This window comes from Gossypium hirsutum, chromosome A11 (genome assembly GCF_007990345.1).
Source record: "Gossypium hirsutum isolate 1008001.06 chromosome A11, Gossypium_hirsutum_v2.1, whole genome shotgun sequence".
In the NCBI taxonomy this organism is placed as follows: Eukaryota; Viridiplantae; Streptophyta; class Magnoliopsida; order Malvales; family Malvaceae; genus Gossypium; species Gossypium hirsutum.
In genome coordinates, this window is record NC_053434.1 from 121462599 (window position 1) to 121534521 (window position 71923).

Below are 71923 nucleotides of genomic sequence, written 5' to 3' on the forward strand. Positions count from 1 at the left end.
AAAATCCTTCCTGGTTCCCTTTTTACATACGGCTTTTATAGCCTATTTTACATGCTTTATGATTTCTTCTATTGTCTTCTCCTTGCAGGAGCAGTTGAACGGCGGTGGAGACAGTGGGCAGGTGGTATGGGTGATGGGATAGAAGGTGGTTGGCCGAGGGTCAGGGGTATAGGGGGCACAGAGGGTACAGTGATAGGATTAGGTGGTTTAGGGTTTCAGCTTTCTTAAAACCCTAAATCGGTTAGTTGGGTCTGTTTGGGTTTAGGTGGGTTTTAGGTTAGTGGGCTAGTAGGATTTGGGCTGGTGTTGAGTTAGATTTTAGGGTAAGGGTTTAATGGGTCAACCGGGCTTGGGTCTGGTTGTAAATGGGTTTGGGTAGGTTAATTGGGCTCCCGAGTTTGGAAATGTAAGTGGGTTTTAGTATGTTGGTCAAGGGTAGATAGTTTTTGTAAAATGGGTTAAGGGATTTGTAAAGCGGCCCAAAATTGGCCTGCAACAGGTTGCATGAGCCTTGGCTGCCACAAATTGAAGAAAAAAATTATAAAAGAATTTCAAAACAAGTACACACAACAAAACACTTCAGCATGTAAGGAATTTATATCATAAAGGTAAACGAGTTTAAATTGTTAACTTTTTATGGTCAAATTAGATTGATTAGTTAAATCGACTGGTTCAACTTAAGGACAAAATGTAAGAGGAGACCCCTTCAAAATTTTAGAAAATTATCATTAAATCTTTCAAAATTTTGACATTTTTACTTAGAACTCTTAATTTTTAAAAAATCTTAATTAAGCCTTGTTGAAAATTTCAAAAGTTAACCATTAATTTTATCATAAATTTTGATTAAAGCTCTTAAATTTTATTTTTAAAAGAAAATTTTCATTAAAACACCAAAAATTAAATATATTGAATCGAAAATCCAGGAGTTACAAAATTATCATAAATAACAAGAGTTTACAAAAAGACTAATAAAGAGCACTTACTTTTGTTGATGCATGGCATAATAAGTCTGCAAAGCACTGAGAGTAAGTGCAGCAATGGCACCCAAAAATGCCAAAAATGTCCAAGGACTCCTAAAATAAGTATGATAACCTTGAGCTGCTTGATTAATCCACATATTCTTACAATGATTATATATTTTCTCTTTAACCCCACTGTAAATTATCGGACTAGGAACCAAATCAATGTCCATCTTATTGAATAGCTTAGCCACTTCTTCATCGCTCCCCAGTCTATTGTATAGTATACCGGCATCTTTCAGGTCTTGAACATCTTCGGCTTCATGGATCAATAAATCAAGGAAACACATATAAGAAGTGATGGTGAAATCGTTATCGAAATCCGGACACATTTCGTAAGCTATTAAGTTCATGGTTGGATAATTAACTATGATCGGCGGTAACCATAATTTTCCGAAGAAGAAGATATGGTTGAAACTGATGTCGGTTAAACAACTTGTTTTGCTTGCTTGTAACCGTATCCCGGCCCTTTTAAGCTCTTTTAAGTTACCAAAGGTGTGTGAATGGTGCCGTTTTTTTCTTGCTTCGTTGCAAAATCCTGGTTCAGTGAAAAACCACAAACTCCACCACCATGGTTTTTCTTCTTTGACAAGGAGTCTTTCTCGTAGTAGATTCAATAAGTGAATTCGCTCTCCTTTTTGCTGCTTCCACCACCATTCACTACACCAAAATCTATGTTAGTCGGGTGCCAAGCTATAATTTCTCTTTTCTTTTCTTTCTTTTTATTGAAATTGTTAATTTTTATGAAGTTAGATTTTCAAAATAGATAATCCAACTGATTAAGTTATTTATTTATAAATCTCAATTTATTTGATTTAATTAAATAAATTATTAAAAATTTCGATTCGATAACACGGTTTAATTAACTTTCTTTTACCCTGTTCATATAGATTTTTAAATCGACTGGTCTAATGACTTTCTCCAGATGTTTCAGTTAATTTTCAATTCAAACGGATTGAAACAATATTAGCTGAAATACAATTTTTATTATTGTATTAATGCAGAAATCTTACCATTTTTAAGATATTGAACTTTTCCATTTTGAAAAGTTTTATTTCTAAAAATTGTACACTCAACAGGATAAATGCAAACAGACAGGCAGGGGTCGTTCCCAAGAAATGAAAATTTACATGTTAATCCCTTTAAACATTATTAAATTATAATAAGCCCTCAAATTTAAAAAATAATTAAAAAATAATTGTTCAATTTTTTTTAAAAAAGATAAAATCATAAATTAATACATAAAAAAAATTAAAGATCAGACTATACTTGTTAATTAGGTAGGTTAGATGAAAAATCGAATAAAGTTAGAGTTGACCAATTGAATTAAAAAATGGAATCATTTTTTTTATATTTTTAATATTTTCAAAATTTTATATAATTTAACTGAATGAACTAATCAACTGGAAATGAGAGTCCATCACCCATCTAGTTATAAAAAAACATTTATAAACTCAACAAAAATGATTCTTTATTTAATTCCCTAAATTACCTGTCCTCGCCTGGGTTGATAACATTATCGTCGATGAACCTTCGGATTGCATTCATGAACTTTCCGCCATTTTCTTCCGGGTTTGTAAGCAATTCAAGAACACGAAAAGGTAATTGGTTTTCCAACAAGAACAGATCCGAGTACACAAATGTCAGCATATCGTTTTTAATAAACAATTTACCATCATCATCATCATTACCGTAACGCAAATAAACTGCTTGTAAAATTGCGCAGCCGTCAACGAAGAACATCCAAGCCAGGTCATTGTCGCTATAATTCTCTAATTCCTGTGGATCATAGCATTCCTTCAAGCCATCCAACTCTTTCTTAATGTTTCTGTACAAGGATTCCTTATCGACGCCAATTTTTTTGACGAAATGTGCTGCTAATTTGAGCTTGAGCTCCTTGGATTCAGGGAGGGTGTGATCATCGTGGTGGAGTGGGCCGATTGAGATCACTTTCGGCATGAAATACTTGTTGAAATCTTCGTTACGGCGAAGGGTTGATGGGACTTTAATGGTTTGGCAGTGAAGTTGGGTTGGCCGCCGTAGAAAGCTTTGTCTAATGACCGGAGATTCGCTACTTCGCCATCACTGAGAGGGACGTCCATATCAATGCTCACGGAATCGCTGTTGTCGATGAGAGGGACGTCCATATGTCCATATCAATGCTCACGGAATCGTTGTTGTCGATGATTGTTTGATCAGTGGAAACTGCACCGACGGCGCCGCCTCCTTCCTCCCTGGACGACCTTTTCAGGCTGACCGGTTCGAAGTAATTAACAAGGTGATTTTGAGAACTGGTTTTGGCTGATTGAGTGTTGTTGGAAAAAAGGTTGTAAAATGGCTACATGATGACAAATGTTTCTATAGGGCGAATCTAGGGAAATGTAAATTGTTATTTATGCTCATAATTTTTTTAAAAATTTTAAATTTGTACTTTAACTTCATAAAGTATGAAAATTCAATTTAATTCTTCAAAAATTATAAAAATATAGACTATAAAAAATTAAAATTTCATTCCGTCTATCTTAAAAAATTATTCTAGCTTTGCTCCTACTTACATAATAAACATATGGAAAATAATTTTGGTGTAATTCAAATTTATCCCTTATAGTCAATTTAATTTTCATTTTTTTTTAATTTAATTTTCTATCTTTTGGAAGAGTCGAATTTAACTATCAATTTAAATTAATGTTTTTTTAATGAAAATAGTGACTAAAATATTAAAATTTTAAACATGACAACTCATACGGCAATCCACATCTATATGTTTTTTATTTATTTTTTATTTTTAAATTATTTATTGACGTGACATATAAGAAAAGTATTGTTATGTTAGCATGAAGTGCACATAGATTGTCACATGAGTTGTGACACCAATATCATTAAAAAATTAATATTTTAGTTAGCATATCTGTTAAAGAAAAGCAAATTGACTCTTTTTTGAAAGATTAATGGCTAAATTTAGCTCAAATTAAAAAAAATAAAGGCCAATTTAATTTAAAAAATAAATGTCAAGGGTTAAATTTATCATTTATACAAATATAATATAATTTCAAGTACAAATATATGTCTAGATTAATCTAGAAAAAGCAGACAAACTCCACACGTGCTATACGAATATGATGAGAATGAAACATACACATAAAATAATATTATAGAACCTAAAAACTCAAAAACCTAAAACCTTCCCCTTCACCAAGAAGGTAAGACCCTATGGATAATTTTATATCTACTAACATTTCATGAATTTCATACGCTTAATAACAGTTCTTCAAATATATTCGTTTTTTTATTTTATTATTTAAATTATTTTGACTCACTTTAGTATTTAAATTATCATTATGTTACATGATTTATTTCAAATATTTAAAAAAGTTATATTAATAATTATATATTTTTATAATGAAATTTTAATTAAAAATATTAATTTTATTATTAAATTATAATTTGGTATATTTTGAGATAATGAAATTTTAAGTATTTTAATTTATTTAATCATTATTTTTAAACTCGTTTTTTGTTTTGTTAATATTACATAATCTCAACGTGTATATATATTTAAAGTTGTACTTATTTTTAACGTATGTCAAATATTTGACAACTTTATTAAAGTATGCATTTGAATATTATATATATAAAGGGATGAAGTTAGAAATTTTTTTGAGTTGAAATTAAATTGTATATTTTTACGATAGTAAAAATATAATTTTAATATTTTAATAATTTAAATTTTTATAAATTTTAAAATATTAAATTAAATTTATATTATTTTTAAATGGTGAAGTATAATTTTATCATTACTAATTTAAAATTTTATAAATTATAAAGGGGTCTAAATAATTTATTTTCATTTTAAAGGAGACCAAGATTCTACTAACTCCTGATTTCGCCTCTCTCCATATATTATATTTTATTAATCGATTATACATGTAGACATATTTGTTTTTACTAATACATTTTATTAATAAAATGGATTTTCTTTTTTTTTACTCTTAAGTTATCTTTTTTAACTCCATACAACAAAATTTTTTTGCTCACAATTTAACATATTTTCTTCATTATTTCAGCAATAATACTTTATATTTATCTATATATCAAATATCATGATTCTCTAACATTATTAAGATTAAATAAATAAAATATGTATATATATATTTATAAATAATGTTTTTTTACAAAATTTTAATTGTTTAATCTCAATAATTTTCTTTTGTAACATTAAATCATATAATATATTTAGAATATTAAAAATATATTAGATTTTTATTAATATATACAAACAATAAATTTGTGTATAGCATGAGCAAACAAATTAATTATTAAACTATAATTTGGCTCAAACCAAGTTAATCTTAACTTAAAATTAGGTTAAAGTACTTGGGATTTGGGACTTGGGAGGTCCTTATATTATAAGGATTGGATTAAATTAGTCCTATTATTAAATGGATCGATTTAGTCCTTATATTATTAAAAAGAGTCAAATAAGTCCAAACTGAAATAGAGTTAACATTTACCGTATAAAAAATATATTGGCAATTGCAATTCAATTCCAAATAGAATGTTTCATTTATATAACCATAAGAACTTTTAAAATATTCAGTCTGTTAAACTGAAATCGATTAAAATATCATATCAAATATCATGATTCTCTAACATTATTAAAATTAAACAATTAAAATATGCAAATATATAAATAATTTTTTTACAAAATTTTAATTGTTTAATATTAATAATTTTCTCTTGCAACATTGACTCATATAATATATTCAAGATATTAAAAATATATTAGTTTTTTATTAATATATACATACAATAAATCTGTGTATCGCATGGGTAAAAAATTAGTTATTAATCGATAGAGTATTAGCTCGATTAGCATTGACATTGTTGCCAATACAGGAGGATATGGGTTCGAGTGCACTGAAATATATTATCCTCCTATTTATGGGTTTGAGAGGGATTATGAGTAGTTTAGACATTGTATAAAAAAAAGGCAGATGTAATCATAACCTATAATGAGATTATTAAAAAAATAGTTATTAAACTATAATTTGGCTTAGTCCAAACTAATCCTAACTTAAAATTAGGTTAAGATACTTGGGAGGTCCTTGTATTATGAGGATTGGATCAAATTAGTCCCTGATGCGTCGTTGAAAGCACCAAAAATATCTTATTCCCTGTAAAATAGTAAAAATAACAGTAATGGGGAAGTAGGGTCGAATCCTCAGGGACCGGATTGTACGAATGCTCGTTTCTTGAAATCCTAGACAATTTCTTGGCCAAGAAAACCTGCATTCTTGAAAAATAAAAAAACAGAATTAAGAATTTCGATCTGGAAAAATAAAAACAAAATTTAAAGTGAATTGAAATTGCGAAATTAAATAAATTGTGAAAATTAAAATGAAGAATATAAAAATAAACAGAGTTTGGGAAAATAGAGAGTTTCTTATGTAGCGAGATTGTAGCCTCCGGTTGTCTCGATATGCCTTAGGTTCAATCCTTGGCTTTTAAGTAACCCTTCTCGAGCAGGATAAGCCAGTTATAGTGGAAAAGGACGCCTACGACCACCAGCCACAAGGATTTAGACTTAAAATTTGGCGGAGCTTGACTCTAACCAATAATCACTTTTTTGGGACTATCTTCTGCTAGATCATCATTTCCCAACGGCAAATACTACGCCGTTTTGTCTCTTGGATTCGCCAACTTCTGACGCAGAAAGCCAACGAAACGACTGTGCAACCTTTCAAAAACGTACGAAGCGGCTGTTCCTTGCACAAGTTGAAAAGATCACCTATTAAGGGACATGGACGGAAGCGTCAACCCCGTAATGCGGAGAAACAATGAGTACCCTGTTGAGAAGGCTAAGCTCGGATTCTAAGCCTCATGAACCTTTTTTGGGGATTTCGACAACCTTCGGCTAGATTGGTTTAGTGGCTCATGATTTTTGGGAAAGAAATAAATATAATAAAAATGACATTTTTATTAAAGAAAATATGGAGAGAACAAAAGACAGAGTTTTTGAGAAAGGGAGTGTTTACAGAAAAAAGAGATGTTCAATATGTGTCACTTCATCCCCTATTTATAGTACTAGAAAAGCTAGTTTATTTCTAATGTCTAAAAGATAAATACAAATAAATAAAGATAATTAAAGATAAATAAAGATAAATGAAACTAAATCCTAAAATTAAATCTAAATAAAAATTATTAATAATTATCCTAATATAATTGAAATTAAAATAGAGTCTGGTGCTATAAAATCTCTTCTTTTGCATTTTAGTTCTTGGGTCTTCCATGTTTGCATTTTTGGCACCACCTCCCTCTTTCTTTGCATGTTGGCCCATTATATATTCAAATTTGCACTTTTTGCCATTAAATTTACTTTTGCTTTCAATTTAGTCCCTAAAAGATAAAAGACCATATAAATAGCCCAAATTAGTAGAATCATACTCAAAATAAATATGCAATTAGCACATAAAAATATGACGTTCTAGAGTATTATCAGTCCATCTATTATTAAATAGATCAATTTAGTTCCTATACTCTTAAAAAGAATCAAATAAGTCCAAAGTGCAATAGAGTTAAAATTTATTGTATAAAAAATATCTTAATTTTTTTTTTGCAATTGTAATTTAATTCCAAACAAAAAATTTCGTTTACAGAACTATAAAAATTTTAAAAATCTTAATTATGTTAAACAATAAAGGTTATATTTATTTTAATTTATCCATTTAATAGTAAAAGACAAATCTAATCAAATCCTGTAATATAATACCTCTCAAAATACAAAGAGAATAAAGTAGACTTATGGGATGGTACATCTAATTCAACCTTTAACATGTCAAGTATAATATATATTTTTATAATACTAATGATAATTGTACTTTGCCAAGTCACTAAGTTTGGTATTTGATCTTACTGTTCTTTTTCCCTGGTAGGAGCCACTCTCATGACTTTCTCAAAGGATTTAGTTCTATTGGCTGCTCCAACACACTATTCTTTTAATGAGATAAAAATGTAATTAATTTTGTATCGATTTCAATCATATCTCCAACCAATTAATTTTATTTTCCGCCCAAGAGCAACGGGAAAGGGGCCAGGCATACAATTGGAAAAAAAAATTTTATTTTTTAAATGTATAAAAGTATAAGTTATAATAATAAAATTGTACTTTAATCTCATAAATCACAATACTTTAATTTAATAATTTAAAAATTATAAAGATATTAGTTAATATAATGATAAAATTACGTTTTAACTCCTATCAAAATTTATAACTTAATTTCAATCCCTCAAAAAAAATTCTGACTTCACCCTTATTTCCGCACTAATAAAAATTCTAATCTATCTTAATTATCCGATTGGTATATGAATGATATTTAAAAAATATATATAAATACTATTTCTTTTACGAACTTTAAACTTTAACTAAATTAAAGTAGAAACTTTAATATTTTAAGTAGAAAACAAAAAATATATATATTTTATTTAAACTTAATCAACACACATTCAGGTGTACGCTTTTATTAAACTTTAAATTTTTTAGTACAAGATTATCCGGATTCTTTAAAATAATGTTATGGATAAGTTTTTGTTTAATGTATTGGTTGGTGTTTTTTTTTCCTTTTAGATTTGATGAATGATTATTTTTGTTTGTGAAGTTTATATATGATTATTTATATAATTGATTAATATTTTTATATTTAAAATTTATTTAATTTTATTCATTTAATATTTTAAAATATTTTAAAATTTTATCGATAATTTTGAAAGGATATACAAAAACAAATCTATACTAATATGTATTAATTTCTATAGAAAAACGGTGCATCCATCAGTGCAGTACTAACTACCTTGGATAAAAAAAAATTTAATCCTTAAATTTGGCAACTTTTCTCAACATAGTCATTAAACTTTTTTTATCTACATTAGTCTTCTAACTTGACAACTTTTCTAAATTTTTCATGCATGTGATGACATCGCATTCTGATATAAATTATGTTTAACAGGTTATGTATTTATATAAATTATGATAATATGTGTATCAATATTATTTTCACAGGTAAAAGTATTATAAAAGTCTGTATTGCTAAATGTTAGATTGTATTTTATCTTATTTACTCAAAAAATAAGTAAGTTAGTTTCTCTTCATTAGATCAAACAGCAAATTGATCATTTTATTAAAAACTTAATTCTTTTCTTATTGTTAAATATTGGTTCATGTACATCAATTTGAGGTACGGTGACACGTCACGTTTCATTATTTGATTATTTCGTTAATTACACCAGTTTTTAACATTAGAAATAGATGAAAATTTTAATAGAAATGATTAAGTTACTTTTTGATCTAACATATAGGAACTAATTTACTTATTTTTTTAATATAAAGAGTAAAATACAATCCAACTCAATGTACAGGGACTTCCATGTTATTTTTATCCAATTTCACGTTATTTTATCTTTTTATTTTTTTTTTAGCATACGCCTATCATGTAAATGGTATAATGTCCAAATTGTCTGGTCTTACTTCACATGGTTGATTTCATTTGTCAATTAATGATTGTGGATTGACAACATTGACCATTCTGTGCACGGGGAGGGGACTACTCCTTTTCTGCCATTTTCACTACCCATTGCATTCATTTTCTCTGCCCTACTGCTCCTCTGCACTGCACTGTCCAATTGTATTTAAAGACAATGTATACATATAGATTCTAAATTTTCTTGGCTGGAAGCTCACTTTAAGCCAAAATCAAAACAAACTTTTGATGGTTTAATTGTTCTTTAGCCCTTGAATTTCAGGTGCTATGAGAAATGGATTACAGCCTCATCTTGTCATTATCCCAAAATCAAAACAAGCAACTCTTGGTTGAAAGTTGAAACCAAGGGCCAAGTCAAAATTGTTTTAGGATGAGTCCAAAATGAATAATGGATTTGAAGGGTGAAAACAATTTATCAGGTAATAGGATACTCGAGAAGATATGAAACGATTATGATAATTACTTGACTCACTTCACTAGTTATACTTACTGAAATTATTATTTTACCCTTGCATATTATAATAATTTATTATAAAAAACTCATATGTTTTATATTTAAATATATTATTTTTGAAGAATTATATTTAAATATAAACCAAGACCATAGATATTGATGCATTTAACATCCATAGAAGCGATGGTGATTTTTAAATTATGCACGAAGCACGACGGATAGCATATCAAAGTAAGCCAACGGTGGTGTAATAGTAGATTCTACTCCCACCATGTTCCATTGTCATCCCTAAATGTTACTGCCCCTCTAAGCCCATGGTCGAAGGGGTAGCCATACCCCAATCCACACCCTCAGTTGATGCAGTAGCAACTTCTGTCATATCATTTCTAACTTTAGTAAGCGCACAACCTGACACAAATTAGTTTCGAGTCCTCGAACTGAACTGATTGAATTGATTGAGTTAAAAAGAAACATTCGAATAAAATTTCTCACAAACTAACAAAAAAGCATCAGCAATTGCATCAAAATTGTCACTTTTATTATCTTTAACCATTATTTAATTTCATACAAGTTCAAAAGCACAATGAAACAACAAGAACAACCTGCTAGACAGCATATAAACATACCACAAATTATGAAAACTAAAACCCCTACTACAAAATACCAATTCAAGAAACTAACCATTGCTCCGGTTCCGGCTCCACCTCCGGCTCTTCATCTTTCTTGAAGTACAAATGCTCGAGATTTTTAAGTCTTTTTTTTATTAGTATAAACAATTATGCATATATTTAGGGCTAATTACCATGAACAACAAGCAGGGCACCTTATTAACCCATTTTCATTACAATCAGGGCACCTTCTTAACCTACCTTCATCTTCTTCGAACACTTTTTTGCTTCCTCTACAGTTTGGACATGGCACAAATCTAGCATCACCACAACCTTCACAAACAATCCCAGGATCTCTAACAGGAAACCCTTTTAAAAGCTTAGCCAATTCACCATTTTCGTTAAGCTGTTTGATTTCTTCAACCCCACCAATGTGTTTTCCTTGTATGAACACTTGAGGTAAGCAAATGGATTTTCCTCCTAATAGGCTCTGCAATTCAGTTCTATACATGGAATCCATTGAAATGTCCTTTTCATCAACAACCACTCTAAATCCTCTAAAGATCATCCTAACACAACAGCAATCTTCATATGTTTTCCTTATACCTCTTAGACTAGTGAAATATAGAACAATGTTTCTGGTTTTTTGACTTTTTTCGGTGTGTGGGATTTTGACCCAACTATCAGATAATGAAGAACATGAAGGGCTAAGGGAAGGGGAAGCTCTTGAAGATAAAGCTCTTCTGTAACTTGAAACCACATTTGGGTCAAGTTTTGAAAGCAATGATTCTTCAGATAAATGTTTCCATAACGGTTTTGTTAATGATTGTTTAATAATAGTATTAAACGAAGGTTTAGATTTAGGCTTACCCAGATCGAAATCATGCCCCACATCATCATCATCATCGAGTCCATCCATGAGTTCCCAAGTGTTAATAACCGAGTCAGGTGATAACGACTCAGTTTGACCACCATGAACCGGCGAATCTTCGTCGGAGAAACTTTGGGTATCGTCGATAACAGGCTTTTGGACGTCGATGAGTGAAAGGGAACCATAAGTAGTGGATGTTAACGAAACCAAGTGGTGGGTGTCGCCTTTTTTCAACGGCGGATGGTGAACAACCGGCGTCGGGAGAGACAAAGCACGAGAAACGGGCGGTGGGGAAGAGTGGGAAGAGGCCATGGATTCTAAAGAAGTGGAAGAATGTGAAGAATTCTCGGGTTTGGTGATGATATTGGTGTTGGGTCTTGAAGCAGAACAACCCATGGATGATGATGATGACGACAACGATGAAGAAGAATCTTTGTTCCTTTTTTCCACTGGAACTCTGGGGCTTTCTTGGAATCAATTTGGGTTTTGGTGGGTTAAAGAGAAATGGGGTTGCTCTGCTTTGCTTTTTTGCTTTAATGGAGGAAAAGAGAATCGTGGCAGTGAATTTGGTGTGTTTTTGTGAAGGCTTAGAGAGAAAGAGAGAGAGAGAGAGAATACTGTTGGTGGGAAAGAGCTGTCATGAAAGTTGGAGAGTGTGGGAGATGGTCATATTAAATGCTGTTTTGAAAAGGGAAAAAAGTATAATAAAAAAGCTGTTTTACAGTTTATTTTTTTTAACTTTGAATTTGATGTTTTTAAGAAAGGTTTTCAGTTATTATATAAATTTTGGGTAAATTATACTCAATCTTATTTTGGTAAATTTTTATTTTAGTTATTTAATTTTAAAATTTTATAAAATGGTCACCAAATTATTAGAAAGTTTTTATTTAAGTTATTGGTTTGTTAAGTTTTTCTTCTAAAGTTTGACTAACGAACTTCAAGCGACAATTAAACAATCGATACAATAGATTAGAACCTACTTATCAATGAGTAGAATAACATACCTTAAATCTAAATCAATTTAGTGGTCAATATTAGAGATTGAAGTAGAAAGTTGTTTGGATTTTGATCTGCAAATTCGTGACGTTCAAAATTGTTTCATTAAAAAAACTAAACTATAAAAAAGAAGGGAAAGGAGAGTTTTCGATTAATATGGGCGGTGCAAAGAAAGAATGTCATACAACAATGATTTTAATAGCTTAGTGGCTTAATGAAAATTTTCAAATAATTTAGTGACTATTTTTAACTTTTTGAAGTTGAGTGATTAAAATGTAAAATTACTAATAATTTGGTAACCTTGGATGTAATTATTATTTAGTATTGTGCTTTGATTATTTTGTTTAGTGGTAATAGAGTTGGACTGGTCGGATGTTTCACCCCAATATGAATATTAATCTTAGAAATTACTACATTGCCATAGATGTTGCATATATTCATTTCTATTTTACTCACTTTAAATCGAATTTTTAAAAAAAGATAAATATAGAATACCATATATGCAATTTTACACTTTTACATTTTTAATAGTTACATATAAGGGTCTTTCTTAAACAAACAATTATAAATATAAATAAAATGATAATTTCGTATATTTACCATATTCATTTCGTATCACCTTTCAAAATAAAACTATATGCATTACCTTATCTCAACTATTCAAAAAAAAAATCTCGCTCCATTCGGATCGAGACAGTTAAGATTTTTCCATTCTAATTTTGTGGTAGTAAAATAGTTTTTCGATCTTTCTTTTCAAATTTGAATGTATCCAAAAAGTAATAAGATTTTTTTCCTTGTTTTGTATTGGTGTTCAGATCGGATATTAGTTCAATTGATCTAATCCATCGATTCAATTTTATAAATAAAGATTTTTTTGAAAAACGATAGCATCTATTTAAAGATCTCATTATTGTGAGTTTCTTTTAAATCAACGATTGAAATAAGAAGGAAGAAAAAAAAAACCACAGTTGATCGTGCCACGTAATATTTGCATTGAGAAACACAAGTTTATCTTTTAACCAATTTAACTTACTATTTCAACACTAAACTGATTTCCAAAAAAAAGGCACAGTATTCTATAACCGCTTTAACAAGTTCAAGTCTCCAGCATAATTTTCTAATTTCTAATGTGATTTAATCAAATGACTATAATTTTCTTATTTCTATCTTTTAATCACAACCGTTAATTTAATACGATAAGATCTCACTTTAGGCATCATACAAAAGTAAAAGAGGAAGTAAATAAGCAGTCCATTGAAATGTGTGGTTAAAGTAGAAGTAGAAGAAAAAGTTTGGTTATGAATGTATGGTGCAATAAAATAGTGAATTGTTAGTACAAATTTGGTAATAAAGGAAACTTACAAGAAAAGTGGGATAAAGCTAATGTTGTGTGTTACTATTGATGGTATGTCTCATTCACAGGTTTGGTATTGAGGAAAAACATCTCGTTTTCATTGCCAGCCACGTCGTGTTTTCTACATCACCACCACAGCTTCCTCTCAATTGTTCTTTTCCCCACTTTTCTTTGCTACAATTTTTACAAAGATTTTGCCATCAAAGTGTGTAAAGGGTAGTAATATCTATAAAATACTTTGCTTTTTTCCTGTAGGGTTTGAATTAGATCAAATTGAGTAAAGTTATTTTTGAGTTTTCCTTGAATAATTTTTAATTCAAAATATTTCGAGTTTAGATCACTTAAGTTTGTCGATCATAATTTTTGGATTATGTTTTTTTCACTCGAGTTTGATATGTGGGTTCATTTTTTTGGGTTTAAATCTTTTCAAGTCGGTTCTTTTTTAGTTTAGATAAATTTAAAGTTAAGATGATTTAGAGAGTGAGTTGGCTTTGAGTTCGAGCTTTTTTTTTTGAGTTTGGACTATTATGAGTTTAGGTTTGTTGAGGGTAGGTTGGACTCGTTCTGAGTGAAGTCTTTGAAGTGTCGTCTATCGAGAGCCGGTGGACCCCTCAACGGTTGAGGTATTGTGGTTGAGATGTTTGTTCTCAATTTTATCTCTGGATTTTGTCTCTCGACTCTATGAAAACCCTCAACAAGTTCACAAAATGACGGTGTCTCGCCCACCAAGGAAATGCGAGCATTTGCCCTTTGGTGATGTTTGAACCCATGTCCTTATATAGCATTAATGGATAAGAATAGTACCACTTGAGCCAACAAATGACACCTCAAAAAAATTTTCTAAAGTGAATCTGACCTTCCTTCAACAAGGTGATTTAAGTTTTTCAAATCAAATTATTTAGGATTTTCCGGTTCGAGCTTGAGACCTAGCTCTGTTGATTTTAAGCCATTTGTTCAATTCCTTTCGGGTTTATGTTCAAGTCATTCAAAGTTCAAATTATCTCATATATGGATTATTTCAAATTTATAATATTTAAAGATCAAATCAGTTTTATGTTCGGATTGTTTTAGATTTAGGGTTATTTTATTTGAATAATTCAAATTTATAAGTCAAATCTTCAAGTATTTGACACCTAAATTCGATTTTTTTAGTTGAATTTTTTAAACTTTTATTATTAAATTCAGATTAATTGGATTTTTTTTCCAATTATATGCAATCTCTCCACTTCATATTTCTCCAGAATTTGTGGTGAATAAAAGCATTGATGTTTAATGAGTAAAAGATATATTTCTCCACCTAGTATGAATTTAATGAGCAAAAGCTTCATCACCCTCATCTATATTGTCAACAGCCTTACAAACACCATAGCAATTTTTGCCCATCTATTACTGCTTTCATGTTTGAAAGAGACAATGTGTTGCTTAATAAATGACACTTATGTTGTAAGAAATTGTATAAATAATTAAATCCAAATCATTTCATTCAATGATTATGGTCATCATCTTTGTAACTATAATAATCAACTTATATAAATAATTGAATCTTAGGTATGCACCTTAAATTTAAAGTTGGTTTATTGTGACACAATGTTTAAAATTATCTATAATCTCTTTTTAACTCATAAATAGGAGAATAATGCACTCCAGCACACTCAAATCCACGTCTTTCTACATTAATATAATATCCATATCAATTGAATTAAGACTCAATCGACTTCTTTTATTACTTTATTTTAAATAATAATGTTAGGGGCATTTATGTATATATTTCCTTTAGGTACAAGCAAAAAAGGGTAATTTAATTTAATAATTACCTAGGAGTATACAATAATTAATCTTATATATATGGTTTTGTTGAAAGGTGGAATAAGTTTAGTACTCAACTTGTTAGTTAACCATGTGCATTTTCTTATTTGGTAGGTCCAATAAGATTGAGCTTTTAAATTAGAATCATGACAAGTTGAAAAGCTTGATAGATGTCATTTCAACCACCTAAGCCCAATTAATGTTGCAAGAAATTCATCATCCAATGCACGCATATGCACACATACAGTATATATGTGTGTAGATGTGCTTGAATGAAGTTGTCTTGTGTTGCCAAAGTTCAAAACAATTATCAAATGTGTCATTATAATTTAAACTAAAGAGTTATAATTTTTATGATAGTTAAAAAATAATTTTATAATTTTAATAGTATATATTTTTATATTTTTTAAAGAATTAAATTAATTTTTTATTATTTTTAAGGAAGTTTAAAGTGTAATTTTATCTTTACTAATTTAAAATAATTTAAATAAAAAAATTTCCATTTTAGAGGGTGTAGGGGGTGTAAGCCCCTGCCAATTTAAAGATACATTGTAATTACTCTAAAACAATAAATACATGGTAATTTTTTAATGGATAAATTATTTAGCTGGTCACTTATATATTTGGATATTTTCATTTTGGTCATTTAAATAAAAATACTTGTAATTTAGTCATCGACATTACAATAATTAAACATTTTAGGCACCCAACCATTTTCTCACTAACAACATTCAATGAGACATTCTATTGTATAATCAAATGATAATATTAACGGTTAAATTGAAATTTTTCATAATTAAATAATCAAAATAGAAACATTCTAATAGTTAAATTTGATCATACAATTCATTATATAAAAAAATTAATAAATCAAAAAATGAGTATCAAATGAAGATATATGGTAATTATTTTGAACATTTTTATATATTTATATGATCATATTTTATATAAATATTTGAATACATGTAGGGCATAATTATCTAACAGCATAAAAATGAAAAACAAATGAAAAGTAGAAGTAATGATGCGTCCAGCTTTGTTGTGTAAGTGGTCTTCATATTGTAGCCTAACAAACAAGTAAAGAAACAGACTGAAATAGACATATGATAAATATGGAGGACCACATGTTAAGTGTTAACCCCATTTTAGGTGTGTGTGACCCAATTACTTTGCTATCATTGCATTCACTTTTTTGTTTTGCATTTTAATTTAAAGGTGAATTTTTGCAATTAATTATTGTATTATAACTAAGTTCTGGGTTGAATTTATGTATTTGTTCCGTTTTAGTTTTTATATTTTTTGAATTTTAAAATTTTAGTCATGATTTAAGTTGTAGCAATTAAATTGGTGAGGTCAGATTTTGTTATTAGTTTTGTATTATATGTAAGTTGTGGGTTTAATGTCTATTCTCAAATTTGATCTTTTTTAGTGATTGTAATTTGTTATTTTTAAAACTTTACCATTAACTCAAACAGTGCTCGTTAAATCTATTAACTAAAATAACAATTTTTTTTAAGTATTGTATGAAAATAATAAGCTAGCATTAAATTACACGTGTGATAATAGACACGAGATTTTGAAAATAGCAGAATTTAACTAATTTCATGGCTACCGTTTGATCAGGATTGAAATTTCAAAATTAAAAAAAGTGCATGAAGTAAAATTTGATCAAATTAGAGTAAAATGATTAAATCTACAACTTATACATAATACAAAGACTAATAACAGAATTTGACCTAATCTGAACTATATTTCTACACACTTTGGCATTGGCATTATTGCCAGTGCAAGAGAATATGGATTAAAGTATGTTTATCCTTCTATTTAAATGTTGAAGAGGGACTATAGGTAATTTTAGGCATTTATATATAATAAAAAAAATACAAGCCTAACTTGACCCTCCACAAACCTAAAAATGAAAGAAAATATCAAATCTTGGTGACTACAAGTGTAATTTACCCTTAAAAATATTCTAAGCTCGGGCCATGGAACTTAGTTCTCGGGCCCAACCTGGTCCAATAATGAAGATTCTAATTACCTTATACAGAGGTCCACAGAGAAAGGTTTAAGGTGGGCTAATAGTACCTCAATTGCCTGGTTAGAATATATAATCCTCTATGGAAGTCGAAGACTAAAATCATGCCTAACTGTGTTTTCTCCTTTAAAAGTTTTGAATTTGTATTTTCTTTTTTATCATTTCAAGCCTAATTTTATCCTATTTTTTATATAAAAATATAATTTAATACACAATATGTAAATTAAAAATAAAAGAATTTTTTAAAATTTTTATTTATTATTAAACTAAACAATCTTAAAATATATTGCTTTCATATACTTCACACGACTAAAAATTTAATTTCTCTTAATCATAATTAATTCATTTTTTGTCAGCTCGGACTTAACGCCATTGATTAAGCAAATCAAAGCTGAAAAAAGATTAATGGTTTGATATAACGAAGTTGTATTTTATTATTTTATTTTCTAAGTAATTAAATTGATTGTTTTTCAAATTTTGGGTCGCTTTTTTTTTTTGGTGAGGAGATAAAAACTTAAAAATTTACAAAGACAACAATTGAGTGAGTGTATCACTCATAAGCCTATCTCGATCAATAAAACCGCAAGACCACTCCGGAGGGGCTTCAAACACTTGCATATTTGCTTTTTCAATCAACGCTTGCTTAGCAAGACAATCCGTAACTTGATTTTGCTCCCTTGGGATGAATCTTAGAATCCACTGAGTTTCTTGAGATAACATGGTATGAATACGCCTAATTAGAGCAGAGTTCGAAGATGTAGAGGAACTTTCAGTAATGGCTTTAACTACTTCCAAACTATCAGAGAGAATGATAACTTGATCATGTCCTCGTCTTTGGACAAGTCTGAGTCCATCGAAAATGCCCCAGAGCTCCGCATCAAAGACTGAACATTTACCGATAAATCTATGAAAGCCAGCAATCCAATTACCATCTTTATCACGAACAATGCCCCCAACTGCGGCAAATCCAGTATCAAGTTGCACAACTCCGTCGGTGTTGAGAAATACTCGCTCTTCAGTGAAGCGTGTTTTCAAAGATTGTCTGAGGCATCGAAAAGGGACTCCTTGAGGACCTGAGTGAATTTGAATCGCCCAGCTAACAGATCCTTGAACAATTTCTTTAACGCTCCATAGTTTGCCTTGAAAGATGTATAAGTTGCGGTTTTTCCAAATACACCATATAAGAAGACCAAATAAACATGCCCAACTAGCTCCTCCCGCATGAATCAAACATAGGGACAATGTCGAAGTGAGTCACAAAGTAAATTTTTAAAAGGATCAAATTACACGATGTGTAAAAATTGAGGGTTTAATTTTTAAAATTAATTTTAAATTGGCACAATCTATAAATGTTGAGAATTAAAAGTTATTACTATATCATTTTTAAAAATTACTATACCAACTTTTTATTAAACATTTAATGACTCCTGAATAAAAAATAAAAAATTGAATAATTAACTGACTTAAAAAAATACTAATAATTAAGTAACTACCAATATATTTTACCTAAAGTTTAAACTAATAGTGTTACCAAATTTACCATGCAATATTACAAATTCTATAAAATGAGTCGAATAAAATAACCATACATATATTATCGTAAGATCAATTATTTATTATAAAAAAGAAAATAAAATTTGAAATTTAACCTCCTATTAATCAGGGCAAAGTAAAAATTAATTGGTCGAAATTGAATTATATATTCTCGAGCGTAAAAATATAACCTTCAGTGAAATCGACATTAGACAAACACAAGGGAATGATAAACATAAGCAAGATACTTCACTTATATACTTTTTTTTATATATATTATATGCATGTTTAGGGTTCGTGACTGTTCATCCCAATAATATTATATCCAATATTCGAACTTATATTCTCCCTTTGAGAGTGCATTGCGTATTATTAGTACTCAACCACTTCTAGATTCTTCTAACCTCTAAAAAAAAAATTCTTCGCCCTCAAACACCCTATGACTTGATTCTTCTAGAAAGTTCAAAGTTAATTACATTTTAATTATAAAAATTCATGATTTAATTTTGATCCTAATTTTTGGATCCACCCTGTTTAGTATGATAATATGTTAAAACATGAAATCTAGATAAATAAAGATGAAATACACATAACAATTTCTATGCCGAAATCAAAAGGAAAAAAGCTAAATACCTTTCTAGATAAAGTCTTGATTTTGAGTCAACATAAAATAAAATAAAATTAATGGACCTGCTAATTAATTAAGCCACTTTCTAATTGACTCTCTCTGTGAGAATAGCAACGACCATGAAACTCGCTGGACCCGCGGGCCGACATAGATCCTTCTATCCCTTTTATGAGGAATATTCGGAAATTTCTACAAAGAAAGGGAATTATATTTTTAAAATAAAATAATTATGCTGAAAAATAGAATAAACGAAGAATATTTTTTTTAAAAAAAATAGTTCATATATAATACGATAAAGGTGAAATTTATGTCTATATCTAATTATATATTTTATATATAATAAATGTTTGTTTGAAATCTAAAATTATCACTTTTTAAGAAAATTCAATTAAATATATTATAATAAATAATTTTAATCATTTAAAAGTCTAAAAATATCATTTGGGGTAAGTAGTGTTGACTTCAAACAAATGTCATTTTAGATGGGGTGAATTCGCGTTTTGAATTTTTCAAATTATTTTTAAGTTTAAGATTATTTCAAGTTTGAATAATTTTAAGGTTTAAATTATTCGAGTGTAAATAAATTTGATTCATTGATAATTCTAGATTCAATTACTTATAATTCGAGTTATCTAAGCGTTTGTATAAATCCAAATTATTATAATGTTAAAGGAAGAAAAGGTAGATGTCAAGATTAAAACTTGTGTCATGTAAGTGTCACATGAAACATTTAATTAGGTAAAAACATTATGTAGGTCCTTTTGTTAGGAATTATATTATATTTTACTTTACTTTTTTTATTCAAAAAATTGAGTAAACTAGTTATTGTACATTAGATCAAATGGTAAATTGATCATTACTGTTAAAACTTTCATTTATTTGTATTTTTAAAAATTGGTTCTTGTATGGAAAATGAGGTACATGTAACACATTATGTGTAACTGTTTGGTTGTTATGTTAGTCAAACTAGCTTTTAATAGTATAAATTGATGTATTTTTTTAACAAAAAATTCCTATTTACTATTTAATCTAGCATACTAGGACTAATTTGCTCATTTTTAAGTAAAATGGGATAAATACAAATTGACTCTTAATATAGGGGCATTCACTATACTTTTACGTACCTTTTAAATATTGTTTCAAATATATTAGATAAAAAGACCTCTTCAGTTTCTCTCAATTTCAAAATTGAGGAAATTGGTCACTCTAAAAAAATCAGAGCAATTTTATCCCAGTCAATTTCGAAAGTGAGTAACTAAGGATAATTAATGACGACGTTAATGTTTTCTATCAATTGTACATGATTTTGATTGGTATAATAACAATTTTAGCACTTGGTGTTTACACGTTTTGCCATTTTGGCCTTGTATCTAAAAAAATTGACAAATTTAACCTCAATATTTATACATCTACACAGTTGTCACGAGATAAATTTGTTAAATTAGGACCAAATTGACAGAATATGTAAACTTTAAAGGTTAAATATGTTATTATACCAATCAAAATGATTTACAATCTGTAGAAAATAGTAACACCATGATTAATTATCCTTAATTTCTCACTTTTGAAATTAACAGATATTAAATTGTTCCAATTTTTTTAGAAGCATCAATTTATTCCATTTTGAAATTGAGAAGTACTATAGTAGACATTTTACCAAATCATTACATTCTTTTTCTTACACATGTCTAGATGGAGCATAAAGAGGAATATTCCACACCCAAAACGTGGCCCAAAAGAAATAAAAAAGGTTCTCCGAAACCCATTAGTCAAAGAAACCAGCAGCCACAAATCAAACGGCTCTAATTAAATCAAAAGGCTGACTCATAGAAATCTTCACGCACGTTTAAATAATGGCTTGAATCCCAAGGCAGTTTCTTCAACTGATTATTAACTGCTATTCCACCCCCCCCCCCCATAAATACCTTTCAAAGTCCCAAATTTCTATTATAACAAAACAAAAAATATTTTCCTTTTTCCCAACACTGAATTTTCAAAGCTCCAAATTTCCATGGCAGGTCTTCACTATAATTTCTTCCCTACTGATTTCTACTATCCTCGTCCGGCACAATCTACGCCGTCTCCGGCCGTCGATTCTACTCCTCCGGCAGCTCTGACTACGCCGATCGAGGAGAAAAACATCGTCGACGATGATAATAAGAAGCCTGTGATCGTGGTTTACCGTGGCAATAAGACGAGTGTTTCCATTAGGAAACAAGGCGAACAGCATGGTAGGAGTTATGTGCGTAATCGAGTTGAGCAAATTAAGTTATCGCGAAACTAGATTTGTTTTCCTTCGTTGATTTTTTATTGCCGAAGAGAATTCGAACCGTTTTTGAATGTTTAATTTAGTCTTTGAGGATCTATTTTATGTAATTAATTCGATTTTGTGTTGTTTTTAACTATTTTTCCAGTTATGGTTTAAATTCTCAACGAATGATGTTGGATTCTGAGTTTATGTGCATATGATTCGAATTTTTCCTTTCCTTTTCTTTTGTTTTTTTGTTTTTGTTTTTGTTGCTGAAGGTAGAAATTTGTACTAAATTTAGAATTTTAATTTAAAAAAAAATGAAGTTTTAGGTAATTGGACAAGATCTTAGATGAATTTGATCCGAATTATCAGCATGCGAATCGGTAGGGTACGGTATGAATTTGATATTATCAAGCATGATATGATTATGCATTACAAAATTTATCTACTATAAATTGTTAATGTAAATTAAAAAATTATAAAAATATAGAAATCTTAAATAAAATTATAATACGAATAACATGTAAATAAAATTTGAAAATGTAAATTACTAATTTACATGTATATATGAGTTATACAAATCTCTCTCTATTTGATAATAATGGTTAAATTTTAGTTTTTATATTTATATTCTGCTCAAATCTTGATGTAAATAACAGTCGTTAATCAATTAACAAAATTTTAAGTTAGTAATATATAGAAATAACAAATTGATATAATATAACACATATGATAATATATTTATTGCATCAAAATTTAGAAATAACAGAACTTAATTTAACGAGATTAATAATTAGCAGTTGGTGAGAACTAAAATTTTAAAAAGTATAAAACTAAAAATAATCAAATTAAAGTATAATAATTAAATTTACAATTTTCATAAAATATAATGACTAATAGCAAAATTTAACATAAATACGTCTATCTAATTTGTAATTTAATACTTTACAAACATTCCACACGTTATGCAAAAAAAGTCGACCGTACTAGTGTTATTTTCCTTCTTCACGATAACATGGGCCAATCAATGGGCGGCACATGGATTTTAAAATCCATGTTAAATGCTTATATAGATATTTCATTTAATCTAATATTAAATTTAAATAAAATTTGTTAATTTAATGGAAAGCCCATCTTCTTATATCAACTTCTCGAACTTCCATTTTCTATTCCTCCTCTATTCATTTTCTCTGTTAATTTTACTTATGAAATACGTTATTAAATTATTAATAAGTTTACGTTTCATCATTTAGTTTTAAAAGATAATAAAATGGTCACTGAATTATTTAAAAGTTTTATTTTAAATCATTAGGCTATTAAAATCATTGTTGTATAATTTTTTTGTACACCAATTAAAAGTTCTTATTCTTCTTATTTTCTAAAGTTTAATTTTTTTTTATAAAACAACTTTGAACGTCATGGATCTACGAACCAAAATAAAAAAAACTTTCTTGTTCAATCACCAGTGTTGACAGTTAAATCGAATTGGATTTAAGGTATGTTCCTCTACTCGCCGATGGGTACTGATACACCATGTGGATCATTGAATCATCGTTTAGAGCTTGCCAGCAAGGTTTTATTATTATTATTATTATTATTATTATTATTATTATTATTATAAAAACCCTTAAAATCTCAATAACATAAATAAAAACTTTTGAATAATTTAATAATTTAAATGAAATTTTTTGAATAGTTCAGTGACCATTTTGTAATTTTCTAAAAGTGAGTAACCAATATGAATAGTTTAGTGACTTTGGGTGTAGTTTACCCTTTATTTAATGCAAATTTTGGCCTTTGAACTTGGTAATTAGATACAGTTTAATAATTGTATTGTTTTTAATCCACTATGGTACCTAAACATAGTTCAATGATGTGGCACTTTGAGATTGTGCCACAGTATTAGATCCACTTTTTTTAGGTGATGACATAACATAATCTCATAGTCTTATATCATCAAACTTTTATATTTTTTTAATCTCAAGAATCAAAATTTAGCTAAAGTTTAAATACCAAAGTGGACAAAAAGGTATAGATCAAGGTAGTCGATACTACATTGGTGTACACATTGTTTTTTTTTTCTTTCTGAAACTAGTATGTATTAGTATTGACTTGTTTCAGTGTACTATTTCGAATTGATTGATATTTTTGAAAAATATTTAATATGTGTATATAAAAATATTAACAAGTATAAAATAGATTATGTTAAATAAATTTCATATTAAAATATTCATGTATCAATTGGTGCACAAATGCCTTGGGAAATATTTTTACTATTTGTTATCATAGTAGTAAAAAGTTAGAAAATTTATATATTTTTAATATTAAACTTTATATGTTTTTAATATTATTTATACACCAGCCAGATGCATAATGTTCCAGCTAATATAATCAGAGTTGAATAAAACGATACAATGCGATCGACATAGATTAAAATTTTAATTGATGCGAAAAAACAAATTGATTGTATCGATTTATTATTGAAACGACACATACCAAATACGAAACCGAGATTCCAAAATTATATTTAATTATTAGATTCATGATCAAATTTTTTATTAACCTATTTTTTAATACAAAGCTTTGTCCATTGACTTTCTTCTCCACTTCCTTAAGGAAAAGCCCAAAACCCAAAGCTCCATACATTTATTACGCAAAACCCATGTGGAGAACAATGTTTTGTCTCACAATCCTAAGCTCCATCCATTGCTTTCTTTGCGTTGATCTAAAGTCAATATTTGCAATAAAAACCTACCAATGCAAAACAAGAAAAGGGTTGGGTATTGAAGAAAAGCTTAAAAGAGAGAGCATTGAAAGAAAGGGAGAGTGGTGGATTTTGATAGAGTTTGAATAGATTATTGAAAATGGAATGATATTTGGAAAATTATATGATTTTAGTAAAACAAAAAAATAAATAAAAGATTTAAAAAATATAAGGGAGAAAAGTTTGGATAAGTATTATCGAAATCTTATAACTAGCATATTGTTAATTAAAGTGGTAGGGATCTTATATTATAAAATTAGAAATACAAATTCAAAATTTGAAAAGTGCACTTATTAAAGAGATTAATCTCAACTCTGAGATAGTTTTTAACTTTAAACACTCTTGATCTGATAGAAATTAATTTCAAATTTAAGTATCAAAATTGATCTTGTATATCCTTTGCCAATCTTGTTAATTTGTTTTCTTTATATATCTAAAACAATTATAAAACCGTTGATTAACTCGAAATTCAAAGAGCTAATGATATTTTGATTTAATGATAAGATTGAGATTATACAAAATTTAGGATCTCAACTTCAAGTCTCATTTAGTGGTATTAAATTTTGGGGAGCTTAAACTTTGTTTTATAATTCATTGAAAATATTAAATCAACTGAAAATTAATATTTTTAGTGATTTAATTTTTTTTTTAGTACGTTTAATAATTCATAATAAGAAAACAAATGATAGAAATTTTCAATGGAAAGGTGTGAAAATGACAAGTAGATAAAGGGATGTTTAGTAATTAATGTTGAATTTTTTTTCAATTCTTATTATTTTATTTCTTTTAAAATTATCCTTTTAATAATTAATTTTAAAATTTTTTAAATTACATCAAACAGTCTTATTATATTTCGTAATTAATTTTAAGAAAAATACCAAACAAATTTTATAACTTAAATTCAACACTTAATTTTTTAATTTATCAAACAAATCTAACTAAAAGTTTCAAAAGATTTAAGAGTTTAATGATATTTTTTTTCCAAAAAGTTGGGGTCTAATTAAAAGTTTTAAAACTTTTACAAGATTAATGAGAATTTGAAAAATAAATTAAAATAGCTCGATTAAAAAGAAAATTGAAAATTTTCAATAAATTTCAAGAAAAAAGTTAAAATTTTCATTTTTTGGGAGGCGCAAAGCCCCCGTGGCCTCCATTACAGTCCGCCTCTAGTCTTACTTTGTGCAGATCATGTTTGGGTTCTTCCAAATATTTATTTTTATAAGTTTCACTCACATAAATCTTGTTTAAATTTATTTTGATTTAAATTTAAAATGCTTAGATTATCAATCTATCCGTAATTTGTATTAATTAATTATTTAGATATATAATCAATTGCAATCATATAAAAATTTTAAAGAGTTGAAATTAGTGTTTGACAAAACATAATGGAGGGTGATGTTAGAGAGGAATAGTTGGAGACAAGTGGTTTGTTTGGTAAATCATTAAAAGATTGAATTTTATCAAACAACAACATGTTTGAATAATTAGATAAGGTTTGAACCAATCAAACATCATTTTTAATATTTTTTTATTCTTAAAATTAAAGAAATGAGAAAAATAAAAAGAATAAGCATTTTGAGTAAATGGGATTACAAAGCAATTCAGATAATGCTGATCATACATACCACTTAGGTTCTTTTAAAAACTATATATATTGATTTTTTTTTTATTTTTTATTGTTATCATTATATAAATGAAAAGGCGATCTGAAAATATAAAAATATAAATTTGTAAATGTTGTGATCATTGAAAGTAGAAAGGTATAACATACTTTTAAATAGGATTTACGTACATCTATTCATGGGTCAGGTTATTCATTTAAGTTTGAAGGTTCGTTTAAAATATGAGAGGGTTTGAAAAAATATTAAGTCCAGAAAAATGGGTTTGGATAAAAATTCTAGACCCATTTAAAATATGGGTTGGACTCTTTGAACATTCAAGATTTGAGCTCAGTCTAACCCGTTTTAAAGTTAATAATATTTTATATTATGTTATTTTTATATATTATGTAATTTATATATTAAAATATGTTACGATGATTATATATAAAAGTTTAATAAATATATATTAAATATTAAATTAAAAATAATATAAATGTATTTTTTAAAAATTAAAAGAGTAATATTGATGAGCCTAAAACGAGCTAGAGTTAGCCATTTACAAATATGGATGACCTTGGAAAAAAATTTAGTCTCATATTTCAAGTCGTGTCAAGCTTGGGTAAGCATAAAATGTGTTATTATCATGTATAGGCTCAACCCATTAACAGCTCTAATGAACAGAGAAAAAGGTAAAGGGGTACAAAGTGGTCTTGACCCTTCCCAAAAATGGTAGATTTTCCATTTAACCCCTTGATTTTTTTTATGAAATTACATGTTAGTATAATAGTAAAATTACACTTTGACCTTTTAATAATTTATGATTCATTTTTTACCCCTAAAACAATTTTCTAACTTTGTCCTTGAATAAGAATGAACTAAATAAAGAAATGCAATGAGTGATTTTGCTTTACATGGAAATTGACCAAAATTGATTATTTTTTAAAGGTTAAGAGCCAAATTTAACTAAAAAGGAAAAAAAGAATAAAGATCAAATTGACAAAAGTATAAACATTAAGGACTAAATTTAATATTATAGCTTAAAATAATTCATATCATATTTGTTCTACTTTCAGCAAGCATACATGGAAAGAGGCTAATATTTGGAAAGAAAGAAAAATAATGACGATGTCTCTATTTTTGCTTGCTAACAAATATGACCAAATTTTTTTGTTAAATTGGGAATTTATTTATTACCTATTTAAAATTAAAATTTAGAGTTTTATTTCATGAAATTGAGCTTCAATTTTGATATGTATAATTTATTTTGTTTATATCAATGTTTTTAGAACCAAATTAAATCACTTGGTTAAATTAAAAAATCAATTATATTATTTCAAACAGCTATAAATTAATAAAAAATAAAAAAAATAATTCAACCGATTTTGATTTTTCTAAAATTATTATTGAATTAATTGAACAAAAAATAAATGCTATAATCAACCGTGACTTTCTTTGTCATTAAGGAAAAGGAAAAAGGAAAAAGAAAAAAGAAAAAGAAACTTTCTATAAAAAGTCAAAACTCCTTTATTTAGCCACAAAACTTATAATTACTTTCGATTTATAGATTAACACCACCAATTATTCATAAATATTTCTTTTTTTGTTTAATACAAATTTTGGAACGCTAATATTTATCGTTTTAGATTTCTTTACTGTTTTATATTTATATATATTCCATATTTTCCTTCCCTAAATGATAAAAATAATAATTTTAGGTTTGGTCTAATTTGAATAAGTATAAAATATATTAATATTATATTTAAATTCAGCTCGATTCTTGCGGATAATAGTTTAAAGTTATTTTATGATAATAAAACATCTTACTGTTTCTTTTGAGATTTTCAACTTGATCTTTTAACTGTTTTGGTTCACATTAGTCATTAAACTTGACAACTTTTTTCAATTTTGGTTGTGTGATGACATGATACTCTAAATTTGTGTCATGTTATCACCTATTTTTTTTACTAATATATTATAAATTTCTATGTGGAAAATATGGAAAGTGGCATATCATCACATGAATCAAAATTGAGAAAAGTTATCGAGTTTAAGATTCACTATAGATAAAAAATAATTTAAGGACTAAGTTGGGAAAATTTAACAAGTTCAAAGACTAAATGTTGTTTTATCTATTTTTTATACAATTGTTATTGCTACCTATATAGATCCTACAAACTCATCATCATTTGAAGGAAAATGTGCATTTAACTACGCTCAAACTCACATTAATATTCAGAGCTTGGAATTTTTTTAAAGGTTAAATAACTTTTTAAGGCTTAAACTTGATAACTATTCCCATAATTTGATTTTTTCTTTTCTAAGTTAGGTCTTGAACTTGAGAATTATTCTCAAATTGAGGGCTTGAATTTTTTGTCCAAGTTAGTCCCTGATATTTTCTTAAAAACTCTAAAGTTTAGGCCCTAATTTAAAATATTGTCAAGTTTAAGGACTAACTTGGAAACAATATTTAAGCCCTAACGTAAGAAAAATTGACTAATTTAAGCCCTAACGTAAGAATTGTTAAGTTCAGGTCTCAAAGAGTAATTTAACCTTTTTCTAATTATACAGGCTCATTGTTGTTAATTAATTTAATAAAACTGCTAAAAGCCAAAAGCAAAGGACAAAACGGCTCTGTTCTATGTGTGGTGTCATTCTCTCTTTTGCCAACCTTTCTCCCCAGTTTCAATTTCTTGTTTCTCCCCTCAATTCTCTCTCCAAACAGCCTATAGACACACACACACATATATATATACACGGTCACACACAAATTGTCTCATTTATATATATGTTTCAAGTTCTTCATCACACATTTTCATGGCGGGTCTCCACTCTTCTTCAAGACCCTCCTCTTCTTCTTCCCTTTCATCATCATCATCTTCTTCTTCCTCTCAACAAGTCTTTACTTCTCGTCTCCTCTTGCTTTTGACTCTTCTTCCATTAACCCTTGCTTTCTTTGCTTTCGTTCTCCAATGGCGTGGCGGTTTAACCGACCTGGTCACCCGTTGGTCTCCAGACCCGTTTCAGTTCCCTGGTATGGATAATCCCGGCTCGAACGTTGGATCGGATCGGCGTTCCGGTTCTGATTGTGTCGATCTTTTGGGTCGAAGCAAGTCCCCGGCTTTCCCTTATTTTAAGGATTGGAAATTCGATGTCGGGTCGGATCTTAACCCTAAGGTTAGTTGGATTTTCGGGTCTCCCCCCTTTTTTTTTTGAATTGACGGAAATGCGTATATTCATATTCTTTGATGCGCTTTTTTCAGGTTTATAATTCCCAGAGAATCTGAATCATAGTGAATTTCATGTCCTAATTTTCCTGGAATTTAACTACCTATTTTCTATGTTAAATTATACTTTTTTCAGCCTATAATTTGCAATCCGTAAAATTAAAATAAGCAAGGGTGAAATTAGATTCAGATTAAGATTAGCTCAACTGCTAAATGGGTTGCATCTTATTATTATATATGTATTCGTATAAATTACACAATTAAATAATATTATATTTGTATAATTAAAGTGGGTTGGATCTGGTTCGAACAGTGAATATCGGAATTAAGGGTCAATTTCCCCTTTTTTTTTTGTCTAAATTTATTTTTCGTATATTATAATTTATTCATGCTCACTCTAAAATGGGCTGATTAGATTTTCCAAAAGTTAGGATTAATAAATATTAAAACAAGGACTAATTTATAAGAATGAGATTATTTTTAGAATTTTAAAATTTAGAAATAGGATTAACAGACTGCAATTAGTTTTTTAAAAAAAAAAATTTAGTATACATAGTGGTTCGTGTAGCTGGTTAATCCTGATTGTGGAGTTTAAAATTTTCTTTGGCGAATGAGATAACTTTTCTTAATATAATAACCTAAATAATCTGGAATGCTGTAAATGTAAATGTACAAGTTCCAACCAAGCTAGTAAAGTAAAAAATCAAGCAGTTCCTTTTGATCATGCATCAGTTTATTGTAAAATGAAGTCCCTTTTCATGAATTTTGAAATTGAATGAAGTTAATATGTATATTTAGAATTTTGGTATTTAGTAGAAGTTATTGGTGGATTTCAAATTTATTTTGTCTTGTTGTAAATGAACATCCTTTGAAATATAGCCCATGTTGCTTCTTGTAGTATCCGTGTCCGATGCATACCTGAGATATAACCCTCTAAAGATCTTTCAAATACATGAAAAACTTAGCCTCTCTTCAGCACATGCATGAATCTGATGCTCATATTCAAGTCCATGTGACATAATTTATAGCAGCAAACCTTTTTTTTTTAAATGCAAGGATATATTAAACCTTCCTCTGAAATTTTTCTACGCTTTTCAGGATGTAAATTTAAAGAAAATTGTTAAGTGTATGGTTTTCTATGATACAGAGTTATGTTTGTATCTTAAAGACACTTATATTCTCTTGGTTTTTCTTTTCTCAATCAGTATCCAATAGTATGTAAGTTATTAATTACAATACTGAAACTGTCTCCTAAGTTTTATCATCAGAAAAGAGAAAGATCCTGAAAGATTCTTCCTTTCACTTTTAGTGGTTGTTTCAATCCCAATTATCACATTTTCAAAGATGTCTTTTACCATACATGGATCACTATTATCACCGATGTATGTGTTTGGATGAATTGTGGATGCTATTTCTTACCTTTGTTTGGTGGTTTTACTGTATGCCAGATATGTATTATTTCAAGTACTTCTGCAGGATTAGAACAGACACTACCATGGATCTTTTATCACAAGGTTATTGGAGTTTCAACCTTTTTCCTTTTTGTTGAGGGGAAGGCTGCCTCTCCTAATGTATCTAAAGTCCTAGAATCGATTCCAGTGAGTAAAAATCTTTGTTCCTCCTTTTCATTTTATGTACCTTGTTTTTTTATGTTCTACTGTTTATTCCACTTTGGCCCTGTTGTTATCTACAAAATCATCTTTTGCAGGGGGTGAAAGTGATATACAGAACAAAAGAATTAGAGGAACAACAAGCTAAAAGGTTGGTACATGATTGGTTGGATTAGGATAACAAAAAGCACTTATTTTCTATTGGTCCTGTTCGCGAAGGCACTTTTTGCACTTTCTTTCTAAACGAAATAGTAATGATTCTTGGAAAAGTCAATGTTAGAGAGTAAAGAAGAGACCTACTTTTAGTCTTGGAATTGTAGCGTTTTCGCAGCAATGGAACTTCCATTTATGGACCAAAATACTATTCTGATAAGCCCACAAAATCAGAATAAATTACACATGTTGGGAGACATGAGCTCTGAATTAAATAGTGCTATGTCCCTTGGTCTAAAACTGGAGATGACCTGTAACAGTTCAAAAATTACTGTTAGATTGTAAGCCATCTTCCATTTTTTTTGTGTATGTATGTTAATGTGGTTTTGTGTTATTTTATTTTTTAAGGGATAATCAGTTTGCTTCCATATGATGGTGCCTTGAGATGTCCTTTCTTACGTTTTTTACTTTTCTGTTTTATGTCCTTTGAATCTGACTTGATGTTTCTTCTATTTCTTTCTCCAATTTCATTTTGGTGCCTGTAGTCGGATTTGGAATGAGACCTGGTTGGCAAGTTTCTTCTACAAACCATGTAACTACGAGTTGTTTGTGAAGCAATCCCTTAATATGGAAATGTCTATTGTCATGGCAAGGGTACTTTATTACATTTTTATCTCTGGCATAATATATAGTTATGTATAGCATAGATTCATATTGATGTTAAGCTATGACTCTTATCCTTACTATTCTTTTCTTCTTTCATTTATAGGATGCTGGCATGGATTGGATTATTCATCTTGACACCGATGAGCTTATACATCCCGTGGGCGCTCGCGAGTACTCTTTGAGACAATTATTGGCAGGTGTACCTGGAAATGTTGATATGGTTGTCTTCCCAAATTATGTGAGTGGAGCTGACTCTATAAATTTAGATAAAGTTAATTGTGTTTATGTTGGTGATAAAGAGGTTTAGTTGGCAAAGTGATATTTTTCTATGGTTGTTCTTTACACCGCAAGCAATTAAACTGTATAAAATTTTCAGGAAAGCAGTGTTGAGCGGGATGATGTCAAGGAACCTTTTACTGAGGTATAATGTCCTCTATTAATTTCTCATGCTTTGCTTTGGCTAGGCATATAATAATATGACTAATATTAGTTTGATGGGAAGATTTTTAAGTTTCTCTCTTACTCCTGGAGTGATCCAATTGTTTTTGCTGGAGTTATGATCATGTACGCATTCATTGCATTTGATTGTATCTTCTAATGTGGCATAGGTCTCAATGTTCAAGAAGAACTATGATCATCTTCCCAAGGATGTGTATTTTGGCAATTATAAAGAGTCAACCCGTGGTAATCCAAACTACTTTCTGACCTATGGAAACGGGAAATCAGCTGCTCGTATTCAAGATCATCTTCGGCCTAATGGTGCACATAGATGGCATAACTACATGAAGACACCAAAGTACAGTATTTCTCCTATTCTATTGATTTTGTGTGAATGAATTTATAGTTAAAATTATTGTTATGTTTATTTAGCTATAGGAAGTTTTCATGCATCTTTTCTATAGCAGTGTTGTCGAGGTATTTGCCATGGCACTAAGGCTCAGTGCAAACCTAGTGTGAATCATTTGTGCCTAGGCACACTCTTTCAAGACCAAAAGAATAAAAATGCACACATAAGTTTCATTCTCTTTCTTTAGTTTTTAGTTTGTTTCTTTATCTGCTTCAAAAGAAAGATAATATTAGATTTCTTTACTAGAATTGAACATTGGGTAATAATCATAATATACTCCATGCGTTTTCTCTTGAAGATTGTAGTGAAAAAGCATTGAGCTTTCTGTTATAATGACTTTTAGTTAATTAGTATGATAATTCTTCATTTTTGAAACTGTTAAACAATAAATAAAGCAAAGCAGATTCATTATGTTCTATTGACAAAATCATAAATTTCTAGCTTATTCTGGGGGCTAGTTGCTTAGTTATAAATTTCAAGCTTATTCAAATACAGTGCACAGTGTTTCTTTGTTATATATATACTATTAATTATTTCTGTTTAAAGCCTTGAGCTTTTGACAACATTTTTATGTCCCTTTTTTTAACTAATCATTTACTTTATGGTTGAATAGCAGATCTTTTCTTTCGTATTCATTGGTATATAACCACCTTGATTTTGTGTAATATTTCATAGTGAGATCAAATTGGATGAGGCTGCTGTTCTGCATTATACATACCCCAAATTTTCTGATCTAACTTCAAGGCGTGATCGATGTGGTTGCAAGCCTACAAAGGAGGATGTTAAAAGATGTTTCATGTTAGAGTTTGATAGAGCTGTAAGTTCTAATTGATTTGCACCATCAAATTCCTTTTATTTGTTTCTTAACCTGCGTATTGTTTTGTGATTTTTTAAATCTATTTCACTGATCTGCAATTACTCCAAACCTGATTGTATCGATCAAGTTTAGATATTAATGTACTTATGTAAAGCACATCCCGAAAAAAGGAGCATTAAAAGTTAAAGCAGAGGTGTCAAAGCCATAGTACATGGTTTTTGACCTGCTCTTTGCAGTACAATCATGTTAAGTAAGTCTGCCACCACAAGGTCATCATGAAGTGGTATTTATGTGAATTTTGACTTAGAAAAAAAAGTTGTATTGACATTCGACTATACTTGTAATGTTTGTAGTTTGTACTAATTACGGAGGGAAAAAGTTGGTAAGTTCACTATGATGATTACATGTTTATTGATGCTGCTTTCTGGGGTTCTTGATCAGTGATGAACTTGAAATGATACAGCTAAATAGTTTAGCTTAGTTTGCTTTTACTTTTTTCATGTTTTATTTATACAGGCATTCATAATTGCGTCAACTGCAACGGAGGAGGAAATGCTTCGCTGGTACTGTTCATATGTTAACTGTCCTCCGTTTTATGTTTTTTGTTTCAAATATGAACCAAACAGAGCTTTTGATGTTGCATGTTACGAGCTAGGATTTCTAATTCTTACCTCAAAAAAGTTACCTTATGAGAAGCTACTATTCTGAATAGCACTTTCAGATCGAAGGGATGTGATCTTTGATTATTGGTTCCTTGAGACCCTAAAATAATCTAAGTCAAACTTTTAACGATATGTTTAGGCTGTCAAATGTCTACAATTTGCAAATTGTTAGGTTGTCTAAGAACCGTTTATGATGATCCACATTTTACTTTCCACAAGTAGACATGCATGTTTCTCAATAATCAAAATTTGTTTTATAGTTGTGTCGGACCGGAGTATATATTTGTCTTCTTCAGATAATATTCGTCTTTTTACTCAGGTACCGGGAGCATGTAGTGTGGACTGATAAGGAATTGAAGTTGAAACTTTTGAGGAGGGGCATCTTAACTCGGATTTATGCTCCCATGGTTTGTAAAAATTTCGAGTTTCTGGCTTTTTTGCTGATCTTTTTGATGGAATATTTCATTGATGACATGACCTTTTCTTTCCTCTGTTCACAGGTTATAATTCAAGGACTTAGGGATTCAGGGCTTTTCGGTTCCGTAATACAATCGGCACAAACGACTCTCTCAAAGGAAATCAAGAGTAGCAACACTTCTAGAGTAGATAAACCTGGAATGATTTCATCCAGAAAGATTGGTGTCAAAGAAACAACAGCAACTGCCCGAAGGATCTTGGAAATACCCAACGAAACTTCTTACGAGTCAGCCATCCCACCACTTTCTCCTCCAATCCTGGATGGTCTTCACATCGGAATATAACAACACATCAGACTCACTGCGATTACTGCTGCCTTATTGTTCCTTCAAAGAGTGGAGAATTGAATCGAAACTTGATGAATGAGACAAGTTGGTTAAGGCCAGTTTTGATGAGGCATTTCAGTATTCGGATTCCAGGGGGCTATTCCCGATCATTACCCAAGCGGCACTGTACATTTTAAGGTTTCGATCAAATAGTAGAGGTTAGATCATGATTTGATGAGTGTTGTTGGTGCATCTTTTTGATATTAATTTTAGGATGCCATAACATGAACCTCAGGTTATAGAGACAGTGAACTTTTTATCATTCAAAATTGAGGAATGGCACATTGCTGTTCCATTCTTTTGCATTTTACCTCAAGGATTCTTGCTTTCTTTGACTTTGCTTCCAGTGATAATTTTAAAGATCATTGCAGGCTATATTTGTTGTTGTGGCTGTTTGATGAACTTCAGGTGTTTGTGGGCTGGGCTTAGCTTAAATTTAGAACCCTCGTCGGCCTGGGTTGGCTCATCTTACTATTTTTATAACTAAATTTAAAAGAAGTCTTTTATTATTTTCTGAACAGTGAAATGGGCCAATTTTGATGGGCTTGAGGTGAGCTTTGCTCAGGTTTGGCCCTGATTTTTATAAATTCAAATTTTAATATAGGTTAACTTGGTCCAGTAACACTTCTAGCTACTCTTGAGGATCCAAAGGGTTGTTAGATACAAAAGTCTGATTTGATATTGTTGGAAATGATAATGATGTTATGTCGTAAGATAAAACGCTTTAAGACAACTAATAATCAATGACCCTGAACTTCCGCATAATGTTCGTACTTAAGGTTCACTAAGATAAGGTTCACTAGTTGGTAAGCAACTATGCATGGCTCCCTATGATGTTGGCTCTATTGAAAGAAACATATCAAACTCTCTTCAAGTATATCGTGAGGTTCGCAAAATCTGCTACTTCCAGTATCACATTAACCAATCTCCTCCAATATTAATTAGAAAATAGTCACAACTCTATGCAAGTCCATCCAATTGAAAAGATAACAGGAATCAAAGTTTCAATCTCACAGCTCTCATGAGAATCAAGTTCCCAATATTTGTAGAAAAGAAATTCTCAAAATTCCCAACATTTTCCAAGAAAGTGACGATTTTTCCAACAAAACAAAGACATTAGATTTTCACCAATTAAAAATTTCCCAGTTGCATGTATGCTTTCTATCATACCAAACAGTCATGCCGTCCATCAAAGCTCATTGTTTCCAATTACAAATCATGATAACACTCTCTACCCCTAATAAAGATACATGAATGGTGTAATTCTACACTAGAATTCATTTTTCGCCTATTATTTTACACTTGAAAACACTGCAAATTGAAGCAAACTCACCTCGTTTGCAATGAAATGCCCCGCATTACTGCCATTTCCTTTCTTGTTACAGTCACATGATTAGCTTGACCTATAGATTATCACCATTGATGTGGTCTAAAGACCATTTTGAACCTTCGGTTTGAATTCGAATAAGTTTGGTTATGATGCCTTAGTCAGCTAAGGGTGTCTATCAAAATCACATTTTTCTTTCGAATAGTATAGTTCTTAAAGCCATGGCTATATTTTCAAGAACACCATCTTTTTCAGCCAAGTATCGTTCAGCTTCTTGTTTACCGCTAAAAATCTTACCTTCAATGTAGTAGTTGCTTCCTTCTTTGTTGATGATTCCGTACTCGCATGCCAACTCCAAGACTTCGGATTCACGGCAAAACCCTCTGCCAAATTGGATCCCGAGCTCGGGTTTCTGCATTACAGGTGCTAGCTTGTTTTTTACCACTTGCACACAAACACCTAGGCCAGTTACCTAATAAGGATAGATGGTGGAAATGAGATTAACGCATGCCAACAATATCTGCAGAACTCAAAGTCACAAAGATAGCTAAATGCAAGGTTTTCAAAACCGGACCGGTAATCGAACCAGTCAGGCCACCATTTCCCAATCCAACAGTTTGACTGGTCTGTCCAATTCAATTGAATAAATTTTTTTTTAAAAAAAAAAAGGAAGAGAAAAAATGGTCCAACTGGTCCGATTGCCAGTCCAACCAGTTTTTTAGCTCGGCTCATACCGATCCACGCGTCAAGTAATCTAATCCCTTATTCCAGACCAGTTCCCTATCAGACCAGCCGGTCCCATTTTGAAAACAGTGGCTAAATGTAAAATTCAAGCGGAATTCGAAATTAATATACCATCTATGGATTTTAAGTTATTTACTTTTAGCATTATCATATAGCTTCCCTCTAAGTCAATGAAAAACTAGCCAAGCATACAATATAGAGTACACATTCATTTTAAAAAATACATACGGATAATATCTTAAACTTGTAAGAAAACCAGCATAATGGAGCAATATACCATTTCATAACGAATAGATTTTGAAAATATTTTCCTTATGATATGTCTTATCATCAATTGAATATCATAAATCACACTAGCAGATTTATACCTTATCCTCATTCTTCAGCAATCCAGTTCTTATCATCCTCAACCGTATTGCGGAATAAAATTTCAGGGCATTTCCTCCACAAGTGACCTCATCCATATGCCCAAAAGCTTGACTTTGTTTTGAATTATATCTGACCTGAATATAAATGATAAGAATTATATGTATTACAGGACATAGCTTACTACTTAAATCTGGGGTGTATATGTGTATGCATTTTTGTTTTATGCATGTGCATGTGTAAACCAGAGAGAACTTGACAAGGTGTCAACCTGATTAAGAAATAAAATAAGAGTATTGGAACGGCATAAAGAAGAAGAAATTTTTCGAAGTGCTTGAGTCATTATTCGTGCTTGTACATCACGCTTATTGTCACCAATTGAACCATCAATTTCACACTGAGGGACAAGGGCAGCAACCTGCGAATACCAAGCATCGAGAATTTAGTGTCCAAATTGAGAAGAGAAACAATAGAGATTTCAAAAACTTGAAAGCAGAAAACTGGCAGAGGTCAACCTACATAATACATATATGCCACTATAAAATAGCCAAACCATGCACCGGAACAGACCCATTTGTGCAATTATGCATGTTAGTCATAATTAATATGTAAGAGGATTCACATATGAACTGTGGCACTACAACATTAGCATATGCATTAAAGGTACTCTTAGTTTACAAGCCAAGCACTCAAAATAAAACAAATTAGAAGCTTTACAAGATCAATGACAATAATAATTTTGGGAATGTAGAAAAATTATCATTACATGGCCAATTCCTTGATCTCTGATCTTCCTGATAGCTCAGACTCTGAGGTAAAGACCTTTTAAAGAACCGTGCACTGCATTATTCTTACCAAAACAGTGTAAGCACGATTTAAAATATTTATGCTGGGTACAACTAAGAATTGAATCTATCATATGCTTGCTGATATTTCTCAGCATACTCTCCAAAACTGGCATTTATAGTTAGCATTAAAATCTAACACAAGCAATAATCAAAAGACCTAGAATCTCTTTTTTTTTTTAACAATTTGTAATCAAGGTACACATTTCTAAAAGAAAAGGACTTGAGAAGGCCCTCAAGCTATGGCAGTTAAGCATAGAAGACTCTATACCCAATGCTCCTTAAAACAGGGTTCAATTGCATAGAATCCTTGACATATTTTTTGAAGCAAGATGGGATTGCCATCTTGGTCGCATGATTTTAATGCAAGTCCATAAAGTTCAGGATATCACATATAATCTAATACAGTATTTCTCAACAATGCAGTGATGACAGTATTTAAACAAGTTTTACTCTTTGGAAGGACTGTATTGTATATATGTTAAATAGATGAGGTCCCTTATTGGCCTATCACTATATGACTATCAAGATAAAAGCATGTCCTCTTTATTATTGCTCTTTGGCCAATATAACTCATTCATTGAGGATAGTTAGTAACACTATGAAAAGAGGCCCATAGCATTCTCCACATCAAAATATGCACAATACCCTGTCAGAAAGAATCATTCAATGAGACAAAAATGAAAGTAGAACTAAAGAAACCAATATGGAACTATAATAACACGAGTACCCTCCTCTTGATAAGGTGAAAAAAGGAAGCTGATAACATGTCAGTATAGTTTCTAAGTCTTCATGCTGGGAATATAACTAGGATATTTAAAGCATGTTTCACTAGGATTCAAAGTAAAAGATACTGAAGTATAACACTGATATACAGGGAAATCCTAGCATCAACTTCCTAACTATGTTTCCTACTAAATTCAGCTAAAATGTAAGGCAGATACTAGAAATGTCCTGAATGCAGAATGAGCAGTTTTTTGTAAGAGAAGAACAATGACAATGAAATCATCAGGTATCCAACAAAATGGAAAGTTAAAATCAATAGCATGTAGTTTATGGAATAGACAATTGCGTGGGTAACTTAAAAAAAGGAACAAGTTGTTTTAGTAAATGAGAGCATGCATAAATCAAATACTTACACTATCAACCACAATTACATCTACAGATCCACTTTTGGTCAGTGTGTCAACAGCACAAAGCAAATTCTCAGCACAATCAGGAAGTGAAATAAGAAGATTTTGTGTGTTTACACCTATTGCTTCTGCAAGTGAAGGGTCCATAGCATTCTCCACATCAAAATATGCACAATACCCTGTCAGAAAGAATCATTCAATGAGACAAAAATGAAAGTAGAACTAAAGAAACCAATATGGAACTATAATAACACGAGTACCCTCCTCTTGATAAGGTGAAAAAAGGAAGCTGATAACATGTCAGTATAGTTTCTAAGTCTTCATGCTGGGAATATAACTAGGATATTTAAAGCATGTTTCACTAGGATTCAAAGTAAAAGATACTGAAGTATAACACTGATATACAGGGAAATCCTAGCATCAACTTCCTAACTATGTTTCCTACTAAATTCTGCTAAAATGTAAGGCAGATACTAGAAATGAATGAGGATCCACAAGATGTTTCATTTCTATGGGATTTTTGAGTTAGAAAAGATTATGCAATCTAGGGTTCAGACCAGCTGTGAGATGACAAATTTCCAATTTCAGAAAAAGGAAACAAAAAGGGAGAGATAGCAGATAAAGTTACTCATCTATGTAACTTGGAATTAGGTATGAGTGTTGGATACAGGTATACATCCAACATAGGTATGTTCCAATGTATTTGGAGGATCTTTGGAGGGTCATATCTCACTACCCATGTCCAAATATGTGTCAGACACAGGTGTTGCAAGAGAAAAAAATGAAGAGTATAAGCAACATAGTTGCACATATCCCAATGAACAATATCAATGTAACTGAAACCTGTCTTCATGTTGGCAATCAAGTGTAAAGAATTTCCAGCCGGTATATTGATCAGCACTGATTTAAGCCAGAAAAGAAAAATCCATGACCTCTGAAACTGAATTACCAGTTGTAACATTACAATGAGTTGAAAAGATAATGGCAGATTTAATTTTATATTAACCTCATATCCAGAAATAGACTATATATGTTATATCTACTCTTGTTCGGTCTGTTTATATGTTGACACATAAACCGGGGCTAGTGAGTTACAGAGCAGTTTCTTGCTCCCCTAGAGAGGCAAAAGAAGTGCAACTATACTACAATATTCAAGTGATTCCACCACCATAGTATGGGAGGAAAAGTTTACCGCACCTCCACGCTTCTGAGCTTCTTTGATTATATGAAGTGCTAATGTTGTCTTGCCTGATGCTTCTCGCCCATAAATTTCAACCATCCTGCCCTGAATAACACACAATAAAGATCACAGTGATATCGTGATGAAATTTTTAGCAAGAAAAGAGACATTCTAGGGTATATAATCATTGCTTCGGTCGAACCTATGTTAATTAAAAGTTTTGGTTGAGTGATTGCTGACAGTCTCAGCTATCAGCCTTAAGTTCTTGTGAAATCAAACGGACATATGAAAGTAAAATAATTCATAAACAAACACCGAGACAACCAGAAGCTTATGAGTTTGAATTGCCAAAGAAAGGAGGATACAACTATATGTCACAAATCAGTTAACAACATGATGTATCAGATATCTGACTGCTGCCATACTTACAATGACAACTCCATGTATATGCTTGACCAAGAAGTGGCATGTAAAAGGAAAGAAGCAGTTTCATTACAAAAGAAATTTGCTAACAGGAAAATATGCAGTGTCAGCTTTTCACCTTCGGTAATCCTCCAATCCCAAGTGCTAGATCAAGCTTTAACGAGCCCGTAGATATCACAGGAGTATGCCGTGATCTGAAAAAACGCTGCAAGGACAACATAGACTCTCTGCCAAAATCCCCAGAAAGCTGTGAGAGAGCATCACGCAGAGCCCCGTCCTTCTTTATTTCTTTGTTATCATCACGAAATTCATCAAATTGGAACTCTGAGGCATCACCTGAAAGATTTAAAGCATTAAAATTTGGCAATGGGATTGAATTACTCTCATTTGAATCACAAGATGTAAGACTTTGCACAAGGCTCTAAATTATACAAAATACAAATATCAGGTATGGCCAAATCATAGCCTAATGCTAATGCTTGAGTTGATCTTTTAACATTATCATATTATTTCAATAAAGAAATATAAGAAAACGAATGAATAATTTTGAATGAAGTAGTTAGCATATGATTTCTTCCAAACAAGAGTAAATCAATCTAGTTGCTTCTGAAATTTATAATGTGCTTTGATACTTGCTTAAAAAGTTGAACTTGACTTATAGTCCAAGTTGCACAAACTACTGCCCAAAGTTAAAACCCTTACCAAATTATCAAATAAGCTTAAAAAAGCCATAAATCCTTCTTTTAATGCTGCTTGATCTCCATTCATTTTTCTTTTTTCCTTTCTCACTCTACCAGGTTTTCTAGTTTGTGAAGCCATACATAAATCTTTAGCTGAAACAGTTTCTTACAGCATCTCTGTCCTTTTTTCTTCTTTCGTTTTTCCATCACATTCTCTTAATTTTGAAGCCATATATTTTCTTTTTCCATTTAGATACTCTCTCTCATCTTTCTTTCATTTATTTCCTAATCCTTGAGAAACCCAGAAAAATTGTTTATTTGACTCCATTAATCACCAGATTTCCCATAGCTATAACAAGCCTGTAACACTTTTTCTTCTTTTCCCCTTCATCATGCAATCTGTGGTGACAGCAGCTATTGGAATGTTCAAGCTAACCCCTAGATGTCACTTTTCCCAAGAATCCCACTTTCTGAACCTACTTTATCATCCAGCTACTATACATATGCTATCCTTCAATAATGAGCGGTTTTGTTTATTTTCTTAAATGAAGGCATGGGATCAGTCCACCAGAACTATATGACACCTCTAATTACCCATGACATATCTATTTTGTACCCAAAACTGCACCGGAGGAAAAGAGATAAAAAAAAAAAGGGAGTACTTACAAAGTAAAAACAACAATAAAACTGGACAGAAGCATAATCATAATCAGAGACCAGCAACAGAAAATTTAAACAATAACTTTCAAGCATATAATAATGGTTAAACATTATTCACATAACTACGAATATATAAAACATCCAAAATACATTTATGAGCGCATCAACGTTTCGATGTTAAATTGATAAATAGATGGAGAAATGAAAGAAATAAGTAGAGAATGGAAGAGAAGCTACCTACAGAAGAAAGATTGCGTGTGGAAGCCCCAACAAAAGTGATTGCATCTCTTCGTGTAAACTGGGAAAAGAAACAAATCAACAATGTCAGAAGAAAACAAAGATACCTGACGGTCCATATATACAATAAATCACTAGAAAAAAAGATGAAAAACAATACTAGTTTAGAGAAAATCAGGATTAGAAGATTAAATTATAGATTACAGAGGATAAATCATTGAATAAGAAAGAAACAACCATAAGCATCACTTTCGAACAAAAATGACTCAATGAAGCAAGCATGTCAGAATTTTTAACGAAACCCTCAATTTTTCGTAGTCGCTCTCAATCAATACGTACAAATCACTAACCATTAAACATTCTAAACAAATTTCCATTCACCAAATGGGTCATTTCAAACGAAATATATACATAAAACATAAAATTAAAAAAGAAAGATAAAGATGAAACCTTAGGGAACAAGCGGGGCGACTTTGACACAGCATTAAGAACAATAGAATTGAAAGAGATTGCCATTATTTCGTCTTCCGCTAAATGTTTCTGTTAATTTTCTGGGATTTAGGGTTTTAGCAGGGTTTCTTTTTGGGTGCGAAATGAATTTGAATTTCGAGGGTTTTTTAGTGTAACGTTAACGCGCCATCTCTACAAATAAATCTCTTACTACTTTGCTTGAAATGTAATTATATTATGTTTAATGTTATATTTATCATATGGTTCTTGACTTTCGACCGTAAAAATTTCATGAAAGTACTATCTCGTAATTTAATGATATTATATGATATTTAAGATTACGTATAATTCGAATTTACGTCTTTTTATATTAACAATAATATTTATATTAATTGAGCTAATATTCAATCGGTAAACTTAATAAATAGCTAAATTTACTAAATTTGTTCAACTCAAATTTAATCACTTTTCTCAATTGATATAAACACTTGATTTAATGATTATATATTTAAAAATATAATTATAAAAAATAAACAAAAATTAAGATGAATATATTAAAAATTGAAGGGTAAATTATACAATTTGTCACTAAATTATGGGTAAGTTTTTTATTTTTGTCATTTAACTAAAAAAATTACAATTTAATTATTGAACTATTTGAAAGTTTTCATTTAAGTCACTAAATTATTCTAAAGTTTTTATTTTAGTCATTGAGTTGTTAAATTTTTTTTTAATTCTGCCAGCAAGCTCCAAATCAATGTGACTATCAATGACAGAGATCGAATAAAAAAGTTGTTTGAATTTTGATTCGCAAATTCATATCCAAAGCAGTTTCATGAAAAAAAATAAACAGTAGAATATAAGGGTAAAGAGAGTTTTCGATTAATGTAGATAGTGTGAACAAAGAGCCATATAACTTTAATTTTAACACCTTAATAACTTAAATGAATTTTTTTGAATAATTCGCTTACAAAATTATATATATTTTAGTTAAGTGGCTCAAATAAAACTTACTCATAAATTTAGCTTACCCACAATTAAATTATCATCTTATATGAACCAATTAAAGTAAAAAGAAAAAAAAGAAAGAAAACAACCTAAACACATCTAAATTCTATCAAAAATAAAACTTAAATTATTTAATACTAAATTAAGACTAAAAAAATCCAATACAACTGTGGGGTATGCCTTTCTTTTTTGTCGAAACAAAGTTAACGTCCTAATGAGAAAAAAACATCGGTCCGACGATGCGACCACTAATAACACGATGAAGGGTGTTTGACAAGACAGTAGCCACGTCACAACGAGATGGCTGTAATTTTTTTAATTTTCTTTTTCCACTCAAATTTTAATTATTGGTTCTGCTCAAAATATGATTAATGTAAATTATTTTAATATTATTTTATGTTTACATATTGAGGATTCTTATTTTAAATTTTGAATTTTAAAATTCAATTTTATCTTTATTTTTTTACTCTTTAGTTTTATTTTTATTTTTGTCATTATAATGGGAAATTACTTTTACCCGTAACCTTTTATCATCTCCAAAGAAATTTTTTCACATAAAATATTTATATTTATTTTTTCACATAAAATATTTATATTTAATTTTTTCAATTAAATTTCTTTGTTATTTTCCTTGTTCGATGCTTTAATTGAATTTATCCCCAATAAACTACTGAAAAAAATTAAAGTAAAAGAATAAACTAAAATTGGCGAAATGCATATATGAATGGATCTATTCGTCAATGACATGCTTACTGCTTTGATTTTGATTTCAATTCACCTAAAATATCAAAGGATGAGGCTAAAAATGATTTCTTAAAAAATATTTTTTTGAAATTCCTAAAATTAAAATTAAAATAACAAATTTCATAGACTAAATTTATTGAATTTTTATATTCAAAATAAAATTAATAAAATATTTAAATATTAAAAGCTAAATTTATTATTAGATAAAAAAACTCAAATCAATTTATTTTCAATTTAATAAGACTAAAATATTAAATATTAATTTATTAAATTAATAATTGAGTGACCAGATAATGATTTTTCAGTCTTGTTCCTACTCAAAAACTAAAATCACTGTTAAACTTGTCTGAAAGAAATAACCAATCAGCAAATAGCTCAAAATTGCATATTAATTCAAAAGAGCTTCCTCGTCCGTTCAACTTAGCGTGCAGGCTGCGCTTGTGCGTGTTCGAGAAGCTGGCTGACTAGCTTGTAGGTCCGCCCTTTAAGGGCCTTAGTGTGGTCGATCAGCTGCTCGTAACTGGAGAAATCCAGTATCCAAATTGGAAGTCATTACGAGAAGAGGAACAAACAAATGTAGTTATGGAAGGAACATAGTATGAAAGATGCACAAAATTAGGAACATGGAAATCTTACACATTCAATCGGTTAGGCTCCATAACAACGGTTCCAGTCTCTGAATCAATCTTTGCATCAAGTTTCGAGTTTCGGATAAGATTCACAATCCATCTCTCACCCTCCTCGTAATTTAAATTCAGTTTCTCAAAAAGCACCCTTGAAACACATTAAACATCCATTTAATGTTGGATCAAAAGCTAAGACAAGCAACTAAAAAAACTAATAAGTAAAAGCATATCTTGAAAGTGTTAAGAAGACCGACGGGAAGTAATCACTATAATAAGAGATACTCGAGCCTATGTTCCTCGGATTTGGGTGAGTTTCAGATACCAGTATGTTTAATTGTTTTCTAAGTTTTTCCATGCATTGAAGGATCATATCTTCATAACCGCAAGACAAATACTTCAAGAAAAATGAACAGTCGTGAAATGCATAGATAATAGCAACCCAAAGGTTTATGTTGTGATGTTTTGTGATCCGTGCATGTCCCCACTGTGCAGATGAAAACATGCTTTACATCTGTTTTGATTTAATATTTTGTACAAAATTTCCTAAAAAATTCATAACTCAGTGCAATGTTATGAGAAACCCAGCATGCAAAGCAAACTTTGAGCCTATTGGCAATTTAACATTCATATGGATGTCCTTCCGTGTCATTTACTCATAAGACGAAGTCAATCATCCACATAAGAAGCTAATTATACAAGTTTGACAAAGCAGGAACTTACCCCATATCAATGCGCTGATGAATTCTGCAGTATGTCTCGAAGATAAATAGACGAGCATTCTCAAGAAACTCATCTTTTAATAGGACAGTAGAAAAGTTGCCCTCTTCAACTCTTTTTCCAAGGAAGGGATCATTCAGTATCACCTACAACAAAGACGGAAAATTAAGGGTGTAAAGATAGAGCCTACAATTCTGATATGAACCATAAAGCTAAAGGCAACCAAGAAAGACGACGAAACTTCAAGCTAAAACATTGCACAATTTTATGGTATAAGATACTATAATCTAACTTACTTCTTCACACTCCTTCATCTTCTTCTGTGCTCCATCAAATTCATAGTTGACATAAACACAAGCCAAAAACTCCGTGATGGGATCTTTGTAAGAGCACTGATCTTGCTGGATAACCTTGATAAATTCTTTGAATTGAGGTCTTCTCCTTTTGTTGACAATAAAAGCAGTGGCTAAGTACCTTAGAAGATGGGGAGCACTGGTTTGAATGGCATTTAGATACCTGGAAAGAAGTGAAATAACCTTGTAAGAAGAGACAACTACACAAAGTTGGATAACAAAGAAAGGAAATAATGCATTAACCAATGAAAAAAACAGTAAAAATATCCAACTTCAAACACAAATTTATGTTTAGTTCCAACAACAATCTCCCTTATGAAACAAAATTCCAACATAAGCAATATGGCGAACATATCACATACTTTAGCCTCGAAACTTTGAACAAATACTTTGCTAATTACATGGCACGCTGTGTGTTAACTTTTCATATTAAAAAAAACAATGCAAGTGACAGAAGAAATCTACAAAGCTTCTAAACATGTTCCATTACAACGCAATCAAAATTGAAGCATGTGAACATCAGAAGTCATGGCATAAAAATGCAGGAAAATGCACAAAGAACAAATAAGCACAAATATCAAGTGACAACTACACAAATGATGCAACTAACAACATCAGTAACAAGACATGGAAACCTTAAGGTTAGTTGTTAAAGTGACATACTTGTCTTGATTAAATAGGTCGATGATTTGTGTTCTTCCATTGTCATGGTTGAAAAAGATGAAGAGGCTCCAATGCATGAGCCATATTCTACTCTGAACTTGGTTCAAAGGTGATGAGAAGCTCTGCAGCAAAAGACCAATAAATAAGTCAACGAATAATCGAAAAGCAAATTGTCAAAATAAAAACCGAATAATCAACAGGGATATAACCAAAACCTTGGAATCGATTATTTCTTTCAAACGATTAAGTTCTTCAAGAGCAATATCCCAGTTTTGCATCAGTATCTCGGCAGCAAGCTTCCCCCACAATGCACTCAAACTCCTTTCGCTGTTACTACATAAAGCCCGATACTGATACAGATAGTCAGCAGCACCAGAGTAGTTGCCACACTCAAATTGGAATTTTGCATACTGATACAATGCCTCTATTTGATCTGGACCAATCTGTTAAAAAATTAATTTTATCCACCATTAAATTTTAAAAAAAAACTTTAATTAATTCAAACCCAGTAAAAATCAAAACTTTAACAACAAAGAGCATGCTAGAATTTTAGCATAAGAAAGCATATGCATCTACTTGGTTATTCTTTATATTTTCCTTAAAAATATCATAATGTTATGACTAATACAAATTCACACTTGAATGGGTTATTCACTAAAAATCCTAAAGGGGTTAAAAATAGCATAAAATAACCTTAAATTCATAAATAAAGGCAGAAAAAACAGACCTGGTAGCGGTCATTAAGCATCTGGAGATTATACTGTTTATCAGCACGCAATTCCTGAACAGCGTTAGGGTTTTGCAAGAAAGAGACGAGAGGAGCGGCGGCATCTTCCAAAGCTTTGAGACGAGCGACAACCTCGACTCTCCTCTCGACCATGTCCTGAGGGACATCAGCGGTGTGGTAAAGGCTCTTATGGATATCCATAGCGTAATCGACCATGTTTGTCTAGTTCAAAAGCTCGATCTTTGCTTTCAAGATCTGTTCATCTGGGTATAGTTGTCGCTCTTGCAAGAACTCCAGCAATGGAAACACTAAGTGCCTGTCTAGGTTCGGGCCGATACGCGGGGTTATATCGTAAGTAGCCATTGCCAGGGTTTACTCTGGTTTCTGGCTTCGTGCTTATTGTTTGATATAAACAAATTTTTAGTATATATATTCCTTCTCCACTCCCTCAATTCAAATGGAGTTAAGAGTTAAAATATAGTTTTAAATTTATTTTTTATTTTCGAATTAAATATAATAAGTTGTTTTTACAAAAAAAAAATACTAACCATTTCTAAAAAAATATTTATTAATATTATTTATAATAATTACTAGATGATACTAATATATTTTATACTAATTTAAATCTACTCCAATATAAAATATATGTTTAAAATTTCGTTGAAGTCACATATTGTTTGTATTCCTCCCCCATCCTTCTTCAGGAATAGACAATATTATTTGGACATGCATGGCTTCAAGTTTCTTTTTGATCCATAGCGTATTTTAGCCTCTCAAAGAAAATTTTTGGAATTTTAAGGATATCCTCTATAAGAATAGCTGAAAATACCAATGGTCACAAAGAGTTAATTTTTTTTCTTTGACTAGCCTTCAAGCAAAGACTTTTGTCTAATCTAGAGCGAACTAGACGAGGAATTGCTCATATCCTATTTGTGGCCACGAAACAGAAGACATGCTCCACGTGCTTCAAGATCGTTCGGCATCAAAGGAGGTTTGGTTACAGGTTATATCTTCTGGTAGATAGTAGCGTTCTTCTCTGGGTTTCTTCAAGAATGATTGACTTCAAATCTTGCCTGTCACGTCCAGTTGCCTAGTTGAGGGTTAATTTAATATTGTTTATTCAATTTAATTGTGTGGCGCATTTGAAAGAATAAGAATCTGTTCATCTTTCAAGACATCACTTGGATGACTCTCGGTACTATCAAGGTCTCATTTAGTTGGGCATAACAACTTGAGTTAAGTCACAAAGGCCATCAACATTCTAAGGAATCTAACGGTTCTTGATCAGCCATGGGGAATACGTGAACACACTTATTCACTGATGGAACAATAGCTATTGGTAATGGTAATGCTTTCGTTGGAAGTGTTTTGCGAGACCAACATGAGAACTGGACATTGGGGTTTAATCACTACATTGGAAGATACTTACTTTTCGAGGCTAAATTATGAGAAATTTTAGATGGTCTACTAGTATCGTAGCAAAGGATTTAAAAGGGCCACGATGCAGTCTAATAACCTTGAGATGATTAGGTCCTTACAAGAAAGTTAGTTAAAAAATTCTAGTATTACAATGCTTAAAATGATCAGAAGAATTTTGCAAGCTAAAGGACAATAGAGCAGTAGACGCGCCTAGAGAACTTAATCATGCTGCTGATTATTTGGCTAAGATGAATTTACCGGGAAGACAAGCCTTCAAGTCTTTGATGACACCCCGAACGAAGTTTTAAAGATTATATAACAAGAGAAAGATAATGATGTTTTTGTTAATGTCATGTTGATGTAGTTCAGTTTTTAATTTAAACACTAAAAAAAATTTCATTTAAATTTATTCATATTTAAGCCCGCCTGTATTACTATTTTCAAAATTTTATATTATTTTTAATAGGGGAGAGATCCCTTACATATTATTATTTTTAATAACACATTTAAATCCAAAGTTCTCAACACAACGCTGTACTTTTAATAACTCGGTACAAGCATTTAAAAAATTTCTTGACAAAAGTTGAAAGAGCACCATACAATTTAGATTTAGATAATGATTTATCAGTCTTGTTCCTACTCAAAAACTTAAATCACTGTTAAATTTGTCTGAAAGAAATAAACAATCAGCAAATAGCTCAAAATTGCATATAAATTCAAAAGATCTTCCTTGTCCGTCCAACTTAACGTGCAGGCTGTGCTTGTGCGTGCTCGAGAAGCTGGCCGACTAGCTTGTAGGTCCGCCCTTGAAGGGCCTTAGTGTGGTCGATCAGCTGCTCGTAACTGGAGAAATCCAGTATCCAAATTGGAAGTCATTAAGAGAAGAGGAACAAACAAATGAAGTTATGGAAGGAACATAGTATGACAGATGCACAATATTTAGAACAAGGAAATCTTACACATTCGGTTGATTAGGCTCCATAATAACGGTTCCAGTCTTTGAATCAATCTTTGCATCAAGTTTAGAGTTTCGGATGAGATTCACAATCCATCTCTCACCCTCCTCGTAATTTAAATTCAGTTTCTCAAAAAGCACCCTTGAAACACATAAAACATCCATTTAATGTTGGATCAAAATCTAAGAAAAGCAACTAAAACAACATAATCTCATAAGTAAAAGCATATCTTGAAAGAGTTACGAAGACCAACGGGAAGTAATCAATATAATAAGAGATATTCGAGCCCATGTTACTTGGATTTGGGCAAGTTTCAGATACGGGTATGTTTAATTGTTTTCTAAGTTTTTCCATGTATTGAAGGGTCATATATTCATAATCGCAAGACAAATACTTCAAGAAAAATGAACAGTCGGGAAATGCATAGATAATAGCAAACCAAAGGTTTATGTTGTGATGGTTTGTGATCTGTGCACATGCCTGCTGTGCAGATGAAAACATGCATTACAGATAGAAAGGTTTTTATCTGTTTTGATTTAATATTTTGTACAAAATTTCATCAATCCTTAACATGCAATTAGCCATAAAAAATTCATAACTCAGTGCAATGTTATGGGAAACCCAGCATGCAAAGCACATTTTGAGCCTATTGGCAATTTAACATTCAAATGGATCGTGTCATTTACTCATAAGACGAAGTCAATTATCCACATAAGAAGCTAATTATATAAGTTTGACAAAGCAGGAACTTACCCCATATCAATGCGCTGATGAATTCTGCAGTATGTCTCGAAGATAAATAGACGAGCATTCTCAAGAAATTCATCTTTTAATGGGACAGTAGAAAAGTTGCCCTCTTCAACTCTTTTTCCAAGGAAGGGATCATTCAGTATCACCTACAACAAAGACGGAAAAATAAGGGTGTAAAAGATAGAGCCTACAATTCCAATATCAAACAAAAAGCTAAAGGCAACCAAAGAAGATGACGAAACTTCAAGCTAAAACATTGCACAATTTTATGGTACAAGATACTACAATCTAACTTACTTCTTCGCACTCCTTCATCTTCTTCTGTGCTCCATCAAATTCATAGTTGACATAAACACATGCCAAAAACTCCGTGATGGGATCTTTGTAAGAGCATTGATCTTGCTGGATAACCTTGATAAATTCTTTGAATTGAGGTCTTCTCCTTTTGTTGACAATAAAAGCAGTGGCTAAGTACCTTAGAAGATGGGGAGCACTGGTTTGAATGGCGTTTAGATACCTGGAAAGAAGCAAAATCACCTCGTAAGAAGAGACAACTACACAATGTTGGATAACAGAGAAAGGAAATATATAAACCAAGAGAAATAATGCAATAACCAATGAAAGAAAGCAGTAAGAACATCCAAATTCAAACACAATTTTATGTTTGGTTCCAACAACAATCTCCCTTGTGAAATAAAAATTCCAAAACAAGCAGTATGGCGAACATATCACATACTTTAGCCTCAAAACTTTGAACAAACATTTTGCAAATTACATGGCAGGCTAGGCATTAACTTTTCATATTAAAAAAACCAAGCAAATGATAAAAGAAATCCATAAAGTTTCTAAACATGTTCCATTCCAACACAATCAAAATCGAAGCATGTGAAGACAGCATGATCTTGAAATAGAAGTAAGTCATGGCATAAAAATACAGGAAAATGCACAAAGAACAAATAAGAACAGATTTGACTACTACACAAATGATGCAACTAACAACATCAGTAACAAGACATGGAAACCTTAAGGTTAGTTGTTAAAGTGACATACTTGTCTTGATTAAATAGGTCGATGATCTGTGTTCTTCCATTGTCATGGTTGAAAAAGATGAAGAGGCTCCAATGCATGAGCCATATTCTACTCTGAACTTGGTTCAAAGGTGATGAGAAGCTCTGCAGCAAAAGACCAATAAATGAGTCAACGAATAATCGAAAAGCAAATTGTCAAAATAAAAACCGAATAATCAACAGGGATATAACCAAAACCTTGGAATCGATTATTTCTTTCAAACGATTAAGTTCTTCAAGAGCAATATCCCAGTTTTGCATCAGTATCTCGGCAGCAAGCTTCCCCCACAATGCACTCAAACTCCTTTCGCTGTTAGTACATAATGCCCGATACTGATACAGATAGTCAGCAGCACCAGAGTAGTTGCCACACTCAAATTGGAATTTTGCATACTGATATAATGCCTCTATTTGATCTGGACCAATCTGTTAAAAAAAATTTTATTCACCATTAAATTAAAAAAAAACTTTAATTAATTCAAACCATTTAAAATCAAAACTTTAACAACGAAGAGCATGCTAGAATTTTAGCATAAGAAAGCATATGCATCTATTTGGTTATTCTTTATATTTTCCTTAAAAATCACATAATTTTATGACTAATACAAATTCACACTTGAATGGGTTATTCACTAAAAATCCTAAAGGGGTTAAAAATAGCATAAAAATAACCTTAAATTCATAAATAAAGGCAGGAAAAACAGACCTGGTAGCGGTCATTAAGCATCTGGAGATTATACTGTTTATCAGCACGCAATTCCTGAACAGCGTTAGGGTTTTGCAAGAAAGTGACGAGAGGAGCGGCGGCATCTTCCAAAGCTTTGAGACGAGCGACAACCTCGACTCTCCTCTCGACCATGTCCTGAGGGACATCATCGGTGTGGTAAAGGCTCTTATGGATATCCATAGCGTAATCGACCATATTTGTCTTGTTCAAAAGCTCGATCTTTGCTTTCAAGATCTGTTCATCTGGGTATAGTTGTCGCTCTTGCAAGAACTCCAGCAATGGAAACACTAAGTGCCTGTCTAGGTTCGGGCCGATACGCGGGGTTAGATCGTAAGTTGCCATTGCCGCCGACAGTGTTCTTAGGGTTTACTCTGGTTTGTGACTTTTTGTTTGATATATTCTTTCTTGCTCCACTCTCTTAATTCAAAAAGAGTTACGAGTTAAAATATACTTTTAAAATTGTTTTTTATTTTCGAATTTAAATTTAATAAGTTATCTTTACAAAAATAAAAACGATCGATTTTTCTTAAAGAAAAAAAATCTATAATATTATTTATATTAATTACTCGATAATCGCCGTTAAAGTTTAATTTAAATATAATATTAATATATTTTATATTTAACAAGTGGATTTAATATACGAGTATAAAATTTTATTTAATTTTACACATATTTATAAATAAAATATTTAAACTCATTGTAAACCTGTTTATATTATTATTTTCAACATTTTATATTATTTTTAATATAGGAGAAATATACTTATACAATGTAAAAATTACAGTAACGAATATTTTCATAATATTAATTATATAAATAATTACAAAATATATAAAATTACGTTAATTTTTATATTGTGTAAGTGGATCCTCTCATTTTTAATATAATATTTAATATTTTTATATTTTTTATTTATTAAAATTTTATGTATAAACAACTTAATCTTTTTTAATATTTACATTATAATGTTATATGTTACTATAGATTTAATATTTATGTGTTGTAAACTATATATAATATAATATAATATATTACAAAATTAAAAAATAAGCTCAGTCCTTGAATGCTTAAGCCTAAATCTAATCCATATTTTAAATGAGCATAATTTTTTATCTAAGCCCATTTCTTAGGTAGGCCTCTAAGCTTGGGTAGGTATACCGACCCTTAAATAAATCTACGGCACACCCATAATCTAGTAAAATAAGCTTTAATAAAACCAGCAAAGTAATACTTCAACAATAATAGGTTCAAAATCATGGTATGTTGTTTTAATTTGAGTTTTGATATAATGATAAATTTAGTCCTCAATGTTTATATTTTTTGTCAATTTGAATATTATTATTTTAGTTAAATTTGTTTTCAACTTTTAAAAAGAGTCGAATTTGACCATTAATTTTTTAAAAATATCCGATTTGCTTTTTTTAACGAAAATATTGACTAAGAGTTAAAAATTTTAACATTGCAGCCTTCATGATAATTTACGTATAGTTCATGATATTTTTTTTTGAATTTTTATGAACTATGTATATATTTAAAGTTTTGAATTTTATTCTTTAAATATTATTTACAATTTTTAAATTATTTATTGATATGACATGTAAAATAAAAATATCATATCAACATGAAGTGTACGGGATTACTTATCACATTTAAAAAAAATCATATTATCAATTTTTTAACAATTTAGCAAAGAGTGATTAAAACAAAATTGATCAAAATAATTAATGGTGAAATTAAAAAAAAATATAATTTGATGATCAAAACAAAAATGTCCTAATAAATTAATAATTAATAACACAATTTACCTTAAACTTTAACTATAGTAATTTGTAGTATCATTATTGATGACAAATTTTTTAATACAAGAAATTGTTAAAATATGAAATTAGAAAATTAGATAATGTTTGCTCATAAACCACCATTTATATAATCACATTTTCAAGATCACAAATAACATCGAACTTCGACCCACTTGGAATCAAAATGTTTCCCATCAATCCGTAATGACCGAATTTTGGTAATAAAATTAATATTTTTAATGGTAAAATACATAAATATAAATATATTTTAACATTTTATTAATTTAATATATTTTAATGTATGGATAACTTTGTTGGTTTGGGTCAATATGGATAACTTTGTTGGTTTGGGTCATTAGTTTTCTTGTCTCTTTTCAGTTTTCATAAAATGAGTTTAATAAAATACTACTTATGATAATGTTGAGTTGCAATTTTTTTAGTGTACTCCTACCATGATTTAGAATTCTTTGGATTTGGATCAGTCTAGGGGGCTTTTCTCAAATTACTAGTTTATAATCATTTAGTTATGTGTTTATGTTTATTTTCACCAAAAAAAAAATGAGTTTTTCTCTTTGTAGAAAAAGCTTGACCGGAGTACACTATATCAAATAATGATTTCATGATACGTTTTCATTAGCATTTCTCTTTATGATGTTTTCTAGCATTCAATCAAATAGTTTTTTTCATTATTCTCGTACCACAATTTGTTTTAAATATGAGCTCAAATTAATTGAATTGATACAAATCTAGAAAAAGTTTTATCTCATTTTAGGGTGAAAACGAAAATTTTCTACTCTTGATAGAAATTGATAAAATTATTATTCCAGAAAAATATATATAATAGTTAAGAATAAATTTTCCATTTTTTTTTGCAGAATAACAATTTCTTAAAAAGTGTTAATAGATTTACCGGTACCATATATTTATAGGAAGAGAAGGTAAAATCATTGTTGAGTTGTAATGATTTATTTCAAGTAGAAAAATAGTTTTCTACTTAAAGTAAGAGAGGGGTGGACAACACCTTAATATTTCCACTATGGCTGTCACCCCCTTCATATTACATGAAGAATTTTAGGTCTCTTTCACATTAGGTCCAATTAGAATACTTTCTAAACTTTTTGACCCAACACTTTGTAATGTGATGCACCCAATTGGAATCAAAATGTTTCTAATCAATACGCAATGACCCATACTAGAATTTTGATAATAAAATTAATATTTTTAATCATAAAATGCATAAGTATAAATATATTTTAATATATGAATGAAATTATTGGCTTGAGTCCTCAGTTGTCTCTTTCACGTGGTTTTCTTGTTTTCTTTTTTTTGTTTTTATAAAACGAGTTTTTTTCCTAGAAAAAACACAGGCAGATCGAAGTACGCACTTCTTAGCAAATAATGGTTCCACAAAACGTTTTCATTAGCATTTCCATTCCATAAGTGTCATTTCATAAGTAGAGCTAAAAATTTGTTATGTGTTATATATATAAAATATTTTACTATATTTTATAAGACACTTGTCATTACTATGATTTTATTTATGAATTTTAAAGACTTCATTAACAATATATCAAATATTTTCTCTTTTTATAAACATACTCACTTTTTTGAGATAATTTCTATAAAATGTACGTACGCCAAAGCTAGGGGTGTTTTTATTTGAAAAACACCACAAAATTTGTACGGTAAAGTACACTCTACGTTACTAAATTATTAATAAATTTATATTTTGATCACTTAATTTAATATTCAATTATGTTATTTAAAAATTAAAATTAAAATAATAATATATATTCAAATTTAACAAAAGTCAACTAACAACTTTAATTTTTAAAATTAAATAAATAGAGGAAATAAATTTTTTAAAATAAAAGTTGGAGTATAAGGAATTTGGGAGATGATTAAACCTTCAAGTAGATATAGGAAGGACAATTAAGCACTGTATTTGTGTTATAACGAAATACTATTAGCTTCAAATTTGAATAGGAAAAGTGGAAAACCCGATTTCAAAAGCAGTGCTTGCACTTTATATAATAAGCAGTTACCTAATTGAAGTGTTTTATCAGAATAGTACCCCATCCGAATATACAGAGCCACAAACTAATCAGTCAACTTCGTTTATCTCTTTATTTATTTGTAATTTAGTGGTATATCTTGTGACTGCTAACTGCAAATACAATTCAAGCAGCCAAGAAAAATAAATATTGGGTCCTCTAAACTAAATGCCTTTGTTGAGTTGATAATGGAAGCTAAAGCAGGCTAAATGCATTGAGATATTTTGGGTGCCAAAAAGATGAAAAATTCTACCTGCAATCTAAAATTAATGCCTGATATTCAGCTTTGTAAACCACATGGTGCATGAATCCCCATTGTGGATAATAAACCAGGCTAATATATTTTCTATGCGAGGAATAAAATAGTAGAAAATGTCTCCTGTTAACAGAGACCAAATTGTCTGAAAACACCTCACCTCTTGGCTTTTCATTTTGGAATCATCATCTCACTTCAATTATTCAAGGAACATGATCCTCCCTATGTCCACCATTTTTGCCCGTCTCTTCGGACACCTCACATTCTGTTATAACAAGGAGTCACATATAACAAGATCAGACTTGCATTTATACTTCTGCATATAAATTCAACATCAGATGGATTTACAATAAGCTTACAAGGGTGCAGTTAACATGTATATATATTTCTACGAATTTCAGTACTCTGTACCTTCTTTGTTTAACTGCTCAATGGTAGCATTAAGGTCCCAACATCTTCTAACATCCCATCTTGTTTGTACCTCTTGTAGCTTTGGCTTGCTTAAAGCTCCGTTGCAAAAATTCTCCATTGCGGGACATTTGCTTACGTATAGTTCATCCAATGATGGGAACTTCAAAGTGTAATTCCCTGAACAAAAGCTTTTGAGGTTTTGTAAATCATAAAGCTCCAAACATTTCAACTCCTTGAAAATAATCTCATCTGTTGTTTCATCATCACTTGCAATTACTTCTCTCATCATTTCACATCCATCTATCTTCAGTGTAACAAGCTGCTCTAAACATTGGGCTTTCGAAGATGTAATCAGCTCTACCATCTCTTTGCAGTACCAAACCTCCAAAGTTGTAAGATTTCGCAAAGATGAGGAAGCACGTGTTATATTGATTAAGCTGCCACACATGTGAACTTCGAGAGTTTCAAGATTAGTACAAATGTGATGGAGGGGGTTAATTCGTGGGAGCAACATTGTCACGTCTCTCTCCTCACCAACATCACCTTCGTAAGGAGACAACTCTTTAAAATTGCAATCAACCATCTCAATCTTTTCCAAATTGGAAAATCTTTGTAGGAAACAGAATGAAAAAACTGTTGAATCATTGAGGTGTTTAGTGATTTCAAGAACTTTAATATGGGAAAACATGTCAATGGCAAACTGGCCACCGGTGATCGTTGCAATGTCATCAGTAGTAAGTGAAATGTGTTCCAGTTGAGGGATTATCTGAGAAGTCAGCAACAAAAAATGGTGATATATTTAAGAACCTCTTCAAAATACCTCTCCTTTTGGCTTTTCATTTCGAAATTGTCATCTCACTTCAATTATTCAACAAACATGGTTCTCCATATGCCCACCATTTTTGTCCGTCTCTTCAGACATCTCACATTCTGTAATAAGGAGTCACATATAACAAGATGAGACTTGCATTTATACTTGAGCATATAAATTCAATATCAGATGGATTTACAATAAGCTTACAAGGTTACAATTAACATGTATATATTTCTACGAATTTCAGTATTCCAAACCTTCTTTGTTTAACTGCTCAATGGTAGAATTAAGGTCCCAAGTACATTTTCTAACGTCCCGTCCTGTTTGTACCTTGATAGGAAATAAGGTAAACAATAGCTAACTACTACTGAAATGAAATGGAATCCTTTGAATGAATCTGTAAATTCTATCCTTACCATTCTGTACATTTAGACTGACTTTTATAGCTGAGAGGTTTAGTAACTGTTCTGCTTAATACCGTAACAGAATAACCATCTAACTAACAAACCAAATCCACTAGCATACATAAACTCTATCATACATAAACTCTATCATGAATCCATCTTCTCAACCGGTAAAACCCGAAGAGAAGTTCGAAACCGAGTAAAGCTTGTGACAGAAAGAGGCTTGGTAAAAACATCAGCCACCTGATCACAGGCAGGAACCTCGCCAACCACAAGAGCACCACTGGCAACCTTCTCCCGAACAAAAAATAAGTCAAGCTCGACATGTTTAAATTTCGAATGAAGAACTGGATTGGCTGCAACAGCAACTGCACTTGAACTATCACACCAGATAGTGGGCAGATCAGGTGATGGAACTTGCAACTCATGAAGAAGAGAAACCAACCAGGTAATATCACTAGTAGCCATAGCAAGACCGCGATATTCAACTTCAGCCGTAGAACGGGACACCACCTGCTGCTTTTTAGAACACCAAGATACCGGAGCATCACTATAATATACACAAAAACCGGATGTGGAGCGACGGTCATCAAAATCAAGACCCCAATTGGCATCGGCATACCCTACAAGAGACAAACGCGAGGATGGTCGGATAACAAGACCATAGTTCAGTGTCCCACAGAGGTAGCGCAAGATACGTTTCAAAGCAATCATATGTGTAGTGGTGGGACTATACATGAATTGACAGATACGATTCACAGCATAGGAAATATTCGGACGTGTAAGCACCACATATTGTAAAGCACCAGCCAAACTCCGGTACTCAGTAGGATCACACAATCGGTCACCATCATCCTTGGATAACTAAGTCGAACTAACCATAGGAGTATTAATAGGCTTCGCATGGAGGAGTGAGCTCCGAGCAAGCAGATCGCAAACATATTTCCTCTGACACAAATGAACACTGCCAGAAGATGAACGTGTAACCTCAACCCCAAGAAAGTAATGTAGATCTCCCATATCTTTGAAGGAGAACATAGCACGCAGCTGTTCAACGAAACTATTAATAGCTGCCGAATCATTACCAGTAATGATTATATCATCTACATACACAAGAACATACAACGTAGTACTGGACGCAAGCCAAATGAATAAAGACGCATCAGACCGAGAACCAGTAAATCCAACAGAAAGGAAAAACCGTTTTAATTTATCAAACCAAGCTCGAGGAGCCTGACGAAGTCCATACAAAGCTTTCTACAACCGACAGACAAGTGTCCGTCCATCGGACCCAAACTGAACAAACCCCGGAGGCTGCTGCATAAAAACCTCAGTATCCAAGTCACCGTTTAAAAAAGCATTATTGACATCAACTTGTCGAAGGGACCAGCCTCGCGATACCGCAATGGACAAGATGGCTCGAATAGTGGACGACTTAACTACTGAACTAAAAGTTTCTTTAAAATTACATCCTGGTACCTGAGCACAACCCTTAGCAACCAACCGAGCCTTCCGACGATCAACAGATCCATCAGGCTTTTTCTTAATTTTGAATAACCATTTGCACCCAATTGCTTTTCGTCCAGGAGGGAGCGACACAAGCTCCTAGGTATTATTAGCCAGGAGCGCATCAAATTCCGCTTGAACGGCTAATTTCCACTACGGATGAGCAAGCGCCTCGTCAACCGAACATGGCTCAAACTCAACAGTCTCTGCAGACAAAACCTTGGGCTTAAAAATGCCAGCCTTTGATCGTGTAACCATTACATGCGTATTCTCACAAGAAACCGGTAACGAAGCCGCAGGTGTCGAGGAAGCAGATGTAGACTCATGGGAACCAGAATGTGATGTATCAGGGACGACTGTCGGGGAACCACAAGGGACAGACGGAAGAGCAGACTTAGTACGAAGCACCTCACGTTGAGACACCTCACTAGTAGAGCCAAGCAAAGGACACGAAGGCATGTAAGTAGTCATCAGAACGGAAGACGGGGCACGACTAACAATGGGAACATACGTAGTATTGGACGGGAAAGGACCAGTATCAGACACCGGTGAAAGTGAAAACAGGAACCGATGCTCATCAAAAACGACATGCCGAGAGATTATCACGGAGCCATCAGGAGTAAGACAATAATAGCCATTGTGTTGAGAACTGTACCCTAAAAACGTACAGGGTTGAGACCGAAAATCCAGCTTATGACGCTGAAAAGGACGAAGATAAGGAAAACAGCAGCAGCCAAAAACTCGAAGGTGATCATACTTCGGTGCACACCCATAAAGCTTCTGATACAGAGATTGGCCTTGAAGAACTGGAGTAGGAAGGCGATTAATGAGATGAACTACATTATGAAAAGCATAACCCCAGTGCTGCGTAGGCAGATTAGCCTGAGCTAACAGAGTAAGACCAGTCTTCACTACATGCCGATGCTTACGTTCTACAACACCATTTTGTTCAGAAGTGTGAGGGCACGAGACGCGATGAAGAATGCCCTGATCAGCAAGAAGTGAGGCAAAAGCCCGAAACTCTCCACCCCAATCACTCTGAAATTTCTTAATAGTCTTCCCGAACTGAGTGGAAACCATTTTTTGAAACTGAGAAAAACACTCAAGAGTTTGAGATTTACGTTTTACCAAATACACCCATGTAAACCGAATGTACATATCTACAAATGAAACATAGTATAAATGTCCTTCACAAGCAACTGAGGCTGGGCCCCATCAATCAGAAACAACTAACTCAAACAATTCCATATACTCAGTAGTAGACAAAGAAAACAGGAGTTTATGAGATTTGCCCTTCTGACAAGCAATGCAAACATGAGAAAGAGACTTCTTATTAGTAACAATACCACAATTATTCAAAACAGTAGAAACAACTGAAGCCGATGGATGACCAAGCCTATTGATCAGAACGGGACGAACTAGCTTGAAGGTCAACATTATGAACAGCAGACACACGAGGCGATAAAAGTGCAGAGTCAGCGAAAAACTGATAGAGCCCGTCACGAACTCGGCCCTGCAACAAAGTTTTCCCCTTCTGGATGTCCTTAACGACACAATAGGAGGGATGAAACTAAAAAAAACACATCGTTATCTCGAGAAAACTGAGACACAGATAAAAGATTTTTGCGAATGCTTGGAACACACAACACATTAGACAACCGTAATAATTTGGAACTAGCAGGAATAACCGTGTCCCCAACAGATAAAATTCGAGTAGGAGCCTTATTACCCATTAAAAGTTCAGATGTACCTGAATAAGGGGTAGACGCATTTAAATCCGTAGCATTCTGACACACATGATTAGAAGCTCCAGAGTCTGGGTACCACGAGACAGTCCCGGTCGGTGTAGAAATATACGGATCAGCACTGTCATAGCTAGAACCATATCGAAACGTATCTGAAAAATCAGAAGCACGAAAATTCGGAACTCGAGGCAACCCAACGCCTTGAGAGTTGTCAACATAAAAAACCCGAGTACGAGGCTTTGTACGCCAAGGAGCCTCAGGGGGAACAGACGGACCGGAGCCATCTAAACCAACACAATTAGCAACCGGAGACCCAAGTGACTGCTGAGATACATAGGGAGCCCCAGGAGCCGAAGGCGGACCACTGGGCCCAGATGAACGAAACATCCGGCCTGCGAAAGGGGATCCATGAACAGCCACAAAACTAGGCCCATGTTGTTGGCCCAAATCCGGATGGGGCCTTTTAGCAATAAGGGGCCGGCTAAAAAAATCATGCGCATGGAGCACATAAGGCCTAGAATCATATGGACCAATAAGCGGTCCAATCGACCCAGTGGCCCAATTGGGCTGTGCAAAAGCAATAGTAACAGGAGGATTCTGCTGCCAAACCCATTGTCCTCCTTCAGATTTGAGCATCGAGGGGCGCGCACGAAACGCTTTATCACTACCAGTAACCATGGCCGCCGACGAACCGCCATACTCATTGTCAAACCGGTAGTAGCACCGTTGAGCAGGATGGCCAAACCGATTGCAGATCTGGCATTGAATCTGTGAGCGAAACGAACGACCATCACGCGACCCCGACGGCGCCCGACCACCGCGAGCACTACGAGCATCATACTCAGGCGTCGAATCAGAGGTCTGAACCACATGCGCCACTAACGGCACATTACGCGCGGCCTGCAACTGTCGACTCTCAAACGCCATAAGAATATCCACCAGTTTGGATAACGACAAAGGCTCCGATTCTAATCAGATTCAGTCTGATATGTTACAAGGTCTTCAGAAACTGCCTCTGGCTTATTATTCTCCCAATTTCAGTTTGATATCTCATCAAATACAACATTTCTACTCACAAACACGTTGTTTCCTGAAGGATCCAAGATCCTATAGCCCTTTTTGACTGTGCTAGAGCCCATCAGAATGCCAGGTTGAGCCTTTTTAGCCAGTTTGTCCATTTTCACAACTGGGGTATATGCATAGCATATGCAACCAAAGACCCTTAGGTGAGCCAATGATGGCTTGAACCCAAACCAGGCCTCAAATAGAGTTTTGTGAGCCAAAGCCTTAGTTGAGAGCCTGTTTTCGATGTATACAAGCCCACAAGGTTTTGGGCAAATTCTTCTCAAACATCAAGCACATTTCCATATCCATCAAGCTTCTATTCTTTCTCTCATTAACACCATTCTGTTCAGGAGTATAGGTGTTGGTGAAATGGTATTTGATGCTGCTTCATCACAAAAGGCTTAAAACTGAGATGAGGTGTACTCAGTTCCATTGTCAGACCTTAGGGTCTTGAATTTGTAACCTATTTCAATCTCTGTAGCAGCCTTAAACTTCCAAAACACTGAGGCCACCTCTGATTTGTGCTTCAAGAAGTAAATCCAGTAAAATCTCGAGTGATCATCAATAAATAGAATGAAATACCTATTGCCATTCAATGACTGAGTCTTTTTAGGGCCACACACATTAGTGTGCATAAGTTGTAGTCTTTTTTTAGGCTTTCCAGGCCTTGTTTGAAGAAAATGGCAGTATGGCCTTGATGGTCGCTAAACTGACTAAAAATTCGACTAAGGCAAGCACACCTATCGAACAGTAGTATAGTTATGGTGAAACCGGAAATATCGTATCCACAAGGACTAAAAGTATTAGTAATTACTATCTTTCTATTATCTAGCCTAAGAATTAAAAGGATGTTTTTAAGCTAAGATTAACTATTAAATTAACTAAGAACACGACAGAGATGAAAGTTGGAAAATAATTTTGGAAAATCAATGGAGAAATCAATACCCAAGGAAGAATCCACCTAGACTTCACTTATTACTTCTGAATTAGACGATTTATTCACTTAACTTAATCCTTAGGAATCCCTAGCTTATGTTAATATCTCTCTCGAGACTAAAAACAACTGGCTCTAGGTTGATTAATTAAAACCTCTTTCTAATTAAAATCCCTATTGTCGCATTAACTTGATCTATGGATTCTCTTATTAGATTTGACTCTAATCCAGCAGATTTATGTCGTCCTATCTCTAGGAGTCCAATCAACTCTGCTTAATTATGGAAGATCTACTCTTAAACAGGAACTTTGCTCCACTGAATAAGCACATCAAAACCTGAATCAATATCCTGAAATATTAAAACAAGGATTACAACTCATAATTAAGAATAAGAACAAGTATTTATCATATAATTCAAAAGATAATAAGATTTGTCTTAGGTTTCATCTAGTTCATAACAATGGGGGAAAACATCTCAAAATTGGAAAAACAACAAAACATAAAGAAACCCAAAAACTTCGGTAGAAATTGAATGGCGATCTTCAATCTTGAAGTAAATCCTGATTCTAAGCTAATTCCAATGGCTGTCTTCGAGTATTTTTCTCCTTCCACTCTTTGTTTTTTCCTTAGATCCTCTCTTAGTGTGTTTGAATAGACTTTGGAATGCCCAAAATAGCCCAAAATTAGCTTTTTTCGAGTAGAATTAAAATAGGTCTCGACAGGGACATGGCCGTATGGCACGCCTGTGTGATGGTGCTTAGGCCGTGTGCAATTCTGATATGGTTTTAAGTCAACACGGCCATAACACAAGGGTGTGTGGTCTGCCCGTGTGTATTACACGAGCATGTGGATTACCCGTGTGGAAGTGTCTTGGCTAGGTGCAGCACTGAAATAAACCTATTTTGTCTGTTTTTGGCCTTTTTCTTGCACTTTTCACTTTCCTATGCTCATCTGGATATAAAACATGAAATTAAAGGATTAGGAGTATCAAATTCACTAAATCTTATGATAAATCATCCAAAAGCATGCTAAGTATGGGATTAGAAAGTGTTACTTTTATGGTTTATCAAGCCTGCTTTCCTAGCTAACACACCTTACAAACTTCCTCCTTTTCAACTGAGTTGATGAAGTTCTCAACCAGATTTTCTTTGGTTAGCTGGTCCATCTATCTGTAGTTGGCATGACCAAGCCTTTGGTGCCAAAGCTTGGATTCATCTAATGAGGCTATGTAGGCTGAGTCTAAGTCATTTGTCCAGTCAACAACAAAGCTTTTATCAGCCATAGTGACTGACATGAGCTTGGATCCACTTGGATCACTAATTTGGCACTCCTTGCCTTTGAACACAATATAATAGCTTTTCTCTAGTAGTTGAGCGATGCTGAGCAGACTTCTGTCAATCTCAGGCACCAATAACACATTTGAAACAAGCTTGTTACCTGTGGGAGTGCTTATCAGTATATCCCCTTTGCCTTCTGCCTTGATGAAGTGGCCATTACCTACTTTCACCTTTGTTTTGAAGCTTCTATCAATTGACTTGAAGATGGCAGCATCTAGTGTCATATGATTGGTGCAACCACTGTCTATGAGCCATCCCTTTGTGGCCTTTTCTTTAGCAGCTGAGTATGAAACTGCAAAAACTTGCTCCTCATGGTCACTGCCCTATTTCGCTTCTCGAGCTTCAGCCTTTGGCTGTTGTAGTTGATTTTGCCTTGGTCTACTTTTGCTTTTGCAAACCTTTTCAACATGACCCATCTTTTTGCAGTATTGGCACTGCACATCTGGTCTAAACCAACAATTGGCTTCTGGATGACCAGACCTTTTGCAATGCCTGTAGGGTTGATCCCTCCTTCTTGCAGCATCTGACTTAGGCTTGTATCTCCAAGTCTTTTAGCCTTTGTAGGCAGAGGTGCTCGAGGCAGGTTTGGTTTTGGCTTGAAAGGCACCTTCTTGGTGCTCCTCCAGTCTACTGGCTCTTCTTTGCTCTGGTGCATAAATAGCATTGACCAACTCTGTCAATGAGATGCTAGTCAGGTCACTTGAGTCTTCGAGGGAAAATTTTTATAAGTAGATTTAAAAAATTTTAGCAACCTAAAAATGAAAAAAATATTTTAATCTTTCTAAAAATGATAAAATTACAAATTAATCCATTTAAAAATGAAAAAAATTAATCTCTTAAAAATAATAAAATTATAAATTAATATATAATAAAATTACATTTAAATCTCTTAAAAATTTTATAATTCTATTCTGACCCACTAAAAATATTTCTTGCTTCGCTGTTGAGAAGGATATGATAGAGATGAACCAATAGAGGGAAGACAACGGTAGAATCTGGTAATGAGTTCCCAGGGTCCCAAATTTGTGTTCACGAAGAAGAACTTGTATGAAATTCATCATCCTTTGCAGATTAAGCCTAATGCTGATGGCTAGGCTTCACCATCACAAGCAATGGACTTAAGTTCAAATTCATCATCATCATCATCCTCACCAGCAGCAGCAGTAACATCTTCGACTTCATTTAGTTCCTTGTATCAAAGTAAAGATCCCATTCCTCTACTATCACCTCTTGTTTTGCCTACTTCGCTTCAATCATCTATCTCCATCAAGAAGGGAATACAGCAACATAAATCTCTCTGGGAGGTGTTAAGGTTTCCTTGTTATAAATTAAATACGTGATCTATTTTGTCTTGTCTTCCCTGTGTTTCACATTGGATTGTCATTACTATATATTTTGTGATACTCTTCTGTTTACTAAACTCATGTATTTAACAGCATTTGAAGAAGCATTCCATTTCATTGATTTTAATGGTTTAGTTCGTATATATTATGAATCATTAGATTGGAAGAACATAATATGGAAGAGCTTCAATATCTTTTCCCAGAATATGAGATGTTAATATAAATTTAATATACCCACAACTTAATTTTTTTAATATTTATATTATAATATTATATGTTATTATAGATTTAATATTTATCTATTATAAACTACATAATTTATATAAAATAACATGATATAGTATATTACAAAATTAGAAAATAAGCTCATGTCTTTAATGGTTGAGCCCTAACCCAATTCTTATTTTAAACAAGCTTAAATTTTTTGTTCAAACTCAATTTCTGAGTAGATTTTCAAGTTTAGATAAATAGCTCAACTCTTAAATAAGTCAATGACACATTCACGATCTAAACACAAATAAGGCTTTAGTAGAACTAGAAAATTAATACTTGAAACACCTATAGATTCAATATCACTGTATGTTGTTTTAAATTGATTTTTGATATAATAACAAATTTAATTCTTAATGTTTATATTTTTTTGTCAATTTGAACATTATTTTTTTAGCTAAATTTGTTTTTAACTTTTTAAAAATAGTCAAATTTTACCATTAAACTTTTAAAAATAGCTAATTTAAATTTTCATAAACTTTATATATATACATTTAAAATTTTAAAATTTATTTTTTAAATATTTTTTATAAATTTTAAATTATTTATTGATATAACATATAAGATAAAAAATATCATGCCAGTATGAAGTTAAAGTGAATTATCGTATAGGTTATCACACTCACATTGTTAAAAATTAATTTTTAATTAATATTTTATTAAAAATAATTTAATTGTTAAAATATCAATTTTGAAAATTCAATGATGTTTGCTCATAAACCATCGTTGATATAATCACATTTTCGAGAACAAAAATACCATTAAACTATACCATCGTTACTATATTTTAATATAGGAGAAAGTCTGTTGATTTGGGTCTTTGCTTCATGTGCTTTTCTTATTTTCTTTTCTATTATTATAAAGCAAGTTTTTCTCCTAAGAACAAAGAGGGGCAGGCCGAAGTACACACTTCTATGCAAATAATGGTTCCACAAAATGTTTTCATTAGCATTTTCCTTTTATAAGTATTAATACTTGCAGTTTATTTCTTTAATTTTATAAGTAGATTTAAAAATTATCATTGTCTCTTTTTTTTATATATATTTATTTTAAAATTATTTTTTATATTTTATGAGATACTTGTCATCATCTCGATCCTACTTGTGGAGTCTACAAACTTCATTAATAATGTACTAAATATTTTCTTTCCATAAAGCGTACTTTTTTTTTTTGAGATGATTTTCATAAAACGTACCTATAACATAGTTAAGGGTATTTTTATTTGAAAAACACCAGAAAATTTGTAGGGTGAATTACGCTCAAGATTATTAAATTATTAGTAAGTTTATGTTTTGATCATTTAATTTTAAAAAAAATTATAAAATAGTTATTAAACCATTCAAAAGTTTTCATTTAAGTCATTGGGCTATTAAAAGCGATGTTATATGGACTTCCTCGTTTGCACTGCTTGCACTAATTAAACTCTCATTCTCCTTCTCTTCTACAATTCAGTTTTTTTTTTATAAAACAACTTTAAACATCATTAATCTGCAAACTAAAACTTTGAACATCACTTGCAATTACTATTTTCAGTGTAACAAGCTGCTCCAAACATTGGGCTTTCGAAGATGTAATCAGCTCTACCATCTCTTTGCAGTTCCAAGCATCCAAAGTTGTAAGATTTTGGAAAGATGAAGAAGCACAGGATAAACTAATTAAGCTGTCACATTCGGAAACTAATTAAACCCAAATATCAATAGTATGTGGATGTTGAACAATGTGTTGTATAGACTATTTAATTTATAATATTCAACTCTTTCAGCATAGAAAAAGAGTTTTTATGAATTTGGTTATACCATATCCTCTTTAAAAAAAACGATCATTTGAGTAACTTCTTCCAATTAAGGGATGATCTGAGAAGTCAACAACAAAAAACGATGATATATCTGACTGGTTTTTGAATTGCAGAAGCATAGGAAAGTCTGACACAGTTATGGGCCAATAAATGAATCAATAAATTAAAAAAAATGCATTTATTAATTCTGAACTTTTCAGTGCTTGATTTTGGTGTTTACTATTATTATAATTATAATACTGAAAAGGGTAAATTTCACCCATGATTACTTTTATTTACATCAAGTTACGTTTTAGTTACTTATGTTTGAAATGTTACGTTTTACTCACTTATATTATCGTATTGTAACATTTTAGTCACTGAGCTGTTAATTGTCATTAATGGTATAACGGTATGCTAATGTGGCGCATTAAATCATCATTTCAAATAAAAAATTAGGTTAAATTATACAATTGGTCCCTATATTTTTTATTTTGAGCAATTTAATTTTTTTATGTTCTTTTAACTTCTTTTTTTCATTATTTTCCATTCTCTTTTGCTTCTCCCTCTATTTTTCTACCTTCTCCATTTCTTTCAACATATCAGGAAGTTGAATTGGCAGTGAAGAAAAAAGCATGATATGAGTTTATGGGTTTTGGTTATAGGCAATGATGGTTTTCGACTTTCTACTTATTTCTTCACTGTCAATTCGACTTCTTGATATGTTAAAAGAAATGAAGAAGGTAAGAAAATAGAGGGAGAAACATAAGATAATGGAAAATAAAGAATAAAAAATTTAAAGAACATAAAAAAAATTAAATTGCTCAAAACGAAAAAATATAGGGATGATTATATAATTTTCCCTAAATTTTTGTTTAAAATTATGATTTAATGTGTCACGTCAACTTACCGTTACACTGTTAGCGACAATTAATAGCTCAGTGACTAAAATGTTACAACACGATAACATAAATGACTAAAAAGTAACATTTCAAACATAAGTGACTAAAATGTAACTTAAGGTAAACAAAAATGACTATAGGTGTAATTTACCCTACTAAAAATAAAATAAATACTATAAGATAAAATTAAAATGATTTAAAATTAAAATTAAATAAATAAAATGTGTAAATGTTAAAGGTTAAATATATTATTACACCAATTTAAAAAAGGTCACATCATCAACTTTATTAACAATTTAACGAGTCTTTAGTTGTCTCCTTTGTGGGCTTTTCTTTTTTGTTTTTATAAAATGAATTTTTCTCCTTAAAAAAGAAAAATGGCGGACTGTAGCACACTATAGCAAATAATGGTTCCACAAAATGTTTTCCGTAGCATTTTCCTTTTATAAGTCTTAATATTTGATAGACTTGCAGTATACTTTTTTTTTTAATTTTATAAGTAGATTTAAAAAATTATCTCATTTTTTATATTTATATTTTAAAATATTTTATTATACCTTATAAGACACTTATCATTACCTCGACTCTATTTGTGGAGTTTAAAAACTCCATTAATAATGTACCAAATATTTTTTTTGAGATAATTTCCATAAAACATACCTATGCCATAAGTAGGGGTGTTTTTAATTGAAAAACACCACAAAATTTGTAGGGTAAATTACACTTGAGGCCACTAAACTATTAGTAAATTTACGTTTTGATCATTTAATTTTAAAAAAGTTATAAAATGATTACTGAACTATTTGAAAGTTTTCATTTAAGTCCTTGGACTGTTAAAGGCACTGCCATGTGGCCTTTTTGGTTCGCACCGCTTACACTAATCAAAAGCTTTCAGTCTCTTTCTCTTCTACAGTTTGGTTTTTTTCATGAAATAACTTTGAACGTCACTAATCTATAAGCCAAAATCCAAACAACTTTCTTATTTGATCTCCGACACTGATCATCAAATTGACTTGGATTTAAGGTATGTTATTCTACTCGTCGATGTGTATTGATCGACTATATCAATTGTTGAATTGTCACTTGGGCGTTGCTAGTAAAACTTAAAAAAAAAAACTTTAACAAACCAATGAATTAAATAAAAAATCTAGAATAGTTCAATGACCATTTTATAATTTTGGCCAATATATAAACTTACTAATAATTTAATAATCTTAGGTGTAGTTTACTTTTTTTTTTCTTGCTCGGTCTAATTATTTTTATTCCATAACCATGGCGTGATTGGGAGTATTGGCCAAAATTTTGTATGATAAAAGATGGGTAGAAAATGAGAAACGGGAAAGAAAGATAGCAAAAAGTGGTATAATGAAACAAAAGTCCACTACTTTTTCGGATAATGAGATTTTCAAAGTTTGAATCTAAATTTTTTCTTAAAATTGTAATATATTTTACCATTATACTCATCCTAATTATTAGTAAAAAAACTTATTTTGATTTGTTGAAGAATACTATTTAAGCTATCTGAACCTTATAAATTTTGATATATTATTTCTCCTGTTTCTACCCTAAGATGTATAGAGAAGAAAACTAATTGTCGAAATCATTTTTTTATTTTAAAAAAAGGGGATCGACTTTTAAAATAAAGTGTGGAGTCGCCACCAATCTTTTTGTTTAGGTGTGATTGGATCACCTAATAAAACATTTTGTTTCATTTAAGTCAATTTTGGTCCACATAAACTTTAAAAAAAATGGGTTCGAGAGCCGGTTACATATGAAGAAGGGTTAGCATCCTCATTACGCCCAAAAATTGGTACCAGATTGATTAAGTGTCGCCCTTATGTTTAAGATTTTAGAAAAAAAATTTGAAATATGGTTTCTTTTAAAACATTTGAGTGGTTTAAGTTGGTTGTCAAAACTCTCTCGTTTCGAAGGTATACAACATCACATCTAGCACGATAGGACATGATCCTTTATACATTTGAAAACACAATTGATTTTTGACTTCCAAAAGCTTATACATTGAAAATTACAAAAGGATGTCCAATTACTTAATCCAACGAAGAATCGAAACCCAATACAGTAGGGCACCTTTCCTCGAATTTCTAAACATTGGACATTGCCTTATTTGAAATTTTTTTAAAAAACACCATCGTAAACTAACTCAAAACGCATTAATTTTACTTGAAATAAAATGGAATAATTGATTTTAAAGAGTTGAAAATTATAATGCAACATTTTTAAACCAAAAGAAAAATAATAAACATGGGATAA

The 71923-nt window shown here is 31.3% G+C and overlaps 7 protein-coding genes across 8 annotated transcripts; 1 reads left to right on the forward strand and 6 right to left on the reverse strand.

Annotated features, from left to right (window-relative positions):
• Positions 1-838: 838 nt before the first annotated feature.
• LOC107925771 (UPF0481 protein At3g47200) lies at positions 839-3405 on the reverse strand. Its single transcript, XM_041080223.1, has 2 exons — positions 2512-3405; positions 839-1679 (listed from the first exon to the last, which is right to left on the reverse strand). The coding sequence occupies exons 1-2, from the start codon at positions 2976-2978 to the stop codon at positions 980-982; spliced, it is 1167 nt and encodes a 388-aa protein (XP_040936157.1). The 5' UTR covers positions 2979-3405; the 3' UTR covers positions 839-979.
• A 7118-nt stretch (positions 3406-10523) lies between these two features.
• LOC107944870 (uncharacterized protein At5g39865) lies at positions 10524-12171 on the reverse strand. The gene has a single exon (XM_016878697.2). It carries the CDS (start codon positions 11880-11882, stop codon positions 10806-10808), a length of 1077 nt encoding a protein of 358 aa, XP_016734186.1. The 5' UTR covers positions 11883-12171; the 3' UTR covers positions 10524-10805.
• Positions 12172-29078: 16907 nt separating this feature from the next.
• Positions 29079-35611, forward strand: LOC121209495 (glycosyltransferase-like At2g41451). Its single transcript, XM_041080224.1, has 11 exons — positions 29079-29628; positions 31127-31276; positions 31387-31439; positions 31987-32095; positions 32211-32345; positions 32484-32528; positions 32716-32903; positions 33630-33771; positions 34288-34334; positions 34753-34840; positions 34934-35611. Exons 1-11 carry the CDS (start codon positions 29269-29271, stop codon positions 35192-35194), a joined length of 1578 nt encoding a protein of 525 aa, XP_040936158.1. The 5' UTR covers positions 29079-29268; the 3' UTR covers positions 35195-35611.
• A 730-nt stretch (positions 35612-36341) lies between these two features.
• Positions 36342-43509, reverse strand: LOC107935233 (DNA repair protein recA homolog 2, mitochondrial). Its single transcript, XM_041080225.1, has 8 exons — positions 43282-43509; positions 42832-42892; positions 41373-41590; positions 40849-40936; positions 39658-39830; positions 37945-38091; positions 37676-37810; positions 36342-37035 (listed from the first exon to the last, which is right to left on the reverse strand). The coding sequence occupies exons 1-8, from the start codon at positions 43345-43347 to the stop codon at positions 36748-36750; spliced, it is 1176 nt and encodes a 391-aa protein (XP_040936159.1). The 5' UTR covers positions 43348-43509; the 3' UTR covers positions 36342-36747.
• Positions 43510-45282: 1773 nt separating this feature from the next.
• LOC121209496 (eukaryotic translation initiation factor 3 subunit E) lies at positions 45283-53415 on the reverse strand. 2 transcript variants are annotated; one of them, XM_041080227.1, is made up of 8 exons: positions 53281-53415; positions 48120-48382; positions 47608-47835; positions 47393-47514; positions 46673-46892; positions 46380-46522; positions 45670-45807; positions 45283-45553 (listed from the first exon to the last, which is right to left on the reverse strand). In XM_041080227.1, exons 2-8 carry the CDS (start codon positions 48333-48335, stop codon positions 45454-45456), a joined length of 1167 nt encoding a protein of 388 aa, XP_040936161.1. In that variant the 5' UTR covers positions 48336-48382; positions 53281-53415; the 3' UTR covers positions 45283-45453. The 2 variants fall into 2 exon arrangements, with proteins under 2 accessions (XP_040936161.1, XP_040936162.1); XM_041080228.1 differs by lacking the exon at positions 45283-45553 and having other exon boundaries at positions 45670-45806.
• LOC107935238 (eukaryotic translation initiation factor 3 subunit E) lies at positions 50122-53380 on the reverse strand. The gene is made up of 7 exons (XM_041080226.1): positions 53018-53380; positions 52510-52737; positions 52295-52416; positions 51542-51761; positions 51248-51390; positions 50498-50635; positions 50122-50381 (listed from the first exon to the last, which is right to left on the reverse strand). The coding sequence occupies exons 1-7, from the start codon at positions 53378-53380 to the stop codon at positions 50282-50284; spliced, it is 1314 nt and encodes a 437-aa protein (XP_040936160.1). The 3' UTR covers positions 50122-50281.
• A 3935-nt stretch (positions 53416-57350) lies between the features above and the next one.
• On the reverse strand, positions 57351-58800 carry LOC107935231 (putative disease resistance protein At4g10780). Its single transcript, XM_016867803.1, has 5 exons — positions 58789-58800; positions 58630-58702; positions 58436-58488; positions 57559-58324; positions 57351-57412 (listed from the first exon to the last, which is right to left on the reverse strand). Exons 1-5 carry the CDS (start codon positions 58798-58800, stop codon positions 57351-57353), a joined length of 966 nt encoding a protein of 321 aa, XP_016723292.1.
• Between the last annotated feature and the right edge of the window lie 13123 nt (positions 58801-71923).

Coding starts and splice junctions, on each gene's coding strand:
- LOC107925771 (XM_041080223.1), bottom strand. CDS start 2,978: ATGCCGAAAGTGATCTCAATCGGCCCACTCCACCACGATGATCACACC. Junction 1,680..2,511: donor ATCAACCCAGGCGAGGACAG/GTAATTTAGGGA, acceptor ATTTTGGTGTAG/TGAATGGTGGTGGAAGCAGC.
- LOC107944870 (XM_016878697.2), bottom strand. CDS start 11,882: ATGGGTTGTTCTGCTTCAAGACCCAACACCAATATCATCACCAAACCC.
- LOC121209495 (XM_041080224.1), top strand. CDS start 29,269: ATGGCGGGTCTCCACTCTTCTTCAAGACCCTCCTCTTCTTCTTCCCTT. Junction 31,277..31,386: donor AAGTCCTAGAATCGATTCCA/GTGAGTAAAAAT, acceptor CATCTTTTGCAG/GGGGTGAAAGTGATATACAG. Junction 34,841..34,933: donor CTCGGATTTATGCTCCCATG/GTTTGTAAAAAT, acceptor CTCTGTTCACAG/GTTATAATTCAAGGACTTAG.
- LOC107935233 (XM_041080225.1), bottom strand. CDS start 43,347: ATGGCAATCTCTTTCAATTCTATTGTTCTTAATGCTGTGTCAAAGTCG. Junction 42,893..43,281: donor CGCCCCGCTTGTTCCCTAAG/GTTTCATCTTTA, acceptor TTCTTTTCCCAG/TTTACACGAAGAGATGCAAT. Junction 41,591..42,831: donor ACGCAATCTTTCTTCTGTAG/GTAGCTTCTCTT, acceptor TAAATCTTTCAG/GTGATGCCTCAGAGTTCCAA.
- LOC121209496 (XM_041080227.1), bottom strand. CDS start 48,335: ATGGTCGATTACGCTATGGATATCCATAAGAGCCTTTACCACACCGCT. Junction 45,808..46,379: donor CATCAGCGCATTGATATGGG/GTAAGTTCCTGC, acceptor ATGTGTTTCAAG/GGTGCTTTTTGAGAAACTGA. Junction 45,554..45,669: donor GAGCCTAACCGATTGAATGT/GTAAGATTTCCA, acceptor GGATTTCTCCAG/TTACGAGCAGCTGATCGACC.
- LOC107935238 (XM_041080226.1), bottom strand. CDS start 53,380: ATGGCAACTTACGATCTAACCCCGCGTATCGGCCCGAACCTAGACAGG. Junction 52,738..53,017: donor TGCTTAATGACCGCTACCAG/GTCTGTTTTTCC, acceptor TTTTTTTAACAG/ATTGGTCCAGATCAAATAGA. Junction 50,382..50,497: donor GAGCCTAATCAACCGAATGT/GTAAGATTTCCT, acceptor GGATTTCTCCAG/TTACGAGCAGCTGATCGACC.
- LOC107935231 (XM_016867803.1), bottom strand. Junction 58,489..58,629: donor TGAGCAGTTAAACAAAGAAG/GTTTGGAATACT, acceptor TCCTTATTACAG/AATGTGAGATGTCTGAAGAG. Junction 57,413..57,558: donor TGAGCAGTTAAACAAAGAAG/GTACAGAGTACT, acceptor TTGTTATAACAG/AATGTGAGGTGTCCGAAGAG.